General features: G+C 45.5%; 1 protein-coding gene across 2 annotated transcripts; it reads left to right on the forward strand.

The window, feature by feature from the left end:
• The first annotated feature begins 978 nt into the window (after nucleotides 1-978).
• On the forward strand, nucleotides 979-10,400 carry LOC137543617 (securin-like). Of its 2 annotated transcripts, none has more exons than XM_068264733.1 (6): nucleotides 979-1,084; nucleotides 3,102-3,232; nucleotides 5,608-5,777; nucleotides 6,440-6,515; nucleotides 9,884-10,042; nucleotides 10,263-10,400. In XM_068264733.1, exons 2-6 carry the CDS (start codon nucleotides 3,145-3,147, stop codon nucleotides 10,334-10,336), a joined length of 567 nt encoding a protein of 188 aa, XP_068120834.1. In that variant the 5' UTR covers nucleotides 979-1,084; nucleotides 3,102-3,144; the 3' UTR covers nucleotides 10,337-10,400. The 2 variants fall into 2 exon arrangements, with proteins under 2 accessions (XP_068120834.1, XP_068120835.1); XM_068264734.1 differs by lacking the exon at nucleotides 979-1,084 and adding an exon at nucleotides 1,093-1,208.
• Nucleotides 10,401-72,089: the final 61,689 nt, after the last annotated feature.

Genomic DNA, 72,089 nt, shown 5'->3' on the forward strand with positions numbered 1-72,089 from the left:
TGGTCTCCTGTGTCAGAGGCAGGGCCCTTAACCATTACACCATCAGCCAACTGCTGATGGCTATCATTCATAAAGGACCAGTCGGTAGTGCGGGAAAACACCGTTCTTCTCCGCAACCGGTACTTAAGACTTCTGGGTGGTCATTCATAAAGAAGTTGCCTGTTGCGATACAAGTGCGGAGGTTTTCTGGAGGAAGCTGGCGGTAGCGTGGCGGTAGACAGGCGGAAACATAAAAGCCGCCCGATTCCCTCCGTGCGCTCCTGTCTGATGCTGCTTGGGAGGTCCGTCCCATTAATTTACAAGTAATCTGCCCGCCTATCGCTACTGTCGAGCAAGCGGTATTTTCCTTCCACATACCGCTTGCTCTAATCTTTATGAATGGACGTGTTTGTTACTTTTTCTAGATAAATCTAGAAAAACTCCGCACAAGGCGGAAATGTATCGCTCTGCTCGGTAGTGTCATTTTTTTCATGCAGAAAGAGCCTTTATGAATGCTGACTTTGCCGAGTGTTCGGTAAAGTCTGCTGTTTTATGCATTTCCGCATGCGGAAATGCTTTATGAATGATAGCCATTAGCCAAGAGCTTTTTAAAGTGCAAGAGTTTTGAAAAGCGCTCAGAAGTGCTCTAGGCGTGCACCAGCCCTCAGATGTCTCTGTCGAAAAGAAAACTTAAAAATGCAAAGTGGGGTTAAAAGCCAAGTTTTTGCATTTGACCCAAACCTTAGTAAAGCTTCACTACACACAGGTGATTTCACTCATGAAGTATGAGCTTAGCTTTATAAATTTAGTATTAGCATACTATCCCTGTGCCGCGGCGCGTAAGGACTAAACACACGCAGCAAATCATCACAGCAGCACAAATCAATACGCCAAACTTTATTAGTAAACACAGGGCGGTGCACACGCATTCCTGTGCGTCATGTAGGGAAACCGGCTGTCAGCCAATGAAAGTGAGCCGCCACTTAACAGATTAGCCAATGAGAAGAGCGCAGCCTCAGCGCGCAGCCAATGAACGGGCGGCATTTGATTTAAGAGCAGCCGGAGACATTGCTGGGATATTGAGCTCTGCTGTTGGAGATAGACGGTAAGCTGATGGAACGGGAGCTGTTGAATCTGCTAGCCGGGATGGGTGAGCTGTATGTTGGGGAATGAGGCACTGGAGGTCAGGCGCTCCTTCTCGATAGAGAAGCTGGTTTAGCCATCTGTTGGTAAGTGGCCGCTTGGGCCTTATGTAGGTCAGTCTTGCCTGGTGCTGTAACCTGAAATGACCTAGTGATAGTTTCAGATGATGTGTAGACCATATACCAGGCTTAAACCCACTTCACCCAGGTAGTATGACTGTCTACATAACTAATGTTAAACTATGACTATCTTTAGGAGTGATTACTAAGCAAATGTGCTGCTCTGCAATCTATAGCATACTAATATGTTCTATGGCATGGGGTGACTATTGGACTGCCTCTTGCAGGGAGAGTTTGGTAAAGCTTTCCACCCAACAGCAAATGCCTGTCATTATCGGATTGCTAAACGTGCCGGTGACTATAGTTAGAGGAACTCCAGTGAAAACAATGTAACAGAAAAGTGCTTAAATTTATTACAATAATTAGGTAAAAATGACTTGTGAAACTCCTCCCACAGTGATGTCAAGGACATTGTACTGACATCACACTATGGGAGCCTTGTTGCATTATGAGCAATAAAAAATACACACACCAGCCACTTTCAACATCACCTGCCAGCAGTAAAAATGTCACCATGTTATAATCAGAATGTAAATCAGGGAAAAGAGAGATTTTACAATTTGCAAACATGAACTATCTGCCATACAGAGCCCCCTGATTTGTTTGAAAAGGTAATAGATTTCTCATGTAAAAGGGTGTATTGGCTACTGACTGGGATGAAGTTCAATTATTTGTCATGGTTTCTCTTTAAAATGAGTCAGTGGAAGCTATGGTGCCCCAAGAGTGATGTCATACAACTTAACTATATAACTTCCCTGTAATAGTGAGTCCAAATATAACCTCCCTCTAGAAGTTAGTAACTTAAAGTTTACAGTATAAGCCTGTTACTATTTTTTTTTTTGCACTTATTTACAGGTATATCTATCAGAAAATGCAACTGAACCCTATTCTCACACAGAACCCTCCCCTCTTGCTCAATAACCTCCCCTCCCCCCCCCCCCCCGGAGGGAAGAATCCCACCTCTTGCTCAACTAATAACCCCCCTGGAGGGAGCAATCCCCCTTCTAGCTCAATGGGATCCGTGGTTGCCAAAAATTACAGGCGTGTTAATAGAGAGAAGCCAAGCCTACGCAGTTATACACTGTCCTCTATGGCAAGTTGCAAAATATAATGGGTTGCAAAATCTTTAATTACTCCACCCCTTGTGGCTGTTCTGTATGATCTGATATGGAAAAAGGAAGTCACACGAACAGGAGATTGATTGTCCTGTGTAGAAGTATGTGAATATTAATCAGCTCATTTGCAAAGCTCTGATTTACTGTGATCACATCCTGCTTCAACATGAGTTATGAATATCTGATTTGCCATTAACAATCACCTGACCAAACTGATCATATGCTTCTCCATGAGTTCTACATATGACCATTACTAGTGCCCAAAGTATGGAACTTCTTGCAATAGTTTAAAGGGGTTATGTGGGGGTGTCCTGGGGATAAAAACAGACTTACCTGGGTCTTCTATCGGCCCCCTGAAGCAGTAATGTCCCACGCCGTCCGCCTCCGCTCTGGTTTCGCGCGGCATGCTTTCAACTGCGGCTGCGCGGTCTTGGCCTACAATTTTACAAAAGGTAAATGTAAGCACGTAGTCTTCACAGCATGCAATCAATACACTTTTTTAGAATGCCACTGAGTCTTGACAAACTGCAAATGGCTTATGTGCAGCTGAATTGTACTTTGATCTGCAATTCTTGGTGCACTTGCAATCATTTGCAGTAGGAATAAGGCTTTAGCCTCAGCCATACAGATATTCAGATGCTTACAGACTTCAGCTTCTTAAAATGGCAACAAAATCCATTGCCTAAAAGCTTGTGCTATTGTGCTTTAAGTGATCTAAACTTTTTTTTTTTCCCTCCACCTCCAGGAAAAATCTCGAGTTGCCTTCCATTCAGTTCTAAACGTGAAACATGGCTACTCTGGTTTTTGTTGACCAAGAGAATGGAAATGTTGGATCCAGTGTGTCTAAGGACCAACTAAAACGGACTGCAAACACTGGTGAGTTGTGTGCTGTTAGCAGGAGGGGATGGCTTCTAACAACTTGAGCTCTTTGAAATGTGTGGTTTTGTAGCTGCTAGTTTATAGTTGAACTCAAGTCAGGAGAGATGCTGCACTTGCCTGGGTTTGCAGGTTACAGAAGCTGTCAGACTTGCATCACTGTTAAATATCAAGTTCCTCTGCGTAAAACGAATGTTGTAATCACTTTGATCTACTTGTGTAATAATTGCTGCAGTTCTCACAAGGCTATCAAGTGTGGTGTGTATGCAGAATTGATTAAAAAGCAGGTTTGCAAGTCATTTCTTAAAGGGGCATTAGGGCAAAAAATTACATACAAATAAGTACACCTTTTCCAGAGTAAAATGAGCCAAAAATTTCTCTTCTCCTATGCTGCTGTCACTTACAGTAGGTAGTAATCTTACAGAAGCAACAGGTTTTGGACTAGTCAATCTCTTCAAAATCTCTTCTCAAAAGCACTTGGTTAATGGCAGTTGCTCTGTCCAACTGCCAAAAAACTGTAGCTAGCAGGGAAGTTGGCCAGCATCATTGTTTAAATCCTTTTTTATGGAATATCTTTGTACAGAATAAAAGCCTTGCTGAGAATCACTATGAAGAGATTGACTAGTCCAAAACTTGTCACTTCTACTACCTACTGTAAGTGACAGCAGCATAGAAGAAAAGTAATGTATGGCTCATTTTACTCTGGAAAACATACTGTTTAGCAAAAAAATTTAAAATATGTGCATACTGCCCCTTTAAAGCAGGACTGAAGATGTGCTAAAGCTTGACTTCTCTGGGGCTTCTGCCAGCCCTTGCAACTGACCTGTGCCCATGCTGTTACCATACAATCTTCTGTTCTGCTATAATCTTTCACATGGATGTCGGCTCTCTAGGAGGCTGGATGTCTTGCATTTCCTAGCTGAAGCTCCTACTTATCTTGGACTTAGTAGATCTGTAGAACTCGGCATGTAACCAGTGGAATGGTCTTACAAAGATGTCCTGTTAGGATGGCCACTTGGGTGCCACTGTCTGGTAACCATCTGACGGAACCGGTGCAAACTACTTCTAGTAACACGGTTTAGGTCCAGCAACTGCAGGATTTAAAAGTAGTAGCAAGACATTCTCCTATGCTACACATGGAAGTGTGGTGCTTGGATCTGATGGGGAGGCTATGGAACAAATGGCAGGTTAAAACATTGACTGCCAGTATTGATCAGACTTTCACTGAGCTGCATATGGAGGCTGCTAGGTTTCCTTTGAAATAGTGCCTGTCCTGCTAATCTTTGGCTTCAGGAAAGCTGTAGCTAGCTGCAGACTACACTTTTGCACTGTTTATAGTTTAAATTTGCTAACGAGTGAATTTGACCCAAGTCTAAATGTTAAGAGTGCCTCTAACAATTGGGTGCGTTTAGCCAGTGTTTTGCACTATATTGAGCACCAAGTCAAAGCCAATTGGGCAGTTGTGGCAAAATGACCAAATCATGGCAAAATGACCAAACCACTTAATGTAAATTGCGGTTGCACTTTGTCCTGAGTGAATGGGGCAGTGCTGTGAACCATATCACAGGCTTGGGATGGTCAGTGAGGTGCAAATTGTATGCAATTTATACTAATTGAAAATGGGCTACCTTAATCCTGCCAAGGTTACATTCCATTGGTCCAGTTCAAGCTGTGGAAGTGTGCGTTGCCTCATTTGCATGAAATTGTCCATCCCTAAAGGTGGGTACACACATCAAAGTCTTAGGAAAATGAAAGATCATAGACCAGTTTTACCCCCTTGCTTGTAGTATGAGCCATACCTTCAGTCAATTCTATTGAGCTGAACTCCCCATCAGATAAAAATCTTTGCAAGTTGATGTACACATTCAAAAGATATATTTGTATCTGCAAAAGCTCGGCTCATACAAAAGATCAGTTCCTGCAAAATGCATTCAGTCTATCTGCAGATCTCATACACACACCTAATTTAACAGACATTCATCTGCAGATCTGAAGATCCATCCTGGTGGATCTGATCTACAGATATCTGTTAAACAAGGTGTATGAGATCTGCAGATAGGCTTTGAATGCAATTTGCAGAAACTGATCTGTTGCATGTGTACAGCATCTTGCAAAGTTTTTCATCTGATGGGACGTTCAGCTCAATAGAATAGACTGTGTGTAAGTATAACTCTCATACTACATGGGGTAAATTTGGTCTGAGCTTTCATTTTCCAAAGACTTATCTGACATGTACCCACCTTAATGCTGCCTGCTAACATTGGGTTTGGGCCAATCTGCATGCAACCCAGACTTGGCATATCATCGACTATCTCTGTAGAGGGAATGGGTGTGTTAGAGTATAGATTTGAGTGTTAAGCATGCCGTTCTTTCAGCTGAGCCAGTCCTCCGAGCTCCTCCAGGAAAGGTGTTTGGCCAGTCTGGTGCTGAGAAGACTACAAGGAAAGCACTGGGAAACGTCAACAAGCAAGTTGTGAGCCAAAAGGCTGTTCCTGCCCAGAAAAGCCACATCAAGGTGAAGAAACAAGCACCAGTCATTAAGGAGGTATGAATACAAGTTAGTATGACTAGCACTGTAGATGTGGTTGTTAGCATGTTGTGGTGAAATTCCTTTGCATTCAAATTTCATGTAAGGTCCTGTTTCCACTACACGCAGACTGGATGCAGAAAAACTACACGCAGACTGGATGCAGAAAAACTGACTCCAATGAATTCCTATGGGCCTGTTTCCACTAAACACGATTATTCTGATACAGATTTTCCCATAGGCATTCATTGGAGTCAGTTTTTCTGCATCCATTCTGTGTAGTGGAAACAGGCCCTAAATTATATGCTGATTATAATCAATAAAAATTTGGCAGGAAGTTATTCTGACCAGTCCAGAGTTAAAGCTGCATACCATTAACATCAAATTAGAATGTAAAATTTGCATAGCATTTATCACTATTGGGAGCATTACCCCCTTGCAGCTGCTGCAGCTAATGAGTCAGTTTCCAAGATGCATAAGGCCTCTTTTCTATGGGCAGTTGAACTGGGTGCTCAGTGAGCAGTTACCAGGCAGTGGTGAGCAGTTGTGAGTTTGGCATTTTACTGTCAAGTCTGTGGAAAAGACGCCTTAAACTCATCAGTTTAGTTGTTTCATTGACATGCAAACACTTGTATTTTCATCTGCATAATTCAGCATATTAACTCTTGCAAATCTTTCAGGTTACTGGAGCACAGGTGAAGCCCAACAAACCAAGCTACCCTGAGATTGATAGGTTTATCCCTTATGATCTAACCGGTAAGTACCTACCTAATCCTAAACAAAATTAGAGGCTTCTGATTCTTAGGCCTCTCTTCCACAGGCAGTTGTACAGTGATATGCCCCTCAACTGCCTGCTGAGCACACATTTACACTGCCCATGGAAAAGAGGCCTTTAACCTCTTGCCTATGGGCAGCGGCAAAGTGGACGCCGAAAAGGACTGCAATACGCCATTTGGTGGCGGCTCCTTTGGGCGTGTCGGGGCAGCAATCGTGCTGCCCCTGGCAACAGGCTCCGCCCACCCACAACATCCCACCAGCCGTTCGTAAGCGACCACGGGATGTTAACGCTCGATCGCCGCATGCAGTGTGTATAATATACTTTGTAATGTACACAAAGTGTATTATACAGGCTGTCTCCTGCCCTGGTGGTCCCAGTGATCGAGGGACCACCAGGGCAGGCTGCAGCCCTCCATGTCTGCATCCAAACACACTGATCTGCCCCTTATTGCCCACAGCACCCCTCAGACCCCCTGAACACCCCCAGACCCCTGTTTGCACCTAATCGCCCATCAATCACTCCCTGTCAATATCTGTCAGCGCTATTTTATAGATTAGGTCCCTAACTGCCCTCTGGGGGCTCCTGATCCCCCCCCCCATGTACTGTATACATCTATTCTCACCCATCAATCATGTCACCACCTTTCACTGCCACCCATCTGATCAGACCCTAACCTGCCTCTTGCGGGCATCTGATCACCCCCACACTATCAGATCGCCCGCAGACCCACTGTCATATCACCACCAATGTGCATTGTTTACATCTGTTTCTAATCACCCACTTACCCATCAGTCACCACCTGTCACTGCTACCTATCAGACCCCAATCTGCCCCTTGTGGGCACCTAATTGCCCCCCTCTGATCAACTTGCCAGTGCATTGCTTGCATATATTCCCACCCCCCCCCCCCCTTGCACTCCTATCCATCAGATCAGACCCTAATCTTCCCAATTTTAGAAAGACACCCTAAGGTATTCCGTTAGGGGTGTGATGAGTACATAGAATTTTTTTTTTTGTCACAAGTTAGTGTAAAATGACACTTTGTAAAAAAAACAATTTCCACTAACTTGTGACAAAAATAAAATCTTCTATGAACTCGCCATACACCTAACAGAATACCTTGGTGTCTTCTTTCTAAAATGGGGGTCACTCGTGGGGTTCCTATACTGCCCTAGCATTTTAGGGCCCCTAAACCGTGAGGAGTAGTGTAGAAACCAAATGCCTCAATGACCTGTGAATAGGACGTTGGGCCCCTTAGCGCAAGTAGGCTGCAAAAAAGTTACACATGTGGTATCACCGTACTCAGAAGTAGGATAATGTTTTTTTTTGTTTTTTTTTTTCCCCTCAATTGTCCATTTACAGAGATTTCTCCCACCCAGCATGGGTATGTGTAAAAATACACCCCAAAACACTTTATACTACTTCTCCTGAGTATGGCAACACCACATGTGTGACCCCTTTTTTGCAGCCTAGGTGCACTAAGGGGCCCAAAGTCCTATGAGCACCTTTAGGCTTTACAGGGGTGCTTACAATTTAGCACCCCCAAAATGCCAGGACAGTAAACACGCCTCACAAATGACCCCATTTTGGAAAGTAGACACCCCAAGGTATTCAGAGGGGCATGGTGAGTCCGTGGCTTTTTTTTTTTTTTTTTTTTTTTTGTTTCAGTGTCATTTTTCCACTAACTTGTGACAAAAAATAAATTCTATGGACTCTCCATGCCTCTCAGTGAATACTTTGGGATGTCTTCTTTCCAAAATGGGGTCATTTGGGGGGTGTTTATACTATCCTGGAATTTTAGCACCTCATAACACCTGACAGGTGGTCAGATGCTTCAAAATGGGAAAATTCACTTTTGGCACCATAGTTTGTAAACGCTATAACTTTTACCCAAACCAATAAATATAAACTTATTGGATTTATTTTATCAGACATGTAGCAGAATAAATTTGGACAATGTATATAGAAATTTTACTCTATTTGAAAAATTTCAGCACAGAGTTAAAAACATATATTTTTTTTTTTTGATGAATATAATTAAAAAATCACAGCAGCAATCAAATGGCATCAAAAGAAAGCTGTATTAGTGACAAAAGGAGGAAAAAAATCATTTAGATGGTAGGCTGTATAACCGAGCAATAAACCGTGAAAGCTGCAGTGGTCTATGGGGGGAAAAAAAGGCTCTGGTCCTTAAGGAGTAGACTGGTCCTCGTGGTTAATCTGCTGCTGGTCTCCAGGACCCTCTGAACACACATGGCTGCACAGTAGCATGGAGCCACTCGGGCAGAAGAAAAAGCCATGCACAAGTTGCTCCATGCTACTGTTCAGTCCTGCACCTTTGCAGTGTGGCCACCCTCTTACAGATGGGATCTGACAAGCCCTTGTCCCAACATGTTAAAAGGGTCCCAGCACTGGAACAGCAAGCCTCAAGAGTAGGGGAAGCTCAACTGTACAGATTTAGTTTTCTTTCCACACCTTACTGTTAGTATTAGTCACTGCCTAGATCTAGCTAAGTATTCTAATAGAGCTCAGGCACAAATGTGCCTCCACATTCTTGTTCAGTCACTTGCAGTTGTATTTGGTGCACAAGCAACTTTATGATCTGATCTCTACATCACTTTGCAAGACCCTGGCTTTTAGGATTTATAGCTTGGTGTACAGTGATCTACAACAAGGAGGATCAGCATAACTGAAGCCAGAAGATTTGACTAATGGCTGGACAGACCTGATCTCATTTCAGATTCCTTATAGTAGGTTGCTGCCCAACTAGCCAGGGCTTGGGCTGCATAGTACACAGCCTTACAATCTCCTGCAGTACAGGCTGAACTCTGGCTTCTAAGTGTGGTAGTTCTTCCAAACCAAACAAAATCATCATGGTCCTGCAGTACCATAAGCAGTCAGGAGGGGTTGTAGCAAAACCCAGACTTTTGATCCCATTCAAAGCAGACCACTATGGGTCAGCTTTTACTAGTTTTGATGGTGAATGTATTGTGCTAGAAGTGGCTATGGGCCACTTGTCTGAAATAATGCACACAGTCCAGACTGTTTTGTTTGCCTCAACACTAACACATGGCCCCTATTTAGGATTCACTTCCCATGCAGCACTTGCAAACAAAATGTACCTAATAGATTTGTAATAAGTGAGCCTTAGCCCAGGGCTGTGGTGGCTTAAAAAGAGGAGAAAAAAACTGATTTCAGTTTTATGAAACCTTGTGCCCAAAAATTGCTTCACATGCAGCCATAAACTATAGGTTTAATACTAAAATATCTTGAGTCTACTCTCTAGCTTCTGACTTGCTGTGTTCATCCAGTTGATCAAGGAAATGCTTTTTATTTTCCACTTTTAGAGTTTGACACATTTGATGTCCCTGAAGAGCACAAGCTGAGTCACCTGTGCCTGGTTGGTGTTCCCCTTATGGTGGCTGAGAATGATGCCCTGAGGTTTGAAGCCTTGGTGAACAAAGAACCAGCACCTATGGACATTCCAGTCTTCAGCTGGGAAACAGGTTGGTTTGAGTGGGGGTTTTTTTCTTCCCCCCCCCCCCCCTTTTTGGGGTGGGAGTTGCAGCCTGAATGTAGCATCAATGGGATTACAAGTCTTGCAGCAACTAAGTTTGACCATCAATCTGCCATTGTATTTGACTAGCTCAGTTCCAAGTTGTAGGAGCTTGACACTTGCATCTCATTGGTCATAACACACTTTTTTTTTTTTTTTTTTTTTTTCAGATGTTTCAGACAATCTCCCATGTTTCTTGTCGCCACTTGAAGTCTCCATTGATATGCCTGAACTGGAATGGTGAACTCTGGAGCTTTTATTTATTTTAAGTCTTGTATAGTTTAATAAACATAGTTTTTATATAAAAAGCATCTGTATTGACTTTTTGGGGAAGGGTCTGTATACCTTACTGACTGCTGCATCACTGTAATGCTACTGTCTATAGTCCTGACCTTTTAAAAGGATTCATGTATTCATCACTCAAACGAATTGTAATTCCCCCCCCCAATGAAATTGCAGAAAAATCACTCCTGCAAAAATCTGGAAACATTGCTGGTGTTTTGCATTTCTAAGTGGGAATGGGGCCTAAACGTGCATAGAATCGCTCTGAAAATCTGCTTCAAAAACCTTGTGTTTTGCGGATCTGTTAGAGGTTTTTGGTGTGCACTGGGCCATTGTTGTTGACAATATTGTCAAACCCCCTAATCTGCTGCATACTTGTTCAGGGTCTATGGTTGAAAGTATTAGAGGCAGGACAGCCAGGCAACTCCTATTGCTTAAAAGGAAACATGGCAGCCTCCATATTCTAACCTCAGGTTCCCTTTAAGCAAGACAAGTTACCTGGCTGTCCTGCTGCATCCACTGCCTAATACTTTTAGCCATAGTCCTGTTTCTGACATGATTAGCTGCATGCTTGCTTCTGGTGGTCAGACACTACTGCAGTCAAATGGATCAGCAGGGCTGCCAGGCAACTAGAATTTCCTAAAAGTGATATGACAGCCTCCATAATCTATAAAAGCCAGGTGACCAAAACTATCTTGCTTGGGCACCCATTTCTTAAAACCATTTTCTGGTCTATTACCACAATCGGCTATAGAATCTCTCAAGCAGTCAGCATTTAGACTAGGTCCAGGCAAATTAGTTAAACCAAAATGTGGTTTTGCTCAAGTTAGACACTGAACCTGAGGTAAATTTCAAATGGTTGTCAAGGGCTGAGAGTTAAAAGCTTTTATTGGATGTCCCAGTTACATTCCAGTACCTCTGCTGTGAGAAAATCCAACACTGAAATCTGCATCACTATAGCCATCCATGACACAGCTATAGCCATTGTGGATTTGTACAAGTGCAAACAGCATGCTATAAATGGGACTATCGGAATAGGGAGTTTTCCCCACTTGGATCCATGCAGGGGAAACAAGATTCCCCTATAGTGGAAAAAGGCCTCAAGACTTCACTTCAAATTGCTCTTCAGCTAATCTGCAGGCATTGAAGGGATACTGAGGCTGCCATATTTGCTTTTAAATACCTTGAAGTCCAGCTGGTGTATTTGGCTACAATAGTGTCTGCATCACACCAGAGAAAAGCATGCAGCATCTCATGTGGTTGCCTAAAATATTGGAGGCAGAGGGTCAGCAGGATAGCCAGGCAACTGGTAATGGTCAAAAGGAAATATGACAGACTTGCTAGTCATCTTGGTTCAGTTGCCATTTAAGGTTCAGATGGACAAGGTAGCTGGCTCCACTGAGACACTATTTACCTTACCCATGCATGTTTGTGGTTTCCTGCAAAACTTACTGTTGGTGGGCCTTGAGGACAGGGTTTGAACTCTGCCCTAGAGGCTCAAAATGCTAACACTAAGCACAGCATTTCAGAAACATTTGACAACAGCATGAATAAGTGTATGGAGATGAATGCTGCCATTTATCTCTGGGCCAGAAACAGCCAATCTCAGTAGTAAATGCCTTGCGCAGTTGCTCATCTGAATGTTTGTTTTGGTGCTCACTAATCATCCAATCTTAGACTCAAGAAAAAGGACACCACCATAGGTGCCAATTTTAAAAGCTGCAATCTATGGCAAAGAATTTGGGTGCTCAGCATACCTGCTGCCATTTATCTCTGGGCCAGAAACAGCCAATCTCAGTAGTAAATGCCTTGCGCAGTTGCTCATCTGAATGTTTGTTTTGGTGCTCACTAATCATCCAATCTTAGACTCAAGAAAAAGGACACCACCATAGGTGCCAATTTTAAAAGCTGCAATCTATGGCAAAGAATTTGGGTGCTCAGCATACCTCCTGAGCCAGCTATCAGGTGCTGCACAACACAGCTATTACCAGGGCTGTGGAGTTGGAGTCAGGCAATCTTGGGTGCCTGGAGTTGGAAACATGCACCGACTCTGACTCCTAAGGAATTTGTAACTGTAATTAAAATAGAAAATATGATCTATTTCTCAGATAATAGTCATTAAAAATGTGTGTGTATATAGTAATAGCTGTGCTTAGTCCACAAAAATGAAATGACCAATCAAAATTAGTTACTTGTGCTGCTTCAATAAAGCAGTCACCATATTTTTAAGGTCAGATATACATATCTGTGACTGTATATATGATGTGTACACAGGAATCTTATATATGTTACGGCCAGAACCCGAAGTTTGGCCACTTCTAGTTCTGGCCAGCCTCTTCGGGTTCTGGCCGGCCAATGCGCGAAGTGGCCGCTGCGCTGCGGCCAATGTTAGAAATGGATTGATTCCTCTGACATTAATGTATCTTCTGGCCGCAGCGCAGCGGCCAAACGTAGAACAACTTCGTTAATTTATTGCAATTCAGCCGGCGGCAATGTAACAATTCAAGCCGCCGGCTTTTTCTCTGCCTCTCTCCTTCTTCCCCCCCCCCCCCCCCGCCTCTCTCCTCCCCTAGACCCCCCCGCCGCCTCTCGCTTTTCTATGGGCAGCCGGCGGGGGACACTCGTGTCCCCCGGAGTCGTTCGTCGCGGCAGGGTTATCCTGCCGTTCTTGCAGAGCGGGTGCTGGCAGAAGCGATGTCTGCAGCCTCCCTGCTCTGCTGCCCTGACGCCACGAACGACTCTCGGACACGCATGTCCCCGCCGGCTGCCCATAAGAGGAGAGGCAGAGAAAAAGGCGGCTTGAATTGTTACATTGCCGCCAGCTGAATTGCAATAAATTAACGAAGTTCTACGTTTGCCCGCTGCGGCCAGAAGATACATAAATGTCAGAGGAATCAATCCATAACATTGGCCGCAGCGGCCACTTCGCACATTGGCCGGCCAGAACCCGAAGTGGCCAAACTTCGGGTTCTGGCCGTAACATATATACTAAATAACATCCATGCTGTAAGAGCCTGATGTGTAGCTGTCTCTAATAGAGATGGTCAACGAGATGGAAATTCTGCATTGATGCTGATTTATGCAAATGTATGCACTCCCTTTGCTGATGAAATCAAATAATTTTATATGTTAAAATTTGGTTTGACTACAAATTAAAGGGTAACTGAGACGGATGTAAAGTTTTATACGTACCTGGGGCTTCCTCCAGCCCCCTTTAGGCTAATCAGTCCCTCGCTGTCCTCCACCACCCGGATCTTCTGCTGAGTCCTGGTAATTCAGCCAGTCAGCACTGTCCGGCCGCATGCCGCTCCCACAGCCAGGAACATTCTGCACCTGCGCAATAGTGCTGCACAGGTGTAGTATGCTCCTGGTGGTGGAGTGTGTGCATGCGCACTACGCCCGACTGGCTCAAGTACCTGGACTCATAGCAGAAGATCCAGGTGGTGGAGGAGGACAACGAGGGACTGATTATCCTGAAGGCGGCTGGAGGAAGCCCCAGGTATGTATCTAGCCAGCGCAAGTGAGAGCTGCTCACATTACAGATGTTAGAAGCTTATGATGGGCTGTAGTTTGAAGAGATGCTTCATGATTTGCACAAGTGTGAGTAGAAAGTTTTGCAGGACACATGCTGCAAGTCACACCCACAGAGCCCCTTACAGGAATGAAGTGGTTGCTTTTATTCAGTGATGGCTGCAATTTTTTAGGATCCCTGGATACTGTACCAGCAATATGTCCAGCCTGGCTATGCAGCCTTAAGTCATACTTAACCTTGTAGTCCACCAAATGTGCTTGGACCGAACCTCCAATGGGAGGACAAAGTTGGTCCTTTGCAGCAGAGAATGCACCAAGACATGTTGGGCTATTTGTAGGACAAATTCTGATATAGTAAACTAGTTTTCCTGGTCCCTTGGAGCTCACTATGAGATTATACTGTATAGCAAAGTCCTTAGCATCAGGCGCCGGCGGGGATTGCCTGATGCCAGATGTGCTTGCCTGTTGCTTGAGCAACGAGCCAAAAAAAAAAAAACAGCATTAATACCCCCCCCCATATATTCCCTTGTGCTGGGGTCACATGACATCTGGAGCTGCAAAGAGCTACAGAAAGGCTAGAAGATGTTGCTGGAGCTTCTTGAGTATTTTATGGCCTGAAAACCCCCAAAGGATAGTCCTCCGTTATCCCCTCAGGTATGCCAGTGGAGACTTCCGGTTCCTTGAAGTTCCGTATAATGGGAACTTTGCTGTAATTTATATAACTGCCTCTTTCTGCAGTGCTCCATCCTCCCAATACATCTTCCTTCACAGCTGGTACTTCTCATGAATCTGTGCTTGCTCATCCTTAAGGCAGGGAGCACACTTGGCAGAATTGGGCACATTTTACCACATGCAGCAGCTTTTCTTTTGGCCCTCTCAGGAATCACAGGTCACTTGGGCTTGTTTGTGTTTTGCCATGTGTCAAATGTAATGGCTCTGTTTATACCTGCATGACTCGTTTCCATTTTCAATGTACTTTGCCGCCGCAATCCAAGAAGTCATGGAAATGCAGAGCTCCACAATGCCGGAAAACACCTGCCAACACAAGTGTGCGCCCAGCCCAAGCCTCATACGTATGCTAAACTGCGCTCTACCATCTGTGCAGGTGTCTTACAAGAATGATTATCAATCAGTCATGCCAGACCTTCAGACAGCCTCGCACACATCTCTGACTTAAAGAGGAACTGTAACGACAAAACGTCCCCTGGGGGGTACTCACCTCGGGTGGGGGAAGCCTCCGGATCCTAATGAGGCTTCCCACGCCGTCCTCCATCCGTCAGGGGTCTTGCTGCAGCCCTCCATGCAGCGGTGACCTAATATTTACCTTCCTGGCTCCTGTGCAGGCGCTCTGACGGCTGTCGGCTCCGAAGTAGGCGGAAATACCCGATCGCCGTCGGGTCTGCTCTACTGCGCAGGCGCAAGTTTCTGGCGCCTGTGCAGTAGAGCGGACCCGACGGAGATCGGGTGTTTCCGTCTATTTCCGTGCCGAAAGCAGCCACAGCGCCCCCGCTGGAGCCAGCAAAGGTAAATATTGAAGCTACAGTCGGCTCTGTCGCCGGCTGTTCGGAGGGCTGCAGCGAGACCCCCGTGGGACAGAGGACGGCGTGGGAAGCCTCATTAGGATCCAGAGGCTTCCCCACCCGAGGTGAGTACCCCCCAGGGGAGGTTTTTGTTGTTACAGAGTCTCTTTAACTTTTAAATTGTCTACAACACATTCCACCTCAGCCAACTTAAAGGATATCAGTTGAACTAGCTAGAAGTGTGGGGAGAAGGCATGTACTGTAAGCTGTCCTGATTATCACCGCTCTCCCTATTCCCCCTCCCCCTTTCCTACCTAAATGCTTCCTGGCAGCCTCTTCCAGGTCGGCCGGTCTGGGGCCCAGACCCTGGGCATTAGTGCGCTGTGCACATCCTACATCTTGTGTAGTGTTGTCCGGATCATGAACGATTCGGATCTTTGATCCGAATCTATTTTGTGAGTCGAATCATCCGAATCATCAAAATGAGTGATTCGGATTGCAAAAGTGGCAGGGCCAGGAGCGACACCCCCCCTCTCAGCGGGCAGCGGGGTCATGGAAGCAGAGCAGAGATGGATCGCTCTGTTGAAGGGGAGGCAGCCTTGCACAGCCACAGGTAGATCAGAGAGAGGGGACATCGGTGCCACTGCCAGATATGTGTAGAGCACACATACTGGCTGCACTGCTGCTCATTATAGGCTGTGTGTTCCGTAGTTGTGCACAGTGAACACATTGGAAACTTTTGGCACAGCTCAGTAACGTTACAGGCAGCATGCTGGGCTACCTAGGACAGGGGCACTGTGATTGCAGGGCAATATGATCCTCCTGCACTGCTCGAAACAGCTGCACTTTACTTCTGAGAATGCTTTGGGGAATGGGAGTTGGGAGTATACAGATGAACATATAGGTGAAATATATGTAAAGCATATGATTGCAGCATGTGGGTATTGCGTGCAAACAAAAATTTCTGCTCTCTGCTCGTCCCTCCTCCCTTCTCTGTCCACTCCCTGCCCTCTGTCCATCTTCTCCCCTTCTCTGTGTGTCCACCCCCCTCCCCTTCTGTCCTGCTAGTCATTTCACCCCTGAATGCTTCCCTTGTAAAATGATCCGAGATTCGGATCAAAGATCTGGATCTTTTCAATGATCCGATTCGAATCATCCGGATCATTGAAAAGATCCGAACTTCGCATCTCTAGAAAGGTCGTCAGTGCTATGCGCATGATGTAGTCGTGACATCATGCGCAGTACGTCTCCGGCCGTGCAATGTAGGATGCAAGCCGGGTCTGCACAGTAGTGCCCAACCTGGAAGAAACTGCCGGGGGGCATTTAGGTAGGAAAGGATGGGGACAGAAGAGAACGGGGGAAGCAGTTTATCCTAGTTAGTTTGGGTTTGGTACCCTTCAAAGTTTAACATACTTGCCTGGTCTCCTGATTTTCACCTTCCGGCTCATAACCCCACCCACTAGCACAAAAGGTCATCTGCCCTTCTCTACTCAAAGATCGAGATGAACCTATGACCTCTTGTGCTCGGGGGGGATGGGTGGTTCGATGCATCAGAAGCTGGAAGAAATTAATTTCAGGAGCCCAGTAAGTATCTCAAACTATATTTTACCAGGTTTGAGTGAAAAAAAAAAAAAAAAATATATATATATATATATATATATATATATATATATATATATATATATATATATATATATATATATATACGGTTCCAACATTGGGCAAATCCACCTGGGGATCCCAGCACTTGCACGTTTGCAAGCACAGCAGCAATCCTTTGTGGGTCCCAGGCCTTGGAAATTATCTAACCATCTATCTGCCGCAAAAACGACCCGTGTATTCCTGACATGTCCAATCTCCCGTTCGATCATTTTGCCGCTCGATTCCTGATAGAGGTGAATGGAAAAAGATAAGAAAAACGAGCGGAAGATAAGGGAATTAAGCGGCAAAGTCGATCGAGTGGAGAATCGGGGCGGAAGAAACGAACCGTGTATTCAAAGCATTAGAGCTTCTCACCACTGTGCAGGTGTGAATGGTAAGAAACAATTGTACTACTACTGTGCTGCTAACTACCCCTACAGAAAGAGGATCACGCTTGGACTGTCTGTACTAGAAACTACTGCAACACATTGTACCAGTCCAGATTAGATACATATTGCAACTTTAGTCAATTTTAGAAATTTTGAAGCTCACGTTCCTGCTGCAATGCAGGTCGAGAGAAGTAGAGTATTCATCTCCTGACATTGCGGCAGTAATAACTTTGACTGGAGTTTTAAAATGGAGCAGCTGGGCTCTCTCCCTGGGACTGTGGCGGTTCCTATAGAGGCGCAGGGGGGAGTGGGTCAAAGCAGAGGAACATCCTCATAGGTAAGTAGTGACAATATACCACCACCACCAATGACTCACTCCATAAGGGAGGTTAATTTTGTGCACACTTCCAGGTTTGATTGGGTATTTTTTACCATTTCCATGGTGTACGAGGACCAACAGATTTTTGAATGCTTTGAACAGATTGTGTAGGTAAGTTCTCGTACTGCATGGCAACATTGGCCAATCAAAATTGGATATGTGTATTTGCTTGTAAAATAACCCACCATTCATTTTGTCTTTAAAGAGTATCTGTAACTAAATCCCCCCCTCCCCAGAGGGATACTTACCTTGGGAGGGGAAAACATCTGGATCCTAATGAGGCTTTCCTCATCTTCCAAAGCCACAGGGATCCAGCACTGGCTCCCCCGAAACCATAGCGGACACGGATGTTAGCTGTGGCGCATGTGCAGCAGCTCCTGCAATACTTACCTACCGCAATCAGATTTGCCTGTGCAGTAGAGCGGACCCGATCGGGCTTGGCTATTTCCGCCTGAGCCCAACTGGAAAGCCGCTAGTGCGCCTAGGCTGGATTGAGGTGGGTAAATATTTACTTTGCTGGTGTTTTGGGGGGCTGCCACTGCCAGTGCAGCCTTCCGGAGGGTGAAAATGATGGGGGAAGACTCATTAGGATCCAGAGGCTTCCCCCTCCTAAGTTAAGTACCCCTGCGAGGGCGGTTTAGTTACAGATACCCATTAACTGGACTATCCAGGCTAGATAAAAAAATTACTTACGCGGGGCTTCCTCCAGCCCCTGGGAGCCGCTATGTCCCTCACTGCAGCTTCGCTCTCGGCCTCTGGCTCCCGGTCTCCGACGGTGCAGAGGCCTCGCCAGGTCGTCCTCTACTGCGCATGCGTGAATACCAAGTCCACGTTGTCCGGAGTGTACTGCGCGGCTGCCAGGGGCTGGAGGAAGCCCCGGGTAAGTACATCTATTTTTTTATTTTTTTTTATCTACCCTGGACATTACCTTTAAGAGACCCTTGATCTGTCATTCAGTGGAATCCACTGAATGACAGTCCATCAAATCAAAATACAGTGTTTTTTTAATTGTTTGCTGTTATTAGTCAGCAAGTGTGTGTTGGTTTGTCACTGGAAATAAATGAATTATTCCTCTCAATTAGGTGTACTCAAAGTTTGAGCTGTCAGCTTAGCATTACTAATATTTGTGTTTGTTCTCATGATGACTGAATATTTAAGTACAAGACAGTAGTCAAATGTAAAAAGACTGTTGAATTTATTTGACAACCCTCTCGGACTTGCTTAGTCTACTCAGTTCAGATCTCCTGATTACAAGGAAATGAATTTGCCAAACATTTAGGTAACTTTCACATTTTTAATCCCATGCTTCTGGTGGAAAATTCCCCCTTTCAGGTACCTCATTCGCTAATAATAGGTTTAATCCCCTCAAAGACCTAGCACTCAACATCCCTCATTTTTACACTTCCGCCAGCTGATATATAAAGGTTCACTGTTTTAATTTACCTTCTATCTATGCCTTGTTTTACGTGGTCCTCAGATTTGTTTTACAATTTCTTCAAGGAATCTCTGTTGTTCCACACCAAGCCCCGAGCGGCCATGAAAATTGGGGATTGAGAACAGTTATGGCCTTCACTCACCCACCTTGATGTTTCTTGGTGTATGTCAGGGCAGTTTCTAGGCTAAATTGTACCCAGGGCACAAAAATTGTGCAGCCTCCTCCTCACCCCGTGGACTTGTGACCTGAGGCTGTGTGACTGTCCCTAAAGAGTAAGGGATCGCAAATAGATGTGCCTACTTACTAGTGACCAGCCGCTTATCCAGGAGGAAACAGGGACCAGGAAAACACACAGGCGAAGAGAGCCCGGAAAGCAGACTCCTCCATGGGCGCCGTGCACTGACAGCCTGCAGTACCGCTACAGGACATTAGGTGTCATCATGGAGACGTGATGATGAATTGACATCGGATGCAGGGAGCCCAGGAGGAGTCGAGGAAGATGATCGCGTTAGTAATCTTTATTCTTCCATTTGGCTGCACCACGCGTCACCAGCTCCCTAGCGGTTGTGTCCTTCTGCTGGAGCCCTCCTTCTTCTACTTGCCGGTCTGCGCCCAGGGGGGTCGCCCTGCCCACACTGCCCGAGAAATGGCCCTGGTGTATATTTATTATACTTTGTTGATATGTTCTTAGTTTATTTTCATTAGAGATACTCTGCTATTACTTTCTCATATCTATATCTAATGATTTATATATGGGGTTACTGAGAGAACACCACCATACATCTCTTAATTTTTGAATTTATGATCACTGCAGGAGGCCGCAATAGCAGCATAGGGGGCGATATTTTGGCTGGGAACGCGAAGAATCACTTGCGTTCCCATGCCTGTCGGGTCCTGCCGGTGAAACCGGAAGTGGTCGGCGGGGACGGGAGGATCAGAGAGACACGGTGAGGGCACCGATCAGCTGCAGGGGGCTGAGGGAAGCCCCAGGTGAGTAAAACTCATTTTTTTTAGTGACTTAACCACTTCGCAGCCGGGGTACAGTATATCTACGCTCCTTTGGACTTGAGTTCCCCGCCCGGAGCGTAGATATACGCACCCGCTGTCCGCGCTCTCGCTCGCACAAGCGCGCACTCCCGCGATCGTGCACGCCGCCGCCCGCTCGCCCGGAGATCAATGAACGGGAAAATCCATTCCCGTTCGTTGATCTCTGCCCCCGCAATGATCGGCATGCTTCTATGAGAAGCAGCACGATCATTGTGAAAAAACTCAGTTTCCCAGCCTCCCTTCCTGCAAGCGTCCTTCCGACGCTTGTAGGACGCCTGCAAAAAAATGTGGCCATCTTGTGGCCAAAAAGTAATACTACACCCAAAAACATTTTTCACATACAAATATATTATTTTCACTATTAATTTTAACTCATTAACTCCCACACTCCCCAATTGTTACCAATATTTTTTTTTTATAATATTAAAGTAAATAAAAAAAAAATTACAATAAAAAAAACTTAAATAGTTACCTTAGGGACTGAAATCTTTAAATATTTATATCAAGAGGGTATAACACTGTTAATTTAATTTGCAAATAAAGGTGCATTTTTTTCAGTTTTGCGTCTATCCCTAATTTCAAGCCCATAATTTATAAAGTATGTCCCTATCACAATGTTTGGCGCCAATATTTTAACGGTGTAATATCTGGGACAAATGGGCATATAAGTTACATGGATTTGAATTATAGTAGCATGCATTATTTAAAAACTATAATGACGGAAAACAGGAAAACATTTAGAAAAAAAAACATTATTTTTCAATTTTCCCATTAAAACACATTTAGAATAAAATAATTCTTGGCATAGTGTCCCACCTAAAGAAAGCCTAATTGGTGGTGAAAAAAACAAGATATAGTTCATTTTATTGTGATAAGTAATGATAAAGTTATAGGCGAATGAATGTAAGGAGCGCATAAAGGAGAAAATTGCTCGGATGCTGAAGGGGTACAACCCCTCAGTTGTGAAGTGGTTAAGTGCCTCTTTAAAGAGAAACTCCAACCTAGAATTGAACTTTGATACCCCCTTTTACATGAGAAATATAATGATTTTCACAAATTGACCATCAGGGGCGCTGTATAACTGATTTTGTGCTGAAACCCCTCCCACAAGAAGCTGTGAGTACCGCGGTACTCTGGGCAAACTGCCACAATGTAACAATGTTCACAGACAGGAACAGCCAAAACAGCTAGAAACAGCTACATAACCTGCCCACTGTAACAATGTCACCATGTAATAAATGTCAGAATGTGAATCTGGGAGAGGAAAGATTTTACAATGAGCAAACACTGACTAAATCATTTATACATAATTATGGTAAAAAAATGAAGCACTTTTTTTACTACATTATTTTCACTGGAGTTCCTCTTTAAGGACCATGGGCTTTAAGGATACTAGAACCGAAAGGCTCTGGTAAAAATTATAGATGCAGTGTGTAGGGGTAAAAAGTACATAGCGGCCACTCCTCCCTGTGTGCGCAGTATGTCCTTCCCTCATCGCTTCTGGCCGGCGCAGTTAGCACACAGAGGTTCAGAAGGATGCTGATACCTCCGTCTTCTGTGTGTGCGCTCCACTAAACCAAGCATCACATGCTAATCAAGTGACGCTTGGTTTAGTAGAGCACACATGCAGCACAGAGAAGACGGAGGTCTCGGTGTCCTTCTGGCCCTTCAATTATGGGCCGTCCAGAAGCGAAGAGGGAAGGACATACTGCGCACACAAAGTCGCCGGGACATTGGCATGGATATTACAATAACGGCGGCAGACAAAGGGAGCCAGGAGGAGCGTCCGGTATGTACTTTTTACCCCCTACGCACTGCATCTATCATTTTTACCAGAGCTTTTCGGTTCTGGTATCCTTTAGCAAAAAATGGCCTGGTCTTTAGGGGGTTTAATCAATTCCCCCCCCCCCCCCCCCCCCCTATTCTGCTCACTAACAGAGCTCTGTGTTGGTGGGCAATGATCGCTCTCCGGAGGTTCATAGAAAAAAAATAAACAAATTTATTTAAAAATAAATGCCATCATTTTTTTTTAATTTTTACTATATCCCCTCCCTCCCCCCGCCAGCCAATCACTGTGATCGGCTGTCATAGGCTTCAGCCTATAACAGCGGATCACCCCTGAGCCTGCCAGGGGCAACTGCCGTCTATTTACTACGTACAGCTCTGCGATCTAAGGCAGCATTGTACAGAGTAAATAGATTGCCGTTACGAGCTTGTTAGACGGCGAAACTGCCATCGCCGCTGGGAGACTGATGACGGAGCGGAGAAGCATAGATGCATGCGCATTGGCGTGCGATCTCCTGCAAATCCCTGCCCCAGGACTTTACGCCGATCAACGTTAGGCGGTTCTGGGGCTGCCACCGCAGCTATGCCCATCGGCGTGATGCGGTCGGCAACAAGTTAAATGGTTCACACTTAGAAAAGGCAGTTTTTTCTTTCTTTCTCATTACTTTTATGATCTGCTGGATATAGGGCAATATAAAGCCCTATGGGAGGAATGACAAAATATTCAAACAAGCTTATTGATTCAGTGCCCACTGCACGTTGCAATCTGTAGGGCATCTTATGAAAGAAGGATAGGCAAACTACAAAACCATACAAAACTATGGTAGGAGTTTTCCTTGGAATAGTGCCTTAAAATGCATGGTGTGAAAACAAAAACAACATTGGAATGAAAAATGCTGCCTACCGTATATAACTATACATTACAGTGATAGCAGCTGATGCTGAATGACCACTAGATGGAGCTCATGCAAAGAGTAGAAATTAAAAAATAACAATACCAGAAATGCATCTTTTCAGTTATTGAGAGCCAAAAGTCATTAGGGAGTTTAGTGACCAGTTAGCTTTTGAAGTATCGTAGCAATATGGGGATGCAGCGATAGGGACCGCACCAGGACCTCTGGACCAGAGGGTTCCTCCTTCAACCACCTTATTAGCTCTTTACTGGTGCTTTGCTGGTTACGATCACCTTTATATGTGCTTTGACCTGTTGCACCCATCAATAGACTCAAACAAAACACACATACGCGCACGCACGCACACACGTTTTGACGATCCTTCTCCTTTTGTATAAACTCTCTTAACCAGTTCACCCCCAAGGGTTTTTATCCTAACGGACCAGAGCAATTTTCAGTTGTCAGCGCTCCTCCCTTTTATTCCCTAATAACTTTATTACTTCTTATCACAAGAAAATGATCTATACCTCGTTTTTTTCGCCACCAATTAGGCTTTCTGTGGATAGTACATTTTGCTAAGAATTTTTTTATTCTAAATGCATTTTAATGAGAAAAACAGAAAAAAAAGAAAAAAAATCATTATTTCTCAGTGTTCAGCCTTTATAGTTTTAAAATTAAACATTCTCCTGTGGATAAAACAAACACGTTTTATTTGCCCAGTGGTCCCGATAATTAAACCGTTTAGATTATGTCCCTACCACAATGTATGGCGACAGTATATTATTTTGAAATATAAGTGGTTATTTTTCTGTTTGTTCTGGCCATAATTACAAGCCCCTATGTAATAAATTAAAATTAATTTTCCCCCATAAAATATAGAATAAAAAAAGCTGAGTCCCTAAGGCAACTATTTTTATTTTTTTTTTAAGCTGATTTTTTTTTTTTTACAAGTGTTTTTTTTGGGGGGGAGGGTTGGAAGTGTAATTTTATTAATGATGTGTATATACTTGAAAATGTATGTATTTTGTAAGTGTAATATACTTTTTGGCCACAAGATGGCGCTGGTGAACACTCATAGGACGTGTTCACTTTTTTTTTTTTTTTTTTACACACTTTATTAAACTGTTACATTTCCTGTTTATGTGAATGGACGTAGCCGCTGTTCGCGGTCACGTCCATTCACTCCAGGCACTGCGATTGGGTAGAGGACTGTTCAGTCCTCTTCCCCAATCGCCCAGCACGGGATCCCGACGGTAATGGCGGCGGTAGCGGCGGACACACGGCGGTAGCAGCGGCGGGAATGCGCGACGTATTAAAACGTCATGTTGCTGTTAATAGCGGTAAGCATGACGTTTTAATACGTTAGGATGGCGGTAAATGGTTAATCCTATTATTAATCCTCCTCCTCCTAAAAATGAGACTGTTTATCATCAGTGAGCATTATGCTATAGTCCGACCCGGTCCCGACAAAACCTGTCACTTTCATACCTAATGTTTAACTCTTTCAGGCAAAGAAAAAAAAAAGTTGTGTGCTTGGCACAGTGCATACACGTCTATCTCATTATGTCACGTCACCTCGGATGTCCTTTCCTCTCTTCCATAAGGTGAAAAATACCTGCGGGCTGAAATGGGTAATTTTCACATTTCACCACTCCTCCCTTTCATTCTCCAATAAGTTTATCAGTACTTAGCATAATTTATGACCCAAAGAAAGCCTAATTGGTGGCGGAAAAAACAAGGTATAGATCATTTTGTTGTGATAAGAATCATTTTATTCTAAATGCATTATAAGGGGAATAATAAGAAAAAAATTGAAAAAAAATTCATTATTTCTCAGTTTTCAGCCATTATAGTTTTAAAATAATTCATGCTACCATAATTAAAATCCACACATTTTATTTGGCCATTTATCCCGGTTATTGCAACTTTAAAATTATATCCCTAGTATAATGTATGGTGACAATATTTTATTCAGTGATGGATGTAAAACTGAAAAAATGCACCTTTATTTCCAATTTTTAGTCCATTATTTAATAATAATATGCCATCTTCACATAGTAAAATTACACCTACACCTTTAGGAAATAAATAAATTTAAAAAAAAACATCTATTTGGCCACAAGCGCTGAGCAAAATCTTATTAGCGTAGAAGGGGCTTGATTCACTAAACCGTTCTAACTCATATCACAGCCGTGCTAGCGTTTTCGCGTTGGTTTTCACGTTTTTGCACTCAATTTGTGCGTGAAAATTCACGATTGCACGTGAAAGTGCAATAATGCGTGCAAACCGCAAAAACATGCATGAAAACGCTAGCACACCCGTGATATGAGTTATCACGATTTAGTGAAACAAGCCCAAAGACCGCTACTTAGGAAACAATGTATTGCTACATTGTAAATAGGAAAGTGACCCAGGCTTCCATTGGAAGCCTGCGATCCCAGCGCCGTCGGGGACATTAATGAAAGGGAACTTTGTTCCCATTCATAAATTTAACGACCGGGCTGCGGAAACAGTTGTAAATCGCGGTGGGAGATAGCGTTTATTCTTAAATGGAGCTGCTGCGCTGTTTTTGAACAAATAATAAGAATCAGAATCAGAATTTATTATCGCCAAGTACAACGGTGGGTTGTACCCGGAATTGGTTTTGGCGCATACAGGGTCGTTGGTGAAGAGACAAGAAATAGCATACAGTTGAGCATGGCACATACATAGACGTGGGACAAGCATACATAGGACAACATTACAGCTTGTGCGTACAATTAGGCAGAGTGCAGCATCACATGCAGTCAAGCATGGGTCATACGTATAAACAATGAAAGCAAAAATAAAAAGCAGTACAGAGCATTACAGCATACACATACAGTTAACGTTATACAAAACATAGCAAAGCATACATTGATAGCAGGAACAGAAGAGTGGGACTGGAGGAGCAGCCTGAGAGCTGATATGAGCGCTGCCATTTTCGGCACTGGACGCTACACAGCGACACGCTCCCAACAAGACAGGTGCTCCGATTTGTCCACGAAAGTAGAGAGAGAAACTGAGAAAGCAACTGAGAAAGCTGAGGGGCATCATGAGAAGGCAGACAGCAGAGTTCACTCGGACCAGGTTGCCCGAGGAGCAGCGCTCCCGATTTTGAGTCCGCCCGGCTAGGCAATGAGGGCGCAGACACAGTGGGGGCCCTGTGGGGCCAGGGTGCACCCGGGGGCACCCCTGGGTGGTGGATGTGGGGCCCTGGGGCATCCCGGCTGGGCAGCAGTGGTGGACAGGCCAGGGAGGTCTACCTTTGGTGGTGGCAAGACACTGATGCCCAAATGTGGCAGCCAGCTCCACTGTGAGGGGAGCAGCATCATCTCTGTGGCTGAGTGGTAGCCTGCCTACAGCAGGAAGAATTGCCATTCCGGGGCAGCAGCACTGGACAGTCACCTGGAGGCGAAACAGCTGCAGGCCACGTGGACAGGATAGGCCCAGGACTCCTGGCTGCTCGGTGAGGCGAAAGGAGCTGGAGCCGGAGCCTCAGAACGCAGCCGCTGGCAACACACCCCAGTGGCACTATGAGCGGGGGGGACCCGGCGGCAGGTGGCACTGTGAGCGGGGGGACCCGGCGGTGGAGGGCGGAGGGTACCCGGCGGTGGAGCTCCCTCGCCGGTGACTGAGTCTACACTTGACCGGCGATCTGACTCCGACGTCTCCTGGCCTCCAAAGAAGATCCCGTGGGCAGCGGCAGCGGTGGGTCCACGTCTGGACTCCCCTGACCAGGGGAGCGTGCCGATCGGCTGATATATGCTCCGCAGCCAAGGGCGGCACGCCGCCCAAACAGCTGATAGGGGCGGCAGTGCGGCCAGTGGAGTCCTGCATCGGCCCTGCGGCTGGGATGTGTGGTGCAGGGAGCCGTTCCGGATGACGAGCTGCGGGGCCGTGGCTTAACCGATGCGGGTGGTCTGGCCGCAGCGGTATGGATCAGCAGGCTCCGTCCTGCTTCCCGATGTCTGCTGCGGCGCTCCCTGGGACCTGCACGTGGGTCCCGAACCGCTGCTCTTGCGGACCGCGACCCGATGGCTGGTGCCGAGCCAGCATGCCCACGTCCTCCCTCAGCGTGAAGGGGAGCCCAGAGGTGGGCAGAGATTGCGTTTCAAAGAGGTGAAGGAAGCGAAAAAGACCGGAGCCCTGTGGCCGCGGCGTCCGAGTCCGGCGCCATCTTGTGTCATACGTGTCCCATTTACAGTGTTTATTCTCAGCAGACATGTACGGATTGGAACAGGGGACTTTTGTCCCCTGCAGCCAATTCCCCCTGATCCCGGCACAATCGCGAGCATCTACCCGCAGGATCGCCTGCACAGCACAGCAAACTGCAGGGATGTGACTAGCACGCCCCTGAGGCTGTAGCAGCTGCCGCTGTGGACGTGAAGCTCACGTCCATGCGGCATAAATGGTTAAAGAGGATCTGTAAGAAAATCCCCCTGGGGATACTTACCTCAGGAGGGGGAAGCCTCTGGACCCTAATGAGGCGTCCCCCATCCTCCCAAGCCTCAGGTATCCCCCGAAACCACAGCCGACAATAACTATTTAGTAGCGTCTTCAATATTTACCTTCACGCAGGCGAAGTAGCGGTTTGCCGATCAGGCTCAGGTGGAAATAGTCAAACCCGATTGAGTCCACTCTTCTGCACAGTCGCTGAATACGCACGACAGTTTCACTGGTTCTACATGAATCAAGGCCTATGGCACTTTTGTATACTGGCTTCCCAATGCTGTTAAAAACATTGTGAAATGGCTGGGTATTACTTTATATACACAATAAAAGCAGTCTTAAAAAACTAACCCCTCTACCTCTTTTCCAATGTATTGTTCATAATTGGTTCTCTTTAATCCCCACTTTAAATTGTCCTAGAGACGAAGCACCCTTGTGTATTTTACCATATATATCAATGGGAACATGACAGTAAATGCCTACCCTGCTCTCTGTTTCATTCTTCTCTGCTAAATCTGCCTGTTATCAGCCCTGATAAGAATCCCCGACTGAGCATTCAGTCTAGCTTTTCCCCGGAATGATTATAGCTGAGTCAGTCTTCTGTGATGTCTTTTCAAGCCCAAGCCTGCCCCCTTGTGGCTCTGCTTTGCTGCTTCGAGGATAAATAACAGCAAAGCAGAGCCACAAGGGGGCAGACTTGGGCTTGAAAAGACACCACAGAAGACTGACTCAGCTATAATCATTCCGGGGAAAAGCTAGACTGAATGCTCAGTCGGGGATTCTTATCAGTGCTGATAACAGGCAGATTTAGCAGAGAAGAATGAAACAGAGAGCAGGGTGGGTGTTTACTGTCATGTTCCCATTGATGTATATGGTAAAATACATGAGGGGTGCTTTGTCTCTGGTTCCCTTTAAGCATCTTTAACTAAAATGTAAGTACCTACTCATAGCTACATTAAATTAAAAGTAAACATTTTTACACACAGGGAATGCTTTCAAACTTATTTTTAAGAGCTGTAAAAGGTTATAGTGCTCTGCTAATCTATGCTAATCAGCAAATGTATTCATTGGCCTCAAATCACTAAGGAGTTTAGACTAGTCTGCTGGTTTACACCAAACCATCAGGAGACTAAAACCATCAGTAATCAGTCGCATCAAAAGGGAATTCACTAATAATTACCCAATGTTTTAGACCTGTTTTTAGACCCGATCTAAAACATTCAGTAATTAGGTCTAATTACCGTACGAGGTCTAACGATACGAGTAGCTATGACTGACATCCTTCTCCTCTGATGAGCTCTCCTCTGGATACATTTAAACGCCTGCATAATTCATTCAAAAAGCTCCATACTCATGTCTAAAATACCTCACAGAAGTACTTTACTGACAGAAATCGGCTGGTCTAATCACTGTCAGAAAAAGTGGGTGTGGTTACTCCTTGTTTGCCTTTGTGAATTGTGTAATTACTGAATGTTTTAGACCAGGTCTAAAAACAAGTATAAAACATTTGGTAATTTTTAATAATTATTAGTGAATTCCCTTTTGATGCAACTGATTTACACTAAACCATCAGTAGACTAAAACCATCAGTAGACTAGTCTAAACTGCTTAGTGAATTGAAGCCATTGTCAGGTAGTAGTTCTCTGCCTGGTCTCCTCACTCTGATCCCCCTCCCCCCTCTCCTTTAGGGATTCAGCTGCTGCCATGGCAATGAGTCTACTCAAAAGAGGAGGGAGGGGGAGCAGAGTGAAGAGGCCAGGCAGAGAGCTTATCCTGACTGGCAAATATTAGAGATGGGAAGTTCGGATCTTTTCAATGATCCGGATGATTCGAATCGGATCATTGAAGAGATCCGGATCTTTGATCCGAATCTCGGATCATTTTACTAACGGAAGCATTCGGGGGTGAAATGAACAGCAGGACAGGTCTGTGGACAGGAGAAGGGGAGGGAGTGGACACACAGAGAAGGGGAGAAGATGGACAGAGGGCAGGGAGTGGACAGGGAAGGGAAGAGGGACGAGCAGAGAGCAGAAATGTTTGCACGTAATACCCACATGCTGAAGTCATATGCTTTACATATATTTCACCTATATGCTCATCTGTACACTTTGAAAGAAAAGGTCGCACAGTGAAAGAAAGCATTCCCAGAAGATAAGTGCAGCTGTTTAGTGCCCAGTGCAGGAGGATTATATTGCCTTTCAATCACACTGTCTGCAAAGTTACTGAGCTGTGCTGAGCCAAAAGCTTCCAATGTGTTCACTGTGCAGCACTACGGAACAGACAGCCTATAATGGGCAGCACATTATAGCCAGTATGTGTGCTCTACACATATCTGGCAGGCAGTGGCACCCATGTCCCCTCTCTCTCATCTACCTGTCTCCCTGCAAGGCTGCCTCCCTTCCAACAGAGCGATCCATCTCTGCTATGCTTCCAAGACCCCGCTGGCCGCTTAGAGGGGGCGTGTCGCTCCTGGCCCCGCCCCTTTTGCGATCCGAATCACTCATTTTGATGATTCGGATGATCGACTCATAAAATAGATTCGGATCAAAGATCCGAATCGTTCATGATCCGGACAACACTAGCAAATATTACTTTTGCCCAGCAGAGCAGTACACACTTTTACTGCTCTCTGCACTGAAAGTAAACCTTTTGTGCTTTCAAATGCTTCTTTATGTTCCTCAGAGTAAGTACTTAAAGCAGACCTGAACTCAGAACGTCCTCTCTGCTCTAAAAGATACACAACAGCATAATAACCTTTAAGCAAAAAAAAAACATTTCTTTGTTACAGCTGATAAAAATTCTAAAATAATTCTATACTGTTTCTACTTCCTGCTTTTATGGAAGCAGACATATTGTTAACCTCCTATGCTTTCAAATGAGCTTATCTGCTATTGCAGTCATGTGACACAGGGGATCATCAGATTACAACTTGTGATTAGACACAAATGTGGGGGTATTAAACAGGCTAAACTCTCTAAATACATACAGGGTGCATTTCTCTATGTTTTCCTTCTGTCCTGTGCAAGAGTTCAGGTCCACTTTAAATTTTAGTTTCGGGAGTTTAAACCCACTTTAAAGAAAGCGAATTGCCATTTTGATGTCAAAACTGGTGGCATGTAAAGTGACTGGTCGACAAAAGTATGTGACCAACACAAATGAACAGACAAATTTGTTGTTTTTTTGTTTGTTTGTTTTTAAATGAACTTTTTTTTTTACTTCCACCATATCCCAATCTAATGCAGACTGAATTTTACAGTTCCTTAGGCTAAGTAAAATATATCTAAGACTTTGTACAAGAGTTTACGTTAACGGAATATAATATTCAGTGGAATACACTATTTTTAAAAGCCACAACCATCTTGTGGTTATTAGTCAGATTGCGCTTGATGGTTAGTCACGGGAAGGAAATATATAATCATTATTAGAATATGTATGTGCATATATTCATTTATACATCCTATGTGTTTTACAGTTTTTATTTCATTTACACAGATAACAACACTGTATGCCCCATTCATTTATTTCCGTTTTTATTTAATGCATTCTGATTTTTAAACATTAATATTACACAAAGATAAACTGAGTAAGCACAGTTTTAACATTTAAACTTCATATAAAGTAAGGTAATTCCACATCCAACTACCCCCATGAAAATCCAACTGGACACCCTAGACTTATATGTTATCATTGCCTGATGATTCCTTTAACTGATTTACTTACCTGGGGCTTTCTCCAGTCCCTCCCAGCTAGCTGTCCCACGCTGACAGCTCCATCCGCAGCCGCTGGCCCGGGGGGCCCCGCACGTGGCAGAGGACGACCTTCAGGTTGTCCTTACTGTGCCTGCGTGAAACCCTGCTGTCAATCCTGCCCACATGGTCTGCGGCGTACTACGCAGTAGTTCTGCGCCTGCGCAGTACGTTGCAGACAACGTGGGCTGGATTGACAGCGGCGCTTCACGCAGGTGCAGTAGGGACAACCTCAAGGTCGTCCTCTGCACCGTGCGTGGACCCCGTGCCGGTCAGCTGCGAACGGAGCTGTCAGCGTGGGACAGCTAGCTGGGAGGGACTGGAGAAAGCCCCAGGTAAGTAAATCAGATATATGTTATCATTGCCTGATGATTCCTTTAAGGTGTCCATTACCCGTACAATTTTTCCTAAGATGTGATCATTCCATCAAAGTTTTTTAAGCGAATTGTACAGAAAATCACTTTGAAACAATTCATTGATCCAAATGTTGCGTTCTATGATAGTGTCTGAAGTAAAATTTTAATTATTAACACAATCCAGGGAATGTATCGTATTTTTCGGACTATAAGACAGCTCTGCAGCTAATTGAGGAAGATAGGTAGCTAGTCCATATAAAGGCACGGCTATACTATGCAGTTATTTTAGTCTAGTGGATTTGGGGATTTTTTCTTTCTGTCTCTGAGGTAGAATGACCGTGTTTTAAGAAGGGGACACAGTTACCTAGTGGTTGTATGAGAAAAACTAAAAAAAAAAAAAAAATTCAGTAATTAGAGTGGAAATTTTTGTAATTTCAACTTTACTACCTCAATAGATTTGCCTCACTAGTATGGTTGCTAAAGAAAGATTCCTGCTTTAAAAAATGTGCTGATTTGTCAATATCTGGCTGTGAGGGAGGGTGTGACTGAAGCAGATAAAACCTCATATGCACGATAGATGAAACTTGGCCGAGGTGGCTAATAATGCGTGAGTACAGTCCCCTCTGACGCCTCAGTCAGCAATCAGCCCAACAGATCGACTTTGTCGGGTGTTGGCTGAGAGCACTGTTCTCCTCACTCCCCGCCCACTGCGCCATGCTCCTCATGAACTGCTCCGCCCCCCTCCCCACCGCCTAGCAACAGAATGACACATCTGCATAGTGCCGGCCCTGCAGTGCCACCCAAAGCATCGAGCCTTTATCTCTGCTGAGTGACTTGCGTCATCATAAGAGTTTCCAAACAAGCAGTGCCCACACATTTTCTGAATGATATTACAGCTGCAGTGAATAACCAGTATCAAATTTAAATATTGAAAAAAAAATGTAAATATTGACAAAAAATTTAACATCTGGGGGGCGATCAGACCCCACCAACAGAGAGCTCTGTTGGTGGGGAGAAAAGGGGGGGGGGGGGGGAATCACTTGTGTACTGTGTTGTGCAGCCCTGGAGCTTGGCCTTAAAGAGACTCTGTAACAAAATTTTCAGCCTTAGTTCTTCTATCCTATAAGTTCCTTTGCCTGTTCTAATGTGCTCTGGCTTACTGCAGCTTTTCCTAATTGCACAGTGGCTGTATTATCTCTGTTATATGATCTAATCTGTTTTCTTCTGTCGGCACAGTCGGGCTAAGGCTGGAATGTGTGGAATGTGCAGGGCTGCTTATGATTGGTAGAAGCTATACACACCCCCTCCAGGCCCCCTGCAGGCTCTGTATGACTCACACACTCTGCTTATGTGAGCCTATCACAAGCTGGTTAGTTTGTTTGTAAACACTGCCTAAAACTGGCAATTACAAGCCAGGTTTGCAGCAGAGAGTGGCAGAAACAGCACAGAGGGGCCCAGGAGAACATAATCAATAGAATGGTATGCTTTTTGCTGTAAAAAATTTAGAGTACAGAATCTCTTTAAAGCTGCATGCAGTGGCCTATTTGACAAAAAATGGCCTGGTCTTTAGAGGGGTAAAGCCTGTGGTCCTGAAGAGGTTAATATAAACCACTGTCTGCGAGTCTACCACAGTAGAAAATTAATATAAAAAAAAAGATTCTGGTCCTTAAAGAGGAACGGTAGTGAAAATAACATAATGGATAACATTGCTTTTTTTCCCCCAATATTAATTTATAGATTATTTAATCAGTGTTTGCCCATTGTAAAATCTTTCCTCTCCCTGATTTACATTCTGAAATGTATCACTGGTGGTGGCATCTTTAATTCTGCTCGGTGATGTGTACGGAATGTTACTGGGAGTTCTATGCACAGAGGGAGCTTCTGCTTGTTTTGCAGATGAAAAAAAGTCAGTTTTCTGTCTGTGAACCTTGTTGCATTGTGGGAAATAATGTCAGGACCATGGTCATGACAACACACTGTGGGAGGGGTTTCACCACAATATCAGCCATACAGACCGCTGATGATCTTACTTGAGAAAAGGTAAAGATTTCTTGTAAGAAAGGGGGTATCGGCTACTGATTGGAATGAAGTTCAATCCTTGGTTAAAGTTCCTCTTTATGGGACCAAAGCAGTGCAGCCCAAAATGAGTTAATGACAGCAGTTTGAAGATAGTGCCAGATGGTTCCTGAGTTAACATCTGTATTTTTTATACTATCAGTCAGAAACCACAGCCTCTCTCTGACTTTAGAATTTCCCGGCTCTGCTGTTCACCCTGATAAATGCCATAGTGAGCAGGTTGGCAGCTACAGGATTTCCACATACTGGGTATGTGTGAGAAGCTCACAGTCTGCATGTGATTACATTACAACATGCTGAACCTTGACTCTGTTCACTTGGGACACACAGAGGGTTATTGACTAAGCTGAAGGACTGCAATTTGCAAATCTTTCTTAGGATGTCGGTTTCGGCCACAAAAGACATCCAGCAAGTGTTCGCATTCTGCCCAGAAGGGAATTCAGCCACTCTATGCAGAAACCACAAATTCCCACGTCTTAAGTAATTACGATTGATTTAGCGTAATCCGCAAATTTTGAATGTTACACAAAATTACGAACCCTGCAAGTAGTAAATATATTTTTTGCAATTTACATGAAAAAAAACATTTGTGCAAACCAGAATGGTTAGGGGACTAGTGGGAACAAGTCATAAAATATTTGCAAAAAGGCCTTGTCTTTGTTTTTCGTTCGATCTGAAAAATCGATTTTCTCATTTTTTTTTACTTCCCTGGCTTTCAGTTTCTGCTGGATTTCTGTGCAAAAAGCGTTCCAATTAATTTTCATAACCCTTTTTCCTGTAACTTACCAAAATGTGTCAAGCAAGGATCTAGTAGACATTTTGAGTACATTAAAAGCTTGAAACACAAAATCAAATCAAAAGTAACATTTCAAAATGACTCCCCAAAATCTCTGATCATCTACACTTCCAAGCTGCAGCTGCTAAACCTGCACTAATACAAATGTAAAGGTGACCATTACATCTGGTGATGGTGGGCAGATCCGAAAAAAAAGTTAGTTTGCTGCCAGATGTTGGTGACGCTGCGTAACCCTGGCGTCATCAACACCGATCACCGGGGAACATGTCACTATCGGAGATATACGATGAGTAGAGTTGGCTCAAAACTTCGATTTTAGGTTCGCGAACCTCGAACACGACATTGCGAAAAAAGTTTGAGAATCGGTAAACATCGCGAACCGCCATAGACTTCAATGGGCAGGCGAACTTTCAAAACTACAAACACTAATTCTGGCCACAAAAGTGATGAAAAATATGTTTTAAGGGGTCTAACACCTGGAGGGGGGCATGGCGGAGTGGGATACACGCCAAAAGTCCCGGGGGAAAATCTGGATTTGACGCAGAGCAGGGTTTTAAGGGCAGAAATCACATTGGATTGCTAAATTGGAGGCCTAAAGTGCTTTAAAACACCTTGCATGTGTATACATCAATCATGTGTTGCAAAGCTGCCATGCCCTTCAAACTCGCAGAGTGTGTCGGAGCTTGCCTGCCACTGGTACTGAGAATATTCCAAACCAATGTGACTTATGGACCATCAGTAAGACAGTTCCAAAGAAACCTGCTGATACCCCAGGCGCCCTACCCCTCGGGTTTGGTATCATTGTGCTGGATAAATCCTGACTGACCTGAAAATATTATTAAATCTGCCCTGACCTGTATGGTTCTGGGGGATAGAGCCCAAGCCCATAGATAGCCTCCTTCACTAATTACAGTTTTTCTGGCAGAGACAAAACAATAAATGTACTTCTTTAAAGTTTTTAAACATACATAAAACTGTGGAATATCTAAGTCATTTATAGAAGTAGAAATATAGATACAATTATTTATATTATCAATTTATTTTCACCAGAATTCTCTGCTATGGCTTGCACCCACTGGCATTTGACAAGCTGCAACAAACGCTAGGAAACTCCATAAAAAATATTTCAAATTCCAAGAAAATCATTGGCATTCAATATGGTTAACAACGTGAATAAGGGCTTAGGCTACATGAAATAGGAGTCCACATTTGGCCATACAGGACAAGGATATTACATTGTTGGATCCCTAACATAATCTGCCAGATGACTAATGGAAGGTAGGGATGGGGGCTTTGGTCAATTGTGTTCCTTTTCAATAAGCAGTGTTGTCTGCAGGCAGCTCCCCCCCTTCCTATCCTATGACAAGTTTTGGCTGAGGTGAGCACTATCTCAAGGCTTGGTAACATTAGAAGTATAGAGTACCCAGCAAGCAGGGCCGGCGCTACCATAGAGGCAGAGTAGGCAGCTGCCCCAGGGCCCCAGAGCTTGTAGGGGCCCCCAGTAGCTACAAGTAGTGTTGGGCGAACAGTGTTCGCCACTGTTCGGGTTCTGCAGAACATCACCCTGTTCGGGTGATGTTCGAGTTCGGCCGAACACCTGACGGTGCTCAGCCAAACCGTTCGGCCACATGGCCGAACTAAGAGCGCATGGCCGAACGTTCCCCGAACGTTCGGCTAGCGCTGTGATTGGCCGAACGGGTCACGTGGTTCGGGCCCGAACGCGCTCTGATTGGCCGAACGGTCACGTGGTTCGGGTAAATAAATACCCGAACCACGTCATATCTCCGCCATTTGTCTGTGGGTTTAGCTTTGGGTAGGCAGGCAGGGTAGTTCGCTCTCCAGCCACGCTAGCCAGGGTCCCCCCCAGTCATTGTGTGTCGCTGCTGGGAACAGTAGTACACCGCTCGCTCAGCCACACTATATATAGCATTGTTTACTGCCACTGTGTACCTCGCTCAGCCACGCTATATATAGCATTGTGTTTTCTGACACTCTGTGTACACGGCTTAGCCTGACTAATATAGCATTGTGTGTACTGCCACTGTGCACCTCGCTCAGCCACGCTATATATAGCATTGTGTTTTCTGACACTCTGTGTACACCGCTCAGCCAGACTATATAGCATTGTGTTTACTTCCACTCTGTGTCTGCTGGGCCTGGGAACAGTAGTACACCGCTCACCCGCCACTGTATAGCATTGTGCTCTGTGTCGCTGCTGGGAATAGTGGTACTGTATAGCATTTCTGTACTGCCACTGTACTGCTGCCAGTCAGCGTGTACTGTAAGGATAAGTGAAATGAGGAAGAAATCCAGTGAAAGAGGAAGGGGCAAGGGAAGAGGTGTTTCCCCTGACGGTTCACGTACAGGCCACAGGGGAGCACCCAAGAAAACCCACTCAATACCGCCCATGTTGTCCAGGACAACAACCCTCACAAATCCAAAAGAACAGGACCAGATAATTACTTGGATGACCTCTCAAGCGTCCAGCAGTGGGTTAAGCAGCACCAGCACATCACGCACGAGGTCCGAGTCCTCAGCCAGTTACAAGGAGCCAGTGGGCACAAAGCTGACACAACCGGCAGCGACACCACGCACACAACTGCCAGATAACCAGTCCTATGAATTACCTCAGGACACAATGGGGTATTCGCAGGAGCTATTCCCAGCCCAACAAACTTCCACCTATGAAAGGTCAATGGAGGAACAGCCAGAAATGTTGTGCCCGGATTCACAACCATTAACTGTGGGAAATGCACCGCGCACTGAAATACAAGGCGGGTCCGAGGAGGACTCGGAAACCCAAATCCCAGAGCAAGTTGGGCAGGAGGGGTTGCAATTGCAGGAGGTCGGCCGACAAGATCTGGAAGACGACGTTGGAGTGAGCTGCGCAGAGGTTGTTCTGGGGAGCTCTACTCCACGGCGGCGGCCCCCCACAATGACATATGACGAGTTTGAGGAGATGGAAGAGGAGGGTATGGACAATGTGGACAGAGACCCAGATTTTATTTGTGAACGAGAACATCGCCGTCGTAGCAGCAGCACAGATGAGTCTGTTGAAGAACCCACTGCTGCACGAGTTCGCCTTGTGCCACAAGGTAGGCGGCGCGCAATTTCAGGCACCACAAGCGTGGAAGTTAGAGTGAGAGGCAAAAGAGGAGGAAACAGAAATCGCCAGCAAGGAGGCAGGTGCTCCAAAGTCTGGGCTTTCTTTGAAGACTGCACTGAGGATGTTACCATGGCGATTTGCAAGGTGTGCAAGACTCGCCTGAGCAGGGGGAAAAGTATTAACAACCTCTCCACCACCAGCATGAGCCGCCACATGCTATCCAAACATCCCACTCTGTGGGCAAACGCGGCAGGACAGGGTACCAGCAACACTGCCTCCCTTGGGTTCACCAGACTCACCACCAGACCCGCCTCAGCAGCAGCAGTAGCCCAGCCATTGCGTGGTTCACAACATTCACAAACATCAGACGACGCTGACACTGTCACTTTCCGGAGTAGTGCTCTTGAGGTCTCCCAGTGTTCATCAAACACAATAACCAACAGCCCTTCCGTGTGCAGCGCTACGGTTCAGTTGTCTGTGTCAGAGATGTTTGAGCGCAAGAGGAAATTGCCAGCAAATGACCCCCGGGCCGTGGCAGTAACAGCCAGCATAGCCAAGCTTCTGGCCTGCGAAATGCTGCCATATCGAGTGGTGGAGACAAACAGCTTCAAGGGCATGATGTCAGTGGCCATCCCACGTTACGTGGTTCCCAGCTGCTACCACTTTGCGCGCTCTGCAGTGCCTGAGTTGCATGAGCACGTGGTCAGCAAAATAACCCGAAGCTTGAAGAATGCCGTTGCCTGCAAGGTTCACCTCACCACTGACACCTGGACGAGTGCGTTCGGCCAGGGTCGATACATCTCCCTTACCGCGCACTGGGTGAACCTTGTGGAGCCTGGCAGCGATTCCTCACCTGCTACGGCGCGGGTGTTGCCCACGCCGCAAACAGCTGCACCGCCGTCCCTCCCACTGGATAACAACAGCAGCACCTACCTCTCTGACTCCTTCTCCTCCAACGCATCTCAAAGCTGTACCTCTTTCGGAAACGCTAACCCAGCAGCAGTAGGATCGTGGAAGCAGTGCAGCACAGCTGTTGGCATGCGTCAGCAAGCGTTGCTGAAGCTGATCTGCCTTGGGGATAAGCAGCACACAGGGGAGGAAATTTGGAAGGGAATAAAGGAACAGACGGATTTGTGGCTGGCACCGCTGGACTTGAAACCGGGCATGGTTGTGTGTGATAATGGGAGTAATCTCATTCGCGCTTTAAGGTTGGCTAAGCTGACACACATCCCTTGCCTGGCGCACGTGATGAACCTAGTAGTTCAGCGGTTCCTGAGGACATACCCAGGCGTGGCCGATCTTCTGTTGAAGGTGCGTCGAGTGGCCAAACATTGTAGAAATTCCAGTACTGCTTCGGGGGCACTCGCCAAGATGCAGGAGCGCTTCAATCTCCCCCACCATCGCTTGCTGTGTGATGTCCCTACGCGCTGGAATTCTACGCTGCACATGCTAGCACGCTTTTGTGAGCAGAAGAGTGCAGTGGTCCAGTACATGACGGCGCAGTACCGAGGCGCATCCGGACAGCTGCCAAGCTTCTGTGGATCCGATTGGGCCAACATGTTGGACCTCTGCCAAGTCCTCCAAAATTTTGAGCAATCCACGTTGCTTGTGAGCAGTGACAACTCTTCAGTCAGCATTACCATACCACTGCTGTGTTTCCTTGATTTTTAACATCGACCTCTTCAGTAAACAGCTGTCATGATGCAACTGGGGGAATCTGAAGGAGAAAACGATCAGCGTGATGGTACCAACATCAGGCCATCCGCCTCAGGGAACGCTGGCCCCAGCAGCTATGACGAAGAAGAGGAGGAGGAACAGCTGGAGTTGGAGCAGGAATTTCATGCCACCACTGACGAGGGCCAGAGCGGTGCACGTTGGACTTCCACAATTCAACGCGAATGGTCAGCAGAAGCAGACCAGGAGGAAGGTGACGACTATGATGCATCACAACAACTATCACAACGCTCACAAGAGGATGATGAGGATTCTGGTAGGACTCTGGCACACATGGCTCAATTCATGCTAGACTGCATTGAACGTGACCCACGCATTGTGCGCATTCTGGACAACACCAATTACTGGGTTTATACCCTTCTGGATCCACGGTACAAACACAATGTTCCAAAACTGCTTGAAGAAAGAGTCAGACAGGTCAAAATGGAAGAATACCAGCAGGCCCTTGTGGAGACTTTAGAGAGGAGATTGACATCCTCCCCCTCCTCTAGCCAGTTGTACGCAGACAGACTGACTTCCGCAAACCCAGGACGACCAGGAGGGCAGCAAACAACGCAAGCCGCAGCTAGTACCCAAAAGGGAACGGTATCGGCAGTGTCCTTGGAGTGGGAAAATTTTCTGACACCCATGCAGCAGCAGCCCACTGAACAGCAAGCGTGCAGATCCACCTCCAACACCGATCGCCTGGAGAAGATGGTCAAGGACTACATGTCAGATGACGTAGCTGTGTCGAACAATCCATCTGCACCCTTCAACTATTGGGTATCGAAGCTAGACACCTGGCACGAACTGGCAATGTACGCAATAGAGGTGCTGGCTTGCCCGGCAGCCAGCGTTATGTCGGAACGCTGTTTCAGTGCTGCCGGAGGCATCGTCACAGATCGGCGTATCCGCCTCTCTACAGAAAATGCAGACCGTCTGACTCAAATTAAAATGAATCAATCCTGGATTGGAAACGACTACGCAACACTCCAGGACCCCAACCAAGTAACATGACCAATGAACATCTGGGATGGTGTAGTGTTTCCGGTCCCTGTTTATTGAACCTCTCATCTGTATTACATTTATGACTGCATGGCGGCAAAAAGCATTGCTGCTATATCCGCACGCTTTTTGTCCTCATGCAAGGCCTGGGTTGTTGTGTCTCACAAAGCGTGGCCTTCTCCTCCTGCGCCTCCTCCTGTTCCATCACGTGTGCTGCTGCTGGGTTAGCGTTACCGGTCCCTTTTCCTGGAACCTCTTATATGTATTACATTTATGACTGCATGCCGACAAAAAACATGTTACCTGTGCAAAGAAAACAGACATTTCCCGCATTTAAAAGACAGTTTTCCCTTTGAAACTTTAAAATCGATTTTCTCAAAAACTATAAGCTCTTTTTGCTAATTTTTTTTTTCCTCTTGTACCCACTCCCAAGGTGCACATACCCTGTAAATTTGGGGTATGTAGCATGTAAGGAGGCTTTACAAAGCACAAAAGTTCGGGTCCCCATTGACTTCCATTATGTTCGGAGTTCGGGTCGAACACCCGAACATCGCGGCCATGTTCGGCCTGTTCGGCCCGAACCCGAACATCTAGATGTTCGCCCAACACTAGCTACAAGAGGGAAAAAAAATTTCAAATCGGCCTTATAGTTTTTGAGAAAATCGATTTTAAAGTTTCAAAGGAAAAAAAATACACATTTAAAAACCTGCCGACTATACGCAGCCACAGCGCTTTGGCCAGGGATCGCTATACAGCCGCAATATGGCTGTATGAAGATCCCTGGCATTTTTTTCTATTTTCCCCCCAAAAAAATTATGTTTAGAGTGTGGGAATTTTTTTTTTTTAAATTATGTGGGGTCCCCCCTCCTGAAACTTTTTAACCCCTTGTCCCCCATGCAGGCTGGGATAGCCAGAATGTGGAGCTCCGACCGATTGGGACTTCACACCCCGTTATACCAGCTGCAAAAAAGGTCCCCTAATGCCGATTTTTGTTCCGGGGTATATGTTGGGGGGGCCCCCCAGGTTTATTTTGCCCTGGGGCCCCATTGTTGCTTAAACCGGCCCTGCCAGCAAGATCAAGGTGAACCACAACTAGGAGTATGCAAGGGGCTACAAAGGACCAAACAGCCCTCTTACTAAAATGTTATGTAAAATAAAAGTTTGCCTAATTAAGTTTTAAGGGGGAAAACTTTTGTTTTGCATAACATTTTAGTAAGAGGGCTTTTTGGTTCTTTGTAGCCCCCTTATAAACTCCTAGGAGGTCTGGTTCACCATGAGCTTGCTGGGTAATCAGTAACTTTGGGTGCTTCAAATCCTACTCCTTAGAGCCACATTAATCCATGCCATGCACCGATGAGGATCAAGCAATCCAAAATAGTCTGTACAGAGCCACAATAATCCAACATGCATACAATTAACAAGGTGACACATCATTGCATTCTATGGTTCTGGAGGTGTGTTTAGCTTACAGGTACAACAAAGGATAATTTACATATTCAGCAGTGATGCATTGTGGGAGACATCATATGCTCACTCCAACCTGTATCATTGGAAGTATGATAACTTTTTGTATCAGTATTATGTATTTTTGGTATATCATGTATATGAAAGTTGTCCTTTAAGATAAGAAACCTTACAGTTCAGCATATTCTGTTTTGTGTTGCTAAGCAGTTGATAATAGTTTCAGCGAAACCAGCTCTAGGAGGTTCAGTGGCTTCAGGGCAGCTGATTCTGCTTTCAGGATTTCCCCAAGTGACACTGTGGAGTCTACAGACAGGAAACTGAAGCAAAAAGCGCCTGACCAGAGTTTCCTTTTAAAGTAACAAGAAGGGGATGTATCTAGGAGATCGATGTGCTTATACAAGGTGGTTGAATAAGGTGATATATTACAGGAAACCCACACTTAGCAAGGACTGCATTGTATTAGTCAATCATATGCTTTGCACTTGCAGATTTAATTTGCAGCAAGTGAAAGGAAACCGTGACCGTCCCAAATGTCCGTCTCTAGAATTCAGTCCCTGGAACCCAGTTTAGGCCTCAAGGGTTCGTCTTTCAGGGATTATGCACAAGTCCATATAATAAAATGTACTACATAAAGTGTACCTGATATGACCTGATGAGATAAACATGTGTACGTACAGTGCCATACATATTAATAACTAGGCTTTGTTTTTTTTGTTTTTTGGCTTGAAAGCGTTAGCCTTCAGGCATGCAAGTGACAGTATCTCTCTTGTTGGACCCTTGTCGATTTTAGCGTAACCCTCGCTGATAAGGAATTCCAAACAATAAGAAAAATTGGCCCTACATGTGCATCATATAACTTTATTTGTACAAAATACTAAAAGTGGGAAGGCACCTGTTCACACTGTTAAAATCCATTAAAACCTCTGGCTGAGCAGGAGTGAGCGCTACTACACAAACATTGTATGTTCCACCAGCCGCCTCCAGGTTAATGCTTACAGCGATCGCCCAGCGTAAGCCTATGCAATTCGCTTCCGCCACCTGTTGAGGTCTGGCTGTGTGTGGACCCACCACCGACGCACACCAAGGCCTTCAAAAAGCAGCTGCAAACACTTCAAACAAAAACCGGAGTACTTGGGAATTTTTTCACTGACAATGTGTGAGTCCTTTGTAAGTTTCCTCTCTATGCAGATTGTTCTCATGCAAGAATGCCTTAGTCTTGAGTTGGTATCAATAACCACTTCCAGATCGTGTTGTACAATTATTTGCATCAAACTTTTTTTCCCCCCCCCTCCAGGATTTTGATATATAAGTCACACTTCGTTTAGCGGTAATAGCTGTTGCAGATCCCTTTTATATACTCACGGCTTCCGCCTTCAGCGAAGCCAGCGGCTATGGCGGCGTGTGAGTGGATATATGGACCAGCCGAATTCCAGCCATAAAACTCATGCCTAGCAGCAGAGATGAGCTTCCGACTGCAGGGGATAGAAAAAAAGGCCAATAGTTCATGTACTTTAGCTCCGGGACACTTAAAACAATAAATAGTAGTAGTGTAATAGCTTTATTTAGCATTTAAATTGAAGCCAAAGAGAAATTGATGAAATAAACAATTGTATCTAAGCTAACGGCAGCCAAATTGGTTAGGATAACTAATGCAGTGCTTATATAAATTAACATATCTACAGTGCAATTGCCCTCTCAAATTTGATAGGATCTGGGTTCCTTGGTTGGAACACCTCAAAAAACATGGTGTAGATTATCAATCATCATAACTTTACTAATATTTAAGATTTCAATCATTCTCATTGCTATGTCCTTGCAGGAGGGACCGCAAGAGTAAGGGGGGCTGGAGGGATTGGGTGGGGGGGTTGGATTCATGGGACTGTTGTTACATGTATGTGTTTTAACTAAATTTCAATAAAACTTATTTGAAACAAAAATTAGAGCTAAGCTGTATATTCAGGGGCTGCAGGGAGGGCAGGGCTATTCTGCAGGGCTGGGATAATTTGCAACAGGTTTTTTTGAATGTTTTTTTTTTGTCATTTATGATGACACTTATTATGAGAACCTTATTGTCTACATGACAGGAGATGTGTCCTCTCTTCAAATATTTTACTGTAAAATGGTGTTCTTCATTCTCATCTTGGAAAGCTGAAGGCACAAGTCTCTACTGTAGGTCATTTTCGGGTAAATATCTTGTCACTTTAAAAGAAAAACATCATTTATGTGCCAATTTCATGCACATTTAATCTTGGTGACTCCAGCAGCCTGGAGTGGGAATATTAATTAATGGCACAAGGACTTTTGCAGGAGCAAGGTGAGCTGTTTTTTCGGCTTTGCCCTGCGTCCAAATTTTCCGTGCCCCGTAATTACATGCATGTATTATCATGCATGGATAGTGGCTGAATAGTGTGTATAGTTGCTGGATAGTGTACTGGTAGAAGGGAAGGTTCAGGGAGGTGTTTAAAAAAATACTAATCCACTTACCTGGGGCTTCCTCCAGCCCGTGGCAGGCAGGACGTGCCCTCGACGCTGCTCCGGAGGCTCCCGGTCTTCTCCGATGGCTCCCCGACCTGGCCAGGCCGGCTTCCAATTTGGGCTTTTGTGCACTCCAACGTGCGTTTCACGCGGTCTCGCTGATGTCATTGGACGTCCTCCAGGCTGTACTGCGCAGGCGCAGTAGTTCTGCGCCTGCGCAGTACAGTCCGTAGGACGTCCGATGACTTCAGCACGACCGGGTGAGACGCACGTTGGAGCGCAAGGAGAAGCCCAACCAGGAAGCCGGCCTGGCCAGGTCGGGTGAGCCACTGGAGAAGACCAGGAGCCTCCGGAGCGGCGTCGAGGGCACTGTGACGCCAGGCGTCGCCCAGTCGGCCAAAACGCAATCGCGGTCGGTTTGCGACACAAGTCGTTAAACCGAGATGTGATATGTAATCTCCCTCTGACTAGGAGCAGCTGGGAGGTTTGGTCTTAGCTGGGATAATTCTTGTAGAAGGCTGGGGGAGGTGTTAATTAGCTGGGACAATGCTTGTGTCCCAGAAGAATGTTTACTTTTAATTACCTCAGGGGGATGTCCATAGTCATCCATTTGGTGAGCCAGCAAAGGACACTTTCCTCACAGCAAGAGGCCTATTCAAAACCTGCTTTCCCGCAGACTTCATGGCACCGATGGAGGGCAGATCTGAATGCATGTGTTGTATGATTTCTTGTCGAAGAAATATACGAAATATGCGAAGACCGTATATCGCACAGCTATGAAATTCATATAGTCTTATTCATTAAAATCTGCCCAACGTGCGGATATAAAATTCATGGCAATATCTTGTCCAGTTATTACGGTATGAATCTTCTCAGGAACCTGAGAAGCTACCCTAGTCACGTCTGATATCATATTAATCTGTATTTTCCGACAAGTATGAATCTGCTATCCACCTAAATATGACATGTACCGTTTATGAGTTACGGCATTTTAGAAGTTTAAGCCTAAATCTCTCCCCAAGGACTTGACCTGTGGTTGGTTGGTAACTCGGGGGCCGGCATTGCCACACCCCCAAACCAGCTTCATCAAAAGCACATGGCCACCAGGCGGACCTCATTCCTCCATTTTCCACCTTCATGAGAGATGCTGCTACTCTGAGGAACAGTGGCGGCCATCTTGTCTGAACTTTGCTCCTGCCTGAACTAAACTGAACTTTACAAGTTTTCCCACGAAAGGGCATCTTTCCACGAACCTAAGTATTTTACCCTTTTCTTTTCATACTGCGCTACTAATGTCTCAATAATTGTTGATTTTAATAATTTTCTGTATATATTAATTATTCATATTGCATATTTAATAAACAACGTCCAAACGTCCTTTGGTTATTCAGCTACCCTATTATTCAGCTATACACAGAAACTGAAACCAGACTTCTGGAGTGACGCTACTATTGTCGCTAGCGAGACAGAATAGAGTGTGTTTAACCGTTTTATTTTCAGGTCTAGAAATAGCTAGTCAGTGGGTGCTTCTGGCCCAGGAAAGCAGAAGTGGTGGCAGTTATACCCTGAAATAGTGTGTAATTTGTAAGTACCGTACCCCACAGGCTCCCTTCTGGTCGGGCTGCTGCCCAAATTCTGTCGGTTTCTGCCCACTGATCGCGACCACAGCTTGCATGGTCTGTGTGCTGAAACCGATTGGAAGGCAATTTGCGGTCTGGCCACTAGGGGCTCTGTGACAGGCATGTCCTGCCTGCCACAGGCTGGAGGAAGCCCCAGGTAAGTGGATTCGTATTTTTATTTTTTTAAACACCTCCCTGAAACTTCCCTTTAAGGGCTCTGCCTTTGACATGGGAGACCAGGGTTTTAATCCTGGCTAGGGTCAGACTTCCTAACGCTGCAGGGTGGCCCCTTGAGTGTGCCCTTAGTGGCTGCAGCTCTTGAGCTGGAGATAAGTGCTTAGAGGAGTCTGATTCCTACCTCCCTAACAACAGCTGATTTGCAGTGGCAGACAGATTTTTACCTCCAAGCAAATATTGCCTTGACAAAGGGGCCCTATGTGGCTCCGAAACATTGGCTATAAGCTTTTATATAGCACCAATAAAGATTTTCTTTGTTGAATACTGCATAGATGTATCTAAAGTAAAGAGTTGGCATATCCAGAGGGGAGTGCAACAGGTGGAAAAGAAGGATGGTGCCAACAGGTTGGATCCTTTAGATGTAATATATTGCCATCTGAGCCCCATGGCTATGTTAAGGTTTATTACTACAAATAGTAGTTTCTGGCATGTTTACCTATTGCAATGCATGTTGTGCTTTTAGGACACTACAGTAGGATTATTGGGTCAATACAGGAAGTTTGCAAATACACGACCAGCCGTGGTAGTTTGGCAAATATTTGTAGCTAATGCCAGTGTTTTTAAAGGGAACCTAAACTGAGAGTGATATGGCTGTTTCCTTTTAAACAATACCAGTTTCTTGGCAGTCCTGCTGATCTTTGACTGCAGTAGTGGCTGAATCACACACCTGAAACAAGCATGCCGCTAATCCAGTCTGACGTCAGTCAGAGCACCCGATCTGCATGCTTATTCAGGGGCTGTGGCTAAAATTATTAGAGACACAGGATCAGCAGGAGAGTCAGATATGGATTTTTCCTTTTAAAATAATACCTGTTGCCTGTCTCAGTTTAGGTTCCCTTTAATGCCAGTTAGAGGCAAGGATTGCTGCAGACCTGCTGGGGTAACCTGGAGTTTCCGTTTTTAATGTGATATTTTTCTAAAATTCCTTCTGTGGGTGTCACCTTGAAACACTGGTTACAAGCATGCTCGGAATATTGCTTAGTTAGTAAAAAGAAAATAAAAATTGGACAGTAAGCCTTTTCGGATGATTCATGTTAATTTTAAAACCCATAGGAATGACAAAACAGCATCAACTGTGTTTTTATCTCTTAGAGTACTTGTGGCATGAATAAAGCTTAAAACTGAAATAAAACGTGTAAAAGTGCACTTTAAAAACACAAATGCACTTGGAAATTTGGATTAAATAGCACATTTCCTCCTTCGGACATACACTGACATGAGCAGATGCTTAACAATAGCCCCCATGACCCCAGCCATTGTAGGAGGGGGACCGCGATTCTCTCTGCGTCCCTAACATGCAGATTTCTGCAGGTAGCAGTACATGGTGTTGGTTTCAAGTGTTGTGTCACAACTGCTCTCCTCTCTTCACAGCAACGCTGCTGTGTTTGAATGGCTGGTCTGTAATGAATGTTCCTGAGAGTGCAAAAGGTTAATTGATTTTGCTGATCTACAGCATACTGTAGTTTACATCATAAACACATATTATTGCATGCACACAGGTGTGGATGTGCTCTACATAATGCCAGACACATGCTAGCAAATTTTTAGGCACTTAAATAAAGTGGACATTAAGGCTGCTTTCACAGTGGGACGTTACAGGCGCACGTTAGAGCAGCCTGTAACGCAGCCCAACTCACAGTAATAAAAAATCAATGGGCTGTTCACAGTGCCCATGTTGCGTTACAGTGTAACGCAGCACGTTCAAAGAAAGTGTAGCATGCTGTGCGTTATATGTGGTTTTAGCTGCGTTAGACTGTTTGCACATGCTCAGTGCAGGAGAGGAGGAGGGGAAAGTCCGCTATTGTCCCTAACCACATGGCTAATTAACATTCACTGCACTGTGTGACGTGCAGTGTTTACTTCCTGGAGCGGCCGATTTGTGCGGCGATTGGCTGGCGAGACCACGTGATGCGGAGTGTTCCGATCACGTGGTCTCCAGTCTTTGGACGCATGCATCCTTTTCGTCCGATAGTATGCGTCAAAAAGTACGCATCACAGACGCATCAAGAGATGCATAACATAGCTCTATACAACGTCCAACTTCAAAGCTCACACGCGCTGCGTTAGGGGCACGTTATGCGACCTCAACGTCGCATCTAATGCAACGTCTTAGTGGGAAAGATCCCTTAAGAGAACCCGAGGTTGCCTGCACAGCCAGCCTGCGCCTGCACAGTGTGCCCTGAACCGGAGGACTTTCCGGGGCATTTTGCGGAGGCTGCGGGTAGCGGAGGATGGCGGCGTGGGAGCGATCTGATCGGAGGGGGCTAGAGGAAGCCTGAGGTATGTATACATTTTTGATATCCCCTGTCTCCGGTTTCCTTTAACCAGTAGTGAACATGTTGCCAGTTATGAAATTCCAAAGATTACAAAGACTCCCATGTGAACTTTAAATAGCTCAGCATTACTACTTCCCTTTCCGCTGCCCTACACTGACCTCTTTACATGGCTCTTTCACTTTCTAGATAATCGAGTATTTGCTGGAAAATATTGCAGAGAAATTTACTGTAAATTATACGACAGACACTCCCCTAATTGCCATTTATAGACTAGTCTTATGGATAGAAAGCAGAAGGGATTGGAACAGAACTGTATTTTAATGATTTGTGTTAGAAAGATAATGTTCATTAAAGGAGCACTATGCACATATTTTAAATTTTAACATTTTTCGCCAAACATATACAAATAAGAAGTATGTTTTTTCCAGAGTAAAATGAGCCATAAATTACTTCTCTCCTATGTTGCTGTCACTTACATTAGCTAGTAGAAATCTGACAGAAGTGACAGGTTTAAGGCTAGTCCATCTCTTTATCTGGGATTCTCAGCATGGCCTTTATTCTTTATAAAGACACTCTCTGAAAAAAATTTATACAAAGATGCTGGACAGCGTCTCTGCTCGCTGCACACTTTTTTGGCAGTTGGACTAAGCAACTGCTATTCACTAAGTGCTTTTGAAAATAATGAAAACCCTAAGACTCCCCCATGAGGATTCTGTTAGATATCTACTACTTACTGTAAGTGACAGCAACATAGGAGAAAAGTAATTTATGGCTCATTTTACTCTGAAAGAAACATACTTCATATTTGTATGTGTTTACATGTATTTTAAAATGGTATGATTTTCGCGATAGCGGTTCTTTAACCCTCTGCACTGAACAGTACATGTACAAAGACAGAGATAAAAACCACGGAAGATACAAAATGGGTAGGTAGTAGGTAGGTTCCTTTACCTACGCCAGTCACCATGCAAGCACACCATGCATCTGATCCTAAATTAAAAAATGGGTGCTATTTCAGCTGATCTGATTGAGCACCTGAAAGGAAGAGGTAGCAGGTTGTGTGCCTACAGACAGTGGTGTAGCTAAGGAGCTGTGGCCCCCGATGCAAGTTTTACAATGGGGCCCCCCAAGCACGCTATAAATAACAATTGATACAGCGGACCAAAACCTGCCAATGGCAACTACAGTGTCAGAGATGCAAGAAGGGGATGGGGAACAGCTTGTTAATGATTACCACAATTCAAAGTATCTATAGAAGTGATTATTATGAGCACAGGACCAATAGAGAGCTAATACTGTAGTTGAGGGTGGGCCCTTTGGGGCCCCTCTGGCCCAAGGGCAGTGATTCAGTTGCAACCTCTGCAACCCCTATTGCTACGCCCCTGCCTACAGATAAACAGTAGGGAACTGGGAAGCATGGGTGGGTGTGCCATTTCCCAAATGGTGCACTGTTGCCATGGTCACCACCCCTTTTTTAATCATTTTCCATATCTGGAACATAATAACAGGCTTCCGGCTGTAAGAAAAGAGGATTATTTGTTTGGCTGCATTTATATGTAACTGGGGCATCCTCTAGCCTTTCTTTAGACTGATGGCTCACCATACTCCTTGGCCGCCTCAATCCTCCGCTTTCTGTACCATTAAAGCCTTCAGTCACAGTGTATTGCGCATGCGCAACTAGGCCGTGTGCACCCTCAGGCTGCGTGCCCAGAGCCGGTTCTCTCATGAAGCAAGGTAAAACACTTGCATCAGGCGCAGAGCTTACAGGGGCAGCATTTTTGTTCTGTGTTTACACTAACAGCATGCAGTAGGGGTAGGAGGAGAAGTGAGAGGAGATCGAGTGAGGTGAATCATTGGGGAAAAGCAGCTTGTTGTGCTGTGTGAGGACTCTGACAGTGAGTGAGGAGGGGGGAAGCAGAAGAGCAGCAGTATTTCATCTGACTTGCACAGCAGAAGGAAGGAGGTGACACTGCTATCCTGGCTGAGGAGAAATGGAGTGGCTGAGGGTGAGCAGTTTGTTTGTCACAGACTCACAGCCAGCCAGTGTGCTATTGTGTTAAGCTGCAGCATTTCATGTGAGAACATTAAAAGAAGCAGAGTAAATTGTTGGCTGCTGCGCGATCATTCCAAATGGGGGGGGGGGGGGGCGCATCTTCACACGTTTGCCTCAAGCAGCAAGAAGTCTGGAACCAGCCCTACGCGTGCCCCTGATCAAGCTCCCATTGCCAGGAGCATTCTGCGCTCCAGGCGAAGGGGATGCATGCGCAGCCAAGCCACACATACGCTGTAGGCGTTGACTGGCTGCAACTGAAGGATTTACTGCCACGGAAAGCAGAGGATTGACACATTCTGGGAGGATGGCGAGGGAACCATTGGTCTAAAGGAAGGCTGGTTAATGCCCCAGGTACGTATAAATTAATTCTTTTATTTGTCTGAAGAACACTTTAAGGCTACTTTCCCACCACGTTTTGTAGGGTCGCGGTACTTTTCCCCGCCGCATCTCGTCATGAGGGCAAGGTAAGTGTATGGAGACTCACACATTATGGCGATGCAATACAGTGCGACAGAAGTAGCAAAATCTATGCAAGCCCGCCACAAACTCTGAAGTGCTTTGCAATATGTTCCATGCATGGATTATGCAGCAATGCAAGTCTATGGCAATGCAAGGCAACGCGGTAAGAGTGCACGAGCTATTGCAGTAGCGACGTACATGTGCAGAGTAACAGTAATCCAGTGATGTACTTTCTGTCCAACAGGGAGTGCGTCAATGAGCAGGGGGTGGTGCTATGCATATTACCTTGTTGGTGCACTCAGCCACAGGGTAATATGCACAGGGGAATGGTTTGGTGCGATCGTCCTGCCCCAGGCTCTTCTGCCACATTAATGCCAGATTGCTGCAATGGAGGCCCAGCGGTGGAACAAGAGGATGCAGAGAGGACCAGGAAGGGTCTAAGGGATCCAGAGCCTTCCCTCTTCTTGGATGAGCATGTAATGTATGTTTTAAGGTGGCTACAGGTTTTCTGTAAGAGTCATTTGACTGTGCGTTGTTACTGTCTGATATACAGGGCTGGATTTGTACATTTTACTGCCCAAGGCCGACTGTCACCAGTCCCCTCCCCCTTCACCCTATCCTGTGCTCCACCGTCCCGTGCTCCCTCCATCCTGTGTTGTGCTCCCCTCTTCCTGTGCTCCACAGCTCGCCCCTGTGGAAGCAGCGTGGCCATCGACCGGTTCTGTAACATGTTTGCCAGCGGTTTACAGGTTTGGCAGCTTAACTGCCTGAGTGTGCCAGCCTTCTACCCGCCCCTTGTTTCCTAGTGCCCTAGGCCATGGGCGTTGCGGCCTTGCCTCAAATCCGGCCATGCCGATATACAGTCATATCCTGTGGTGTTTAGCAATGTACAGTATTTGTAACAAATATCATATACAGTAATGTTTCTCATATTGTTAATAAGCAAAAAAAAGTATTTGATGATGCAAACAGGCTGATGTGACTGGAGACCATAAATACTGCGTTGGTACAGAGGATACAGGGAAGAGGTATGAGAGGGATGGAGACACTGTGAGAAGTAGACACTGGTACTGGGATGACTGGAAAGGCAAAAATAATTGGATGCCCGGGGCAGCATGGTGGTGTAGTGGTTAGCGATCTCATCTTGCAGCGATTGGTCTCCGGTTCAAATCCCTGTCAGTGGCAGGGCACTAGCTGCTCTGAGTTTGTATGTTCTCCTCGTGTCTGTGTGGTTTTCCTCCGGGCACTCCAGTTTCTGCCCGCATCACAAAAACATACAGATAATGATACATGCACTAGTTTCTCAACGTGTGGTATATGTACCCTAGGAGGTACTTCTGATGGTTCCAGGGAATACTCGGGCTGAATATACTTGACCAAGAATAATGAATTTAAAGTTTTAGAAAATAATAAATCTTATTTAAACAACACCAAATTAGTATTTTAGCTAATAAGAAGCAATAGTTAATGTTTAGAACCAATTATCATGTACCATGATTAACCACTTAAGCCCAACTGGATGAACATTCTCATCCAGTTGGGCTGTGCGCACTCCCGCAGGCCGTGCGCGCTCCTGCGGGGGCTCCCGTGTGCGCTCCCGCCACCGGCCGTTAGCCCAGCGATCAATGAAAGGGATTATAGATCCCTTTCATTGATCGAAGCCCCTCTGCAGAAAAGCCGACAGCGTCTCATCAGACGCTGCGTTTTTTCTGAGTTCAAAAAGTCTTCATTCTTCTTCCTGAGAGCAAGATCGATCACTCCCAGGATTTTTTGACTGTTGCCATCTTGTGGCGAAATAGTAAAACTACACCCACATCCACTTTTTATTAAATAAATACATGTTTTAACATTTAAAATTAGCTGTTTACCTCCCACATCAAAAAATTACAATAATAATAACAATAAAAAAACCATAAATAGTTACCCAAGGGTCTGAACTTTTTAAATATGCATGTCAAAGGAGTATATTAATATAATTTTTTAAATTATGGGCTTGTAAATAGCGATGTACGCAAATTGAAAAAATGCACCTTTATTTCCAAATAATCTATAGATCAATTCATTGTGATGAGTAGTGATAAAGTTATTGGCAAATGAATGGGAGGTGAAAGTTGCTCAGATACAAAAATAAACAACCCTTCGGGCTTAAGTGGTTAAAAATATCTTTGGCAAGGGGTACTTGTGATAATGTTTACTATGCTAGTGTGTACTTGGTGAGTGCCGGGTTTTAAAAGGGGTACATATCAATAAAACGTTGAGAAACACTGCGCTTCATGATATAAACATAGACATATGACATATGAGCCCCTCTGAGGGACAGTTAAAGCGGACCCAAACCAAACATTTTTTTTAATTAAAAATATTTAGTTGCACCACTCTGACACATACAAAGAGAAATAAACACCCCTTCAAACCTATGAGCATTTCAGTGCATGCTTTTCACCCTTCTCTTTTCATAGCTAGGGTTATACTGGGGGCAGCCATTAGCAATTTCTCCATTGCCGGACACCATCTACTCCACCAGTTTGCTGGAAAAATCCCGGCAATTTGAAAGGAAGGGAGGGGTTCCGCCAATAAATGTAAAATATTTTATATTTGTCATCATGCAGCTGAAAAAAGGCTGCTATTTATTATTATAATTTAGAAAATAGATTTTATTTCTGAAATCTTGTATTTTTAATTTGGGTCCACTTTAAGTGACAAGACAATATACTCTGTACAGTGCTGTGTAAGATGTCAGCGCTATATAAATTCTAAATAATAATAAAAAGTCATATCAATTTAGTTTGTGCCTCAGTGTCACATGACTCTACTATAGGTGCAAGGCTCTGTGACATTCACCTCTTAGGTGTTTTCCATTGATTCAGTGTCCCAGTTATATAAACTATAACATGACAACAAAAAGGTATTAGTATTTATAGAACCACCTTCCACCCACAAAAATGCTAAAAATAAAAAGAAACAAACACGTTACAGATACTTCTATAAGTTGTAACATATATTTCAGCCCCATTGTGCAGCGAAATACAGGACGGAAGTGTCTGCCACTCAGCTATTGTCTGATCTGTCTATCTGAGGTAATTTACTGGAGTTCTATACTCTGTCTACTACTTGAATTACAAAATGCAAGGAATATTAACTACAGCTGAGGAGGTTAAGATTAGGCACAGGGCCGGGCCACCCATAAGGCGGGGTGAGGTGGGTTCCTCAGGCGGAAAAGTCGGGTAATAGCACCCGCCTGGACGTGGGGGGGGGGGCAGCTGGAGTGGGCAGCAGGCAGGAAGGGGGGTATTGGGCACAGTGGCGGGGAGGGAGGTCGAACACCTCCCCCCCCTCCCTCATCTGAATCTCCTGATCTGCGCTCCTCTTCCGGCTGTTAAGTGCAGCAGCGTATATCGTCAGGCAGCGGGCGGGGATGAATCACCTCTTCTGCGTTCCAGCGTGCGTTCCACTCTCGTCACTTCCTGCAATGCCGTCCATTAACAGTACAGTGGGTGGCATTGCAGGAAGTGACGAGAGTGGAACTCACGCTGGAACGCGGAAGAGGTTAGTCATCCCCGCCCACTGCCTGACAATATACGCTGCTGCACTTAATAGCCGGAGGGGGAGCGCAGATCGGGGGACTCAGGTGAGGGAGGGGGGTCCGACCCCCTCTCCGCCACTGTGCCCAATACCCCCTCCAGGCTACCTATTCTGGGGGGTGGGTTATTATACTGGGGGGGGGGGGGGGCAGCAGCATCTCACAAGTTTGCTTCAGGCAGCAAAAAGACTAGAATCGGCCCTGATTACGGTAGGCATCAAGACAGGGTTAGTGTTGAGGGAAGAGGTTAGGGTTAGGTATTAAAAAATAAACAGAACAGCCAATGAGGTAGTTGTATATATTTGTCTATAAAAATTTCACATTGGTAACAATAACATAGCTTTTATTTATTTATTTATTTATTTTTTAAACCCAATAAAAACTATTTAAACACACACATACAGCTGTATATTAGAAGGGGTTTAAAGGAAACCTAAAGTAAACATAAAAAAAGAGATTCACCTACCTGGGGCTTCTACCAGCCCCCTGCAGCCGCACTGTACCTGGGCCCTCCTGGAACGATCCTCTGGTCCACCGCAGCGGCTGAGTTTCATTCCTGATGGCCACTGAGCCTTGTTCACACTCCAGCACAAGCGTAGTACGAGAATAGGAGGATCATTCGAGGATGGCGCGGGCACAGAGTGGCTGCAGGATATCTAGTAGAAGCCCCAGGTAAGTTAATCTCTTTTTTTTTTTTTTGTACGTTTACTTTTAGTTCCTTTTAATGTAATAGAGAAGAACTTACAGTTAGGTGTTAACTTTATTGGGGTAGGTTAGAGTTAGGTGACTGATGGAGGCAAAGTCATACCCTACCAAGAAGTCACATGTATAACGGGATTCAGGTGGCAAAATGTAGGGGGCATCGTTTGGACGAACAGTTTGGGCCACCTGGTGCCTGCCTCCTCTCCGCTATCCCACATGCCCTCCTGGCACACACACTACCCTTCTCGTCTTCACCCCCCCTCCCGAATCCCAGTCCTCACTCGACCTGATGACATCATATGCAGGTGAGGTGTCGCTTTTTCTCTAGGCATGCTACAGAACTGTCATTGGGCCAATTACTGCACTCGATCAGTAGTAGTGACATCTGATAGGCCACTGCTACTGACTGAGTGAAGTGATTGGCCCAATGATGATGCCATGGTTCCGACCATTGGCAGCAGTTAGCAAAAGGAGCAGCGAGTGGCTGTGATTGGCTGGTCTGGTTCCAACACCACCGCCTGATTGGTTGCATGCCAACATTTCCCCTCAAGCTGGCCATTATGATCTCTCGCTGGTTATGGGGTTTTTATCTGGGGTATATGATATTCGGTATATATGATGTAGGGTTTATAGCACATTTAACCAATACATACCCTGCTTATCAGCTTGTCAAGCCAAATCTAGTACCGAAATCACACTTATCCAGGAAGAGAGCAATGCAATAGTGATCTTACCACCAGTTAAGAATAGTTTTTCTATAATTGCACTGCTTGAATAACAATATTCCCCCACGGCACTGATATGAATCAAATGCCGTGGGGGAAGGGCGCTGTGATCAGGTCAGAAGGAGGGGGTAGCAGTGCAGGAAGGAGGAGCGGGCACACAGCGGTGGAGAGGTAGGCCAGACCCCTCCATCACCTTGTGCTCCCCCTTCCCCGCTCCCCCCTCCAGATATTACAGGCAGCGTGAGCGTGGCAGCGGATGGGGAATGAATTACTCATCTTTTCCTTCCGCGTTCCAGACGTGACGTCAGAGCGCTGTGTGCGTACCACAGGTCTCCTCCTTCTGTCCACTGCGTAAAGTACGTAGTACGTAGTCTTGGCTACATATACTGGGGCAACTATAATACCTATACTGGGGCAACTATACCTGGCTCTGGCTACCCTATACGGGGGCACCTATACTGGGATACCTAGCTACCTACCTACCTATACTGAGGGTGAACATTTTTGTGTGCTGTTCAATCATTTCAAATCGTGTGTGTGCGTGGGGGGGGGGGGGGGGCATTCTCACAAGTTTACCTCAGGCAGCAAAAGGTCAAGAACCAGCCCTGCCCAAAACAACTGTCAAGTGTGTGCTGACTTATGCAATAAGCCAAGAAACTGCATTGTGACAGCGGTGTGCTGGCCTTACCTTCATTTGATTCATATTGACTTTGATGGGTGAGTTGGCTTAGCACCCAATGTTAAGCACCCAAAAAACTACAGGCAAGGTGTGCCACTCCAAAAAGCCTTCATGTATTGCTTTATTGACAAAGTTTGCACAGAGCAGCTAGGAAGATACATGACTTTTCCATCTTCATTACTCATTTACCTGCACATAAAGCAGAGCACTCCTGACAGCTGTAAGCTTTGTATTCTTACTTCTGAGCATTGCCTCTCATGCCACGGGTGATTGTAATGCTAATGCTATGATGTTCTAGTTGCCAAACCTGTAATTGCACATTCACTGGAAAATCCAGTCATGTGACAGCCAGGATCTGTATACTAATGTAACTCCTATTGTAAAAGTACTTTACTGAAAATATACATGGGAAAATACTAGGATGATGTTGCAATTCACAGGATGGGAAAAACAGGACCTGTACCCTGGTATGAGAAAGCACCAGGGCCAGAAGTTCTGAAATACCAGAAAACAAGCCATACCCAGGCATGCCTGAAACACTTGCAGTAAAGTTAAATACAACATACTAAGGCTAGTTACTAGCATTTGGTGTTCTAGATTTTCATCTGCTGGAAATATCATTCTAATGTAAGCACACTGTAGATGTCAGTTACATTGTGGTGAGTCATCTCTCATGTCATGTCACTCACAACCAACTTCTATTATTCTTCTGATGTGGTCCACCTCTAACTTGTCCTCCTTCTCCGCTATCTAAATAATAGAACATGACTGGGCAGGGCCCATCTGGGCGGACTTTCCCCACAACCTGAAATAAAGCCATGACACCCAATTGGAGTTTAAAGGCCACAGCTTTAATACAGATTTAACATAATACAATCTAGAAGAAAAAAACAAAGAAACTTTGATTAAAATGCATTAACAATTTGAGAAACTTGTATAACCGCGCTCTGACAGGTCCCATGACAATGCCCTCCCTCTTCGTGAGGGTCCATACAGTGGAGGAAATAATTATTTGACCCCTCACTGATTTTGTAAGTTTGTCCAATGACAAAGAAATGAAAAGTCTCAGAACAGTATCATTTCAATGGTAGGTTTATTTTAACAGTGGCAGATAGCACATCAAAAGGAAAATCGAAAAAATAACCTTAAATAAAAGATAGCAACTGATTTGCATTTCATTGAGTGACATAAGTTTTTGAACCCCTACCAACCATTAAGAGTTCTGACTCCCACAGAGTGGTTAGACACTTCTACTCAATTAGTCACCCTCATTAAGGACACCTGTCTTAACTAGTCACCTGTATAAAAGACACCTGTCCACAGAATCAATCAATCAAGCAGACTCCAAACTCTCCAACATGGGAAAGACCAAAGAGCTGTCCAAGGATGTCAGAGACAAAATTATAGACCTGCACAAGGCTGGAATGGGCTACAAAACCATTAGCAAGAAGCTGGGAGAGAAGGTGACAACTGTTGGTGCGATTGTTCGAAAATGGAAGGAGCACAAAATGACCATCAATCGACCTCGCTCTGGGGCTCCACGCAAGATCTCACCTCGTGGGGTGTCAATGGTTCTGAGAAAGGTGAAAAAGCATCCTAGAACTACATGGGAGGAGTTAGTGAATGACCTCAAATTAGCAGGGACCACAGTCACCAAGATAACCATTGGAAACACATTACACCGCAATGGATTAAAATCCTGCAGGGCTCGCAAGGTCCCCCTGCTCAAGAAGGCACATGTGCAGGCCCGTCTGAAGTTTGCCAATGAACACCTGAATGATTCTGTGAGTGACTGGGAGAAGGTGCTGTGGTCTGATGAGACCAAAATAGAGCTCTTTGGCATTAACTCAACTCGCTGTGTTTGGAGGAAGAAAAATGCTGCCTATGACCCACAAAACACCGTCCCCACCGTCAAGCATGGGGGTGGAAATATTTTGCTTTGGGGGTGTTTTTTTGCTAAGGGCACAGGACAACTTAATCGCATTAACGGGAAAATGGACGGAGCCATGTATCGTGAAATCCTGAACGACAACCTCCTTCCCTCTGCCAGGAAACTGAAAATGGGTCGTGGATGGGTGTTCCAGCACGACAATGACCCAAAACATACAGCAAAGGCAACAAAGGAGTGGCTCAAGAAGAAGCACATTAAGGTCATGGAGTGGCTTAGTCAGTCTCCGGACCTTAATCCAATAGAAAACCTATGGAGGGAGCTCAAGCTCAGAGTTGCACAGAGACAGCCTCGAAACCTTAGGGATTTAGAGATGATCTGCAAAGAGGAGTGGACCAACATTCCTCCTAAAATGTGTGCAAACTTGGTCATCAATTACAAGAAACGTTTGACCTCTGTGCTTGCAAGCAAGGGTTTTTCCACTAAGTATTAAGTCTTTTATTGTTAGAGGGTTCAAAAACTTATTTCACTCAATGAAATGCAAATCAGTTGCTATCTTTTATTTAAGGTTATTTTTTCGATTTTCCTTTTGATGTGCTATCTGCCACTGTTAAAATAAACCTACCATTGAAATGATACTGTTCTGAGACTTTTAACTTCTTTGTCATTGGACAAACTTACAAAATCAGTGAGGGGTCAAATAATTATTTCCTCCACTGTATATACCAACCACCGGCTTTCAATCAACATTTGCTTTGCCACTGAACCTGCCAGTGACAACCATTAAACTTTATGCCACTGCACCTCCCCAGTGACGAGAATGGTACCATTAACCTGTCGATAACCCACCCTAAAGCCATCCGGATTAATGACCCATGAATCCATTGCCATTATGTTCCTTCTTGGCACTCATGTATCATAACCAGCACTATGCACTCCTAGCATAAAATGCCTTATTTCATTCACTAAGCTCGGTGTGTACTTCTCGTTTCGATGCCGTCCAGGCCAGCATTGTCATGGACCCGCCACGGCATTTGTGCCTGCCCCTTCAGGGACGAATGCCCGCCCTCAGCAAGAGCGCGGTCTCTAGGGCCTCTCTCATTCCAAAAAGGAAAATATCGTTCCCCAGACCGCTTAGGTGCACCCCGTCCCTGTCGAAATGTCCCTCCCAGCTCTCCAAGAGTCTGTGCCGAATGGCAATGCCCCCTCGTTTGATTATGAACTTTGATATGGCTCTGTTGACTCTTTGTCTGGAACGGTTTAAGACTCTTTCCAAGACGGGTGGGCGCCATTTGGATCTCGGGGATCATTTTGGACCATATGATGGTTGTTCCCGGAAAAAAACTTTCAGGTGCTCCGCAGTAGCTCCTTTATCTCCAGCATCAGGAGATGCAATGGACTAGTTCCCACATCGTTTCCCCCTATGTGTACTATGGTGATGTCGGGGTGGGCCTTTTTTTTTGCCAGCTGTGTGAGCTTTTTCCCAGCCTCTCTATCGTTGCCCCCGGAAAACCAAAACCAGTGTACCTCCAGATCCCCTCTTACCTGCCCTAGCGAGTTGTTCCACCCGTGTTATAAATGAGTGTCCCATGATCCACTTCCTACACTTCTACTGAGCTAAGGTGGAAGGAGGGTAAAAGGCAACAAAATAGGGGGGGGGCAGAAGTTTGCTGTATCCTATTCAGGTGAAAAGAGGGAAAAAAACGTCCTGCTCCTGCCTTTTCATGCCTGGAGGAAGATACTCCTCAGGCACTCCACCTTTTAATCACACCTGATAGACTGGTTGTGTTTGGTCAGTCCATCCCAGGGCCCGCCCCAGTCATGCCCCTGCTCGTTTTAGCTCTGTTGACCTCTCAGGTTACTGGCTGGCTAGCTGTGCATTTCCAGAATGTTCCCAGAACCATCTTTTCAGGAGACAATTATTGAAAGTGTTTATGTAGCTTAAAGGGTAACTTAAAGAGGAACTCCAGTGAAAATAACGTAATGAACAAAAGTGCTTATTTTTTAAAATAATTATGTATAAATGATTTAGTCAGTGTTTGCCTATTGTAAAACCTTTCCTCTCCCTGAGTTACATTCTGATATTTATCACATGGTGACATTTTTACTGCTGGCAGGTGATGTCAGTGGAAGGAGATGCTGCTTGCTTTTTTTTGGCAGTTGGAAAAAGCTGTTATTTCCCCCCAACGCAACAAGGCTCCCACAGTGTGATGTCAGCACCATGGTCCTGACATCACACTGTGGGAGGGGTTTCAACACAATATCAGTCGTACAGAGCCCTCTGATGATCTGTCTGAGAAAAGGAAAAGATTTCTCATGGGAAAGGGGGTATCAGCTACTGATTGGGATGAAGTTCAATCTTTGTCTAAATAATTAATCAGGGATATACCAAAGACACGGAAGATCAAAAATTGAAAAATTACTTTTTCTTTTTTATTTGCAAAAAGGTGCAGAAATATGTACACAAAATCTTTAATCACGTAAAAAGTCCTTATAATTGATTGAAAAAAAAGGCAACAACATCGATTTGTTTCGGGTTAGTAACCCTTCTTCAGGCCTTTAAATATAGTGAACATCTACAAAATATAAAAACACCACAATTAAAAACTGTAATACAATCAAATGAACTGTACAGTTCTTTTGATTGTATTACAGTTTTTAATTGTGGTGTTTAAATATAGTGAACATCTACAAAATATAAAAAGGCCTGAAGAAGGGTTACTAACCCGAAACAAATCGATGTTGTTGCCTTTTTTTTCAATCAATTATAAGCACTTTTTAGGTGATTAAAGATTTTGTGTACATATTTCTGCACCTTTTTGCAAATAAAAAAGAAAAAGTAATTTTTCAATTTTTGATCTTCCGTGTCTTTGGTATGTCCCTGATTAATTATTTAGACTTTGAGCTTGGTGTTTGTGGTGCACCTGCAGGGATTTTTTGGTATGTTTTGCTTCTCCCAAATACACTAACTACTGAAGTTCAATCCTTGGTCACGGTTTCTCTTTAAGTGAGATAAAAGATTAGTTTAACTTACCTGGGGCTTCTTCTAACCCCCTGCAGTCCTTCTGTGCCATCATTCTGTGACCCTCCAGTCTGCTGCAGTGCCCCTCTGAAAGCTGGCCAGTCACTCTCTTGGCCAGGAGCGTTTTATGAATGCACAGTAGCAAATTTAGGTACTGTGCAAGTGCAAGCGCAAAATGCTCCCGCGCGTGGGAACGCTATCAGGAGGTGTGCATAAATCTGACAGAAGGACGCTGCAGCCGAACAGAGAATTGTGGAATGATGGCAAGGGCACAGAAGCACTGTAGGGGGGCTGGAAGAAGCCCCAGGCAGGCCGGGACTGGCCAGGGGGGAAGGGGGGCAATCTCCCCCCAGGCCGCCTTTCATTCAGTGATTTAGGGCCGGTCTGGTGTATTCAGGTTTGTTGTTGTAAGGCATGTGAAACACTGTGTTAGCTGATAAAAGCACAATTAGAGGGCAGGCAAGCTGGTAAATTTACACAGCATGATGCACAGCTTGTCTGGAGGGTCCGTCGGCAAAAATCTGTCTGGTCTCTCCCCTATGTTATGATGACTGCATTTGTGGATAAAAAAAACAAAAACATACATATATCCAGGCACATCGCCTCTAGTTAGGACATTAAATAAGTTATTAAGGAAAGGGAGGTACTGAAGGGGGTGTGGCTAGAAAACAGCTAAAATCTATCAACCCTTTGCACTCTCGCATGCAAATGTTCAAACAAATGCATTCACAGATTCACTCATCCAGGCACAACTGTTATCCCTACAGCTAAGTTAAAAGCCGGGGTCTTAGTTCACAGAAGAATGCATTCTTATGCTTAGTCACCTATACTGCGCAGAAGTACCCAGGTAAACATAGGTGTCCTAACTCTGGCCCTGTAACATGCATAGTGCAGACATGCAGAGTTAGGACACCTATGTTTACCTGGGTACTTCTGCGCAGTATAGGTGACTAAGCATAAGAATGCATTCTTCTGTGAACTAAGACCCCGGCTTTTAACTTAGCTGTAGGGATAACAGTTGTGCCTGGATGAGTGAATCTGTGAATGCATTTGTTTGAACATTTGCATGCGAGAGTGCGAAGGGTTAATAGATTTTTGCATTTGTGGATAAGGTTTAAAACAAGTTGAAAAGTATTGGACAGTCCCTAGACTCCAGGAGGGTGGCTTTCTGACTTGAAAGAGACTGGCAGGGACAGGAGTCAAATTTCAGACAAGTAGCCTCTGTGTGATGTGGGACTGCAATACACATAACTTCTCTGCTCTATCTCAGGCTGTTCATGGTCTTTCTCCACTCCTCCTCTCTCTGAGCTAGTGCATGCCAAAATCACAATAGCAATCGTTAGCAATTTGTGAGTGTGATTCTGTGAAGCGATTTTTGAATGAATCGCTCCAAAAAATGCTACATGCAGTGTGTTTGCGATTTTTAAAAAATCACAACGCTGCTGTGAGAACACCCTCATAGGGTAACATTAGCCAATCGCTTTTCAAAGCACTGTCGATTTGAAAAACGCTCAGAAGCACCCTTGGTGTGCACCAGCCCTCCCTCATTCACCTTTGTTTCCCCCCTTCCCCTAGTGCTGGGTGTCTGTGTCTTCTTGTCATACAGGAAAGCTAAGTAAGGCCCAGTGCACACCAAAAGCATCTAGCAGATCTGAAAAGTGCTAGAGGTTTTTGAAGCAGATTTCAGAGCATTCTAGGCATGTTTAGGGCCCATTCACACCTGAGCGGGAATCGCACGATTCCCGCTCACGGCAAACCGCTAGCGGTTCTGCAAGAACCGCTACACAATGTAGCGAGCGGCAGTGTTCTCACTGCCGCGGTTGCGGTTAGCGATAACCGCAACCGCGCTGCATGCAGCGGTTTGCCGGCGATGAGCGTTCCGCGATTTGCGATTGTGATTAGCGTGCATAGCATGCTAATCGCGATCGCTCCAAACCCGCCGCAGTGTCCAGTGATTTTTCCGCGCTGATCGCGGGAAAATCACTCCCGCAGAACGCCGGCGGTAATCGCCGGCGTTCTGCGGTTTTAAGTGTGAACGGGCCCTAGAGATGTTTTCCAAACATGCCTAGCGTTGTTTTGGAGCGTTTTTGTGTAACAGATTACAAATATTGTTACAGTAAAAGCTGTTATGATTATCTTCTGTAACAAAAACGCCTGGGAAACTGCTCTGATCTGGCGTTTTTCAGAGCGTTTTTCCACTTTCCTATACTGTAACATTGAGGCAGAAACGCCTCAGAAATCTAAAAAAATGCTGTAACCCCCGAGTTTGCGTTTGTGGAAAAAACGAACTTCTCTGGTGTGCACCAGCCCATTCACTTTCATTAGCCAAGTGGTTTTCCCCCTGCAAGTGTTTTAAAAAACGCTTCAGAACCGCTCTGGTGTACACCAGCCCTAGAAGTGCAATCCTGGTGAGGAAAATTATTTTTATCATTATTTAGTATTTATATAGTGCCGCCATCTGCCACAGCACTGTACAAAGTATATTGTCTTGTCACTATCTTCTTTCTTCTCTTTCAGTTTTTCTCTTCTCACCGTTTCTCCCCTTCTCTGCATAAGGCCTCAGACACACTATAAGCGCTTTTCTGAGCGATTTTACCATGATTTTAATGTAAGTCAACGGGAGCCCTTTTTAAAAAGCTCTCATAAAGTTCTGATGGCTAAAAAGTGCTCAGAAAAGCACTTATAGTGTGTCTGAGCCCTTAGTCGAGTGAGGCGTGGACGGCGTCCACTTACTATTTCCCGAGGGTGGACACCGTCCACGCTGGCATGTGTGGAGGGAGCAGCGCAGTGGAAGGAGAGCTGTGAGCAGCGGTGGAGAATGGGGCCATGTCCCCCCCTTCTCTCACCTCGAGGCTCTTCTTCCCTCGCTCTCTCCTCCACAAGTAATGTGGCAGCCGGCAGCGGGCGGGACTTACCTCTCCTCGTTCCGGCGCCGGATCTGCGTGCCGCTGCTCTGGTCTGAACCAGACCAGACTTGTGGCATGCAGATCCGGTGTTCCGACGACGAGGAGAGGTAAGTCCCGCCCGCTTCCGGCTGCCCGCACATTACTTGTGGAGGAGAGAGCGAGGGAAGAAGAGCCTCGAGGTGAGAGAAGGGGGGGAGATGGCCCCCTTCTCCACCGCTGCTCACAGCTCTCAGTCTTCTCTGCGCTGCTCCCCTCCTGCTGGGGGGACACCTGGCTACCTATTCTGGCACATATACCCCCTGACTACATATACTGGGCACATATCCCACTGGTTACATATACTGGGGACTACTATACTCATGGCTACTTATACTGGGGACACCTATAGACCTGTCTACCTATGCTGGGGGTACCTATTTTGGGGGAACTGCTGTCAGATTATCTGCATTTTTGTGGAACCGCTGTTATGTATTTTGGGGAAATGCTGCCAGATTGTGTATGTTTGGGGGACCACTGCTGCCAGATTATATGTATTTTGGGTGTTCCGCTGCCAAGTTTCGCATATTTTGGGGAACCGCTTCCAAATTGTGTATGTTGGGGGAACTGCTGCTGCCACTTTATCTATTTTGGGGGAACCACTTCCATATTATCTGTATTTTGGAGGAACTTCTACCAGATTATGTGTCTTTTTGGTGAAATGCTGTCAGATTACATCTATTTTGGGGGATACTCTACGGGCAGAGCTCAAACTTCCCCGGCAGACCTTTTCCTTTTACATCACTGCTAAGGTCATGTATATTTGGCCCCACACATGACCACGCCCACAGTATGCTTGGCCACGCCCATTTTTGGCGCGAGGCACCGGGACAGCCGAATAATGGCTTTTATGCTGCCACTAAACCCCCCCAGCGGTAATAAATACTATTCCCCCTTCCGAGTCATTGCAAATCGGAGGGAGGTGTAATTTGGGGTACAGTGATCACCTGAGCACTTAATTTCACTTACACGCCCAGTGCAGCATATTATTGCTGCTATGGGACTCCTGGTTTGGGTAACAGGTACTGAGCGTCGTGCACCAAAACCACCTGCTTTGCCTTCTCTCACCTCTCTCCAATCTTGTTATTAGAAACCATAATCTAAAGCTGGCCATACATGCATCAATTGTTATGGACAGATTCTTTCACTATGATCAAATCATAATGGCTTTTCCACCTGTCAGTACTGAGTACGGATGTGGCCTGTAGGGTTTCATACCAGGGGCAAATCCAGGATTTTCAAGGGGGGGGGATTCCTGATAGGTCTCTTTTGGCAAGCCGCACACTACCGTGCATGCGTTTGCCCACAAAATCCACATGATGCACAGCATTTCTCCACAAAATACACACAATGCGCAGTGTGTCCCTACAAAATACACATGATGCAGTAGTGTTTCGCCAAAATATATATAATGTGGCAGTGATTAAGTAGCCAGATAACCCCCCCTTTATTATGGATAACGAAATTACCCCATCCCTCTTTAGTATAGGTGACCAGATGACCCCCATTTATCACACAGGTAGCTAGATGAGGCCCCCCCAGTTAGGATACGTAACCACATGATCCCCATTTATAGTATATAGCCAGATGACTCCCCCTTGTATTTCGCCAGATCCCCCTTGTATATATAGCCAGAGATCCCCCCCTGTATATACCCATATACCCACTGTATGTAGCCAGATGCCTCCCCCTGCATACAGCCGGTGTATATAGCCAGATCCCCCTGCATATAGCCAGTGTATATAGTCAGATCCCCCCTGTATATATAGCCAGATGAACCCCCCCCTCCCTCCCTCTCACATATGGTGGATCATGGAATGGCTGGCTGCACTTGCCTTATCCAGACTCCAGCTCATCCAGCAGCAGTACTTCTCTCTCCATGGACGCCTACTCTGATGTCCAATGGCCTTCAGGGGGAGGAGTGGGGCCGCTGCGGCTGGATGGCGTGGTGACGTCACGTTGGAGCCAGGATGAAGGGTAGCCAACTAGCCATGGAGACCTGGGACACCATCACCGCCGCCGTGAAAGGTAATGTATCTCTGCACCGCCCCCCTAGTCCCCCCGCTCTCATACCGCCTGTCAGGAGACCCTCCCCCAGGGGTGTAACTAGAAATCACTGGGTCCCCCTGCGAAAATGAGGATGGGGCCCTCCCCATAGGCACCAAACAATTGTAATGGGGCAGCGTTTCACTATAAAATAATCCTAATGCAGCAATGTTTCACTAGAAAATAATCCTAATGCAGCAATGTTTCACCAGAAATGAATCGTAAAATGGGCAGCATTTCACCAGAACTGAATCGTAAATAGGGCAGCATTTCACCATAAAATAATCGTAAAGTGGGCAGCATTTCACTAGAAATTAATCATAAATTGAGCAGCATTTACCTATAAAATAATCGTAAAGTGAGCAGCATTTCACCATAAAATAATCGTAAATTGGGCAGCAGCCATCAGAAAATAATCGTAATGTGGGCAGCAGCCAGCAGTCATCAGAAAATAATTGTAATGTGGGCAGGAGTCACCAGAAAATAATCATAAAGTGGGCAGCAGTCACCAGAAAATCACAACGTGGGTAGCAGGCACCAGAAAATCGTAATGTGGGCAGCAGACACCAGAAAATCGTAATGTGGGCAGCAGGCACCAGAAAATCGTAATGTGGGCAGCAGTCACCAGAAAATCGTAATGTGGGCAGCAGACACCAGAAAATCGTAATGTGGGCAGCAGACACCAGAAAATCGTAATGTGGGCAGCAGACACCTGAAAATCGTAATGTGGGCAGCAGACACCTGAAAATCGTAATGTGGGCAGCAGACACCAGAAAATCATAATGTGGGCAGCAGACACCTGAAAATCGCAATGTGGGCAGCAGACACCTGAAAATCGCAATGTGGGCAGCAGACACCTGAAAATCGCAATGTGGGCAGCAGACACCTGAAAATCGTAATGTGGGCAGCAGACACCTGAAAATCGCAATGTGGGCAGCAGTGACCAGAAAATCGTAATGTGGGCAGCAGACACCTGAAAATCGTAATGTGGGCAGCAGACACCTGAAAATCGTAATGTAGGCAGCAGACACCTGAAAATCACAATGTAGGCAGCAGACACCTGAAAATCATAATGTGGGCAGCAGACACCTGAAAATCACAATGTAGGCAGCAGACACCTGAAAATTGTAATGTGGGCAGCAGACACCTGAAAATCACAATGTGGGCAGCAGACACCTGAAAATCACAATGTGGGCAGCAGACACCTGAAAATCACAATGTAGGCAGCAGACACTAGAAAAAAAAATGCACCTGTGAAAAAAAAAACAATTCACTTACCTTACAGAAGTCTTCTCCTCTCCTGGCATCTGGCACACAGCTCCCCGACGATCCTCCTGCAGCACATCTCCCGCGCTGACCGGCAGAGTGCAGGGCTATGACAAGATGGCTCCCGAAGCCCTGTACTGGAGATACAAATAGTCTCCAGAGCAGGGCTTCGGCAGCCATCTTGCCGTAGCCCTGCTCTGCCTCTTGGGAGACTGCAGCCTGCGGGGAAGAAGTTGTACACCTGGCTGGGGGGTCCCGCAATCGGGAGGTCGACAGCGCTCCCCCCACACACGGCTGGCGGGCCCCGGGCCCCGGGCCCCAATGCTGCGCACACACATGAGCAGGTGGCAGCTGAACTATAACATTCAGTGGCTGCTGCTGGTCAGATTCAGGAGGCACTTCCGGTCTAGGTGCGAGGGGGTGGTTCCAGACACCCGGAACACCCCCTTCCGTGCGCCAGTGCATACTATAGTGAAATGGGTTGTGGGCAGGCAGTGATGCACTGCCACTGACCACCAATAAAAAGCAGGTAAGCATGGATGTTGGGGGGGGGGGGGGAGTGAAAATTGTCAAGGTAGGAGAGATACCGAAACTTTGGAAATTAGCATTAATGCAGCAGGGATCATGGTGCCAGCAGGAAGATCAGTAAGGATACGTCTGGTGAATGGGGGAAGGGGGGGTATCCGAGGTAGAAGAGGGGAATATTTGAGGGTTAGTAGAGATGGTGGCGAAGGGGAGGACATAAGTGTGTGTGTGTGTGTGTGTGGGGGGGGGGGGGTTGAATGAGCTTTGGGGAATTAAGGTGGCCATACATCTGTTGACTTGACAGACTATCGACCAACCGTTTTGATATTATCGAATCGGATAAAAAATTTGGGTGGAAATTGGTTGAATGTATCAATCTGAGATGTTGGGAAATCTCGGGCCAATGTGGTTGTCAGGTGCGATAATCACGGCATGCGATAACCACAAATGATAGACACGACGTAAACCCTGGCCTTTGTCCCTCAAAATGTATTATGTGCCCCCCCCCCTCCCTTCCTTCATGCCTGTACCTTACCTGTCACGCTTTACCTGTCACGCTGTCCCTAGAGTATTCTTTCTGTATTTCCGCATTGGCACTACACGTGACTACTTGCATATACGACGTGGGGTGCGCGTGTGACGTCATTTGGGCTGGGGCTGCCATGCTAACAGGCCTCTAGTTTGTGTTTCCCCCCAGGCCAAAAGGTTCCAGTCCTCCTCTAGCCCCAGGTAAGTTAAAGGGGCACTATGGCGAAAATTATGATGTTCCTTTATCCCCACATCAGTTATTTAATATAGACAGCATACATTTCACCTAGTCTTAAAAAAAGTAGCTGATAGCACTAATTCTGCCCTCCTACAGAGCTGAGCTGCATCATTATAAGTAAGTACCTAATTAACAGCCTGTTTATTTATTTATGTATTTAGCTAGTCGACTCACGTGTGAAAACAGCACGGCTCTGTGTAGTGTGTGAGCCAGCCGTTAAAAATCAGCTGGCGTCTCTGCTAGCAGTGCAGTCCGTCACAAAGAGCATGGTAATGATCATGCAGCTCAGCTCTGTAGGAGGGCAGAATTTGTGTTATCAGCTACTTTTTTAACACAAGGGCTATGGTGAAATGTATGCTGTCTATATTAACCACTTCTGTACCAGCAGTCTCTGCCCCCTTAAGGCCTAGAGACTAAACACTAGAGACTGCTGGTACCAAAGAACGTCACCTCCTAATGAATCTCCGCACATACCTGCTGCTCCCGCCAGTTACGCTGCTTCTCCATCCCCGCAGGGACCTCTCTCTGCCGTCGCTATGATGTGAGCTTTCATTGGCTTCTGATGCTGTCCATCAATGTAAGCCAATGGGATTGATTTACAGTGATTAAAGGGTCAGGGGCCAATTAAATCGGCTCCTGACCCTGAAATTGGCTCCTGACCAACTCAGCCAGCTCTGCCGTCATATAGCAGGGCGAGTGATTTGCGGTGGGTAGAGAGCGATGCAAACGGCAGTGGCGTGCGGCAGGATGATTGAAATCTATGCCCTGCCAGCGGTAAGGGGATCAAAACAGGGCATAGAATTCAATCTTTAAGGTCCGGAAGTAGTTAAATAACTGATGCGGGGATAATGGAACAGCATAATTTTCACCATATTGCCCCTTAAGCTGCTCTTTTTATATTCAGTTAAGGTTTTCTTTAAGGGCATTATATATATTTTATATCAATAAAGCTCTAACATGATTGGTAAGGGGGGGATTCAAAGTGTTTTTGATACTGACCCTTCCCCAGTGGTTGGTGTGGGCTGTCCCATGGTGTGGAACCTGAGTGGCCACCCTGTCTCCATTAGAGTGTCCAGCAAGGATTCATGAACCATTACTCCATCAAGGGAAACAGATTCATTGCTCCTGGTGGCAACTAACTTTCAGCCCCTGAAATCTCCCCACTGGAAACAGAGAGGACAGGTGGTAACACAAAAAAGTCACTGGGTAAATGATGTCACAAGCTGAGGTTAGGGCTGATGGCAGGCAGGAGAGAAAGAGAAAGGCAGAGGTTGGCAACAGTTAGTAGATATGGAGTAGTCATACAAGCCAGTTCAAATTACTGGTGAAGTGTATCAGTAATAGTATTATTCATACAGGCCAGGCCAATATCTGGAGTAGATCATCAGGAGTAGTTGTACAGGCCAGGTTGATATCTGGAGCAGATGGGAATACTTCACACAGGCTGGGTCAGATAACTAAAGCAGGAGATCCCAGGGAAGTAGCAATAGGGGGTGCAGAAGTTGCAACCACATCGGGGCCCGAAGGGCCCTCCCTCAATTGCAGAATTATATCTCTATTGGTCCTGTACTCATAATAATCACTTGTATAGATACTTTGAAAAGTGGTAATCATTAACAAGCTGTTCCCCATCTCCTTCTTGCACCTCTGACACTGTAGTTGTCATTGGCAGGTTTTGATGCGTCGTATCAATTGTTATGTATAGAGTGCTTGGGGGGCCCAATGTAAAACTTGCATCGGGGCCCAGAGCTCCTTAGCTACACCACTGGGAGATCAGTAATAAAAGTGCAAACCTGTTTTGCTCTGATATTTATTGACTTTCCTTGTGTCTATTGTACAAATGTAAAATGGAGTATTTTGCCATGTGCAGACCATGTGTTGTGTCTAACAATAGCAATATGGCTGCTGTTGTGTTAGGAGTGGGCGTGGCTAAGGTTACAATAGACTGCAAAAGGTTAGCTGTGGGAGGAGTTGGTTAGGATAAGCCAGCTCACACACACACAGGAGAGGGGTGTTTTTCCTGTTCTACCATTGAGGGTGAGATACATGCTTCTTTGGAGTTCCTGGGCATGGAGGGAGCATGTATGTAGGGATGCTCAAATTCGGATTCGGAAGATACCCGGATAGTTGCAATCCGGATATCTCCCAGTAATACTGTGCGGGCTGGGGGGTCAAGCTTACCTCTCTGACGTCTTCTTCGCTTGTCCCTCAGCGCCTCCCACGATGCGGTCCACGCGCATCACGTGACTACAAACGCTTCCTCCTTCAACCCGGAAGGAGGAAGTGTTTGTAGTCACGTGACCGCCGCGTGGACCGCATCATGGGAGGCGCCGAGGGACGAGCAAAGAAGACGTCAGAGAGGTAAGCTTGACACCCCCCCCCCCTCCCCCCCCCCCCCCCGCCCAGCCCACACAGCATTACTGGGAGATATCCGGATTGCAACTATCCGGGTATCTTCCGAATCCGAATTTAAGCATCCCTACATGTATGAGCTTGGAGAGTAAAAGTCTTTCTTTATGAGTCTGTGATCTGAGCAGGATTTCACGGCGTTTTTGAAAGAAAAGTAATTGTGTTTACTTATTATTGTAAAGATTGTTCATGTATATTTTCCCATTTGTGTTTGTAATTGTACAGTTCTGCTATTGCTTGTGTTTTGCATTATCTTAAATATTTTCCTTTAGTAAACTCAAGTTTCTTGCAACAAGTGTGGGCTTTCCTTTGCATCATTAGCTCAATATACCGTAATTGCTGTCGTAGCATAAAAAAAAAGGATTGGAATGTCCCACAAGGATTCATGAACCATTACCCAATCACAGGGTGGATGATGTCAGAAGCTGAGGTTAGAGCTGATGGCAGTCAGGACCAGGTCCAGGCCTGGATTTCTGCAAAGGCCACAAAGGCCATGGCCTAGGGCGATAAAATCAGATAAGATCGGGCGGCAGGACTTGGAGAGAGAAGAGGTCATATGTCAAAGTAAATCATCTCTTCTGTTCCTGCAGCGCAGCCAGCCAGCACCCTTCTCTGCACTAATAGATGAATTCCAGAGTTCCCCAATCCCTGCACCTCTCACTTCCTGATGTGTTATAACAATCAGGATCAATCA

The sequence above is a fragment of the Hyperolius riggenbachi genome, unplaced genomic scaffold (genome assembly GCF_040937935.1).
Source record: "Hyperolius riggenbachi isolate aHypRig1 unplaced genomic scaffold, aHypRig1.pri scaffold_120, whole genome shotgun sequence".
Lineage (NCBI taxonomy): Eukaryota > Metazoa > Chordata > Amphibia > Anura > Hyperoliidae > Hyperolius > Hyperolius riggenbachi.

What these genes read in the sequence shown, in the direction of transcription:
- LOC137543617 (XM_068264733.1), top strand. Translation starts at nt 3,145, where the DNA reads ATGGCTACTCTGGTTTTTGTTGACCAAGAGAATGGAAATGTTGGATCC. An exon ending in AAAACGGACTGCAAACACTG is followed by an intron (nt 3,233 to 5,607) that starts GTGAGTTGTGTG and finishes CCGTTCTTTCAG; the next exon opens with CTGAGCCAGTCCTCCGAGCT. An exon ending in AAGCACCAGTCATTAAGGAG is followed by an intron (nt 5,778 to 6,439) that starts GTATGAATACAA and finishes CAAATCTTTCAG; the next exon opens with GTTACTGGAGCACAGGTGAA.